This window comes from Lycorma delicatula, chromosome 3 (assembly GCF_047948215.1).
Source record: "Lycorma delicatula isolate Av1 chromosome 3, ASM4794821v1, whole genome shotgun sequence".
NCBI classification, from domain to species: Eukaryota; Metazoa; Arthropoda; class Insecta; order Hemiptera; family Fulgoridae; genus Lycorma; species Lycorma delicatula.
In genome coordinates, this window is record NC_134457.1 from 179,386,201 (window position 1) to 179,449,068 (window position 62,868).

The 62,868-nt window shown below is 31.5% G+C and overlaps 1 protein-coding gene across 2 annotated transcripts; it reads left to right on the top strand.

Moving 5' to 3' along the window:
* The first annotated feature begins 34,404 nt into the window (after positions 1 to 34,404).
* On the top strand, positions 34,405 to 60,191 carry LOC142322244 (uncharacterized). 2 transcript variants are annotated; one of them, XM_075361103.1, is made up of 5 exons: positions 34,405 to 34,656; positions 44,950 to 45,181; positions 45,841 to 46,136; positions 53,592 to 54,589; positions 58,909 to 60,190. In XM_075361103.1, the coding sequence occupies exons 1-5, from the start codon at positions 34,636 to 34,638 to the stop codon at positions 59,654 to 59,656; spliced, it is 2,295 nt and encodes a 764-aa protein (XP_075217218.1). In that variant the 5' UTR covers positions 34,405 to 34,635; the 3' UTR covers positions 59,657 to 60,190. The 2 variants fall into 2 exon arrangements, with proteins under 2 accessions (XP_075217218.1, XP_075217217.1); XM_075361102.1 differs by lacking the exon at positions 34,405 to 34,656 and adding an exon at positions 43,738 to 43,887 and having other exon boundaries at positions 58,909 to 60,191.
* The last annotated feature ends 2,677 nt before the right edge of the window (positions 60,192 to 62,868 follow it).

The window sequence follows — 62,868 nt, forward strand, 5'->3', positions numbered from 1 at the left end:
ACTAAATTTGCCCGTCAAATTGTATCCCAAGAACTTTAGTACAATTTAATTTCACAGAGGAAAGAAAACAGGTATACATTTTTCGCAAGCCTAACTCGCTAACGAACCATTTTCTTATCTAAGTTTACATGAACTTTTTTTCGTATTTTTGGCTGTAAAATCATTTCTCTAGATATTGCCATATAATTTGGAATCAATGGAGTAACAATGAAATTTACTATTCTTTTTTTTAATTTGTTGATAACAAATGAAGTTATCAACTTGATTTTTGGTGTTGTAATCTTCATGTGAATATCTAAAAACTATTTTCTAGATTTTTTGAAATCCCGAGTTTAAGAGAGTTAAAATGGATTTTGAATCACTTTTGAACCCGGCTATTTTTTTTTATTCCTCAGTAACAAATAAAGATATTAAATCAACTTAATGTTTGATGATGTAATGTTATATCTAAAAACCAGTTTTAAAATTTTTCGAAATTCGAATTTGGAAGAAACGAAGAAAGGTAAAAAAATTCGAACAGTGATTGGAAAATTTTCCCCATTTCCGAATACACTAAAAGAGATATTCAGTAGATTCGAGCTTGCAAATATTCATGTAAATATCTAAAAATCATTTTCGTTTTTTTTTTAATTTCGATTTTTTAAGGGGTGCGGCGGTGTACGGCGTGACGACTCAACCAACACAGCCATTGTTACTGTATGTGCGACGCGACACACTGCACTGTCTTCGGTTACTTGACTAAAACACATAAAATAAAACTAATTAAAAAGAAATTGAGAAACGAAGTACGGTCATATCCTAGTGGTGTTTGTCGTGTAACGCTAAGAATTGGGCAAAATATATTTTTACCCGTACGAAGTACGGGTAACCAGTTATAACTAACAGTTTTAAAATGGAGGCCGACTGTTTTAATACCAACATTCTTAGTTCCCTCAAAGTTTCCGGTCCTGTACTGACCAAACTGTTGTTCTGAAGAAATTACGAGTACAGTACAGATGAAACAGGCTTTAATTTTTATTTATAATTATTATTCTCACAAGCATGATTTAATGAACACAGGAAGATCCAGGGCGAAGAGCCCCCTGGCTAGACAGGAAGGGCAAGTGAAGCGACCCCTGACTGCCATGGGAAACGCAAGTAACCATATAGCGCGGGCGAAGCGCGACAGCTCTGCCAGTTTTATTATACAGATAGATATAATTGTTTTTATTTTTTAGTTTTAAATTATAACTTTATCGCATCACTACCTAAATGATGTATTACATTTCGTTCATATTTATATTACTTAATTATTTTAGGCATTTCACGTAATAATAACAATGAACAATTTGATTTATTTCATAAATAATTAACGTTTTTATTAGTCGCGTGATATTTCTGAATGAATTGTAATACCGTGGAATATATTCTGAAGCCATCAAGTATAAATTATAATGAAGCTAATAACGGATTTAGAAAATAATCAGTTTATAATTTTAGTTATTAACTAGAATAATTAAAATATCATCTATTAATTTATTCATCATATAATAATTTATGAATTACTAACTTATAGTGTATGTTTCGCATTAATAAAAAAAGAACATGCGGAAGATAATAAATAGTATACGGTATCATCAGATTTAATACTTATTTATAGCAAAGGTCGTGGGATTTATTAAATTTTTTTTTTAGTTAACAATTGATAAAAAATGATGAGTTACAATTGTGTAAAAATATTTTAGCTAATATTGACTTAATTTTGTCCTCCATAATTTTGCAATTTAAATCAACCATCTAAAGATAAAGTACCTATAAATTAATTACTTTAATACACTAATTTTGTATTGGCAATGAAATTTATGTCGTAAATATTAATTCACTTTCTCCTCAGTTTCATCCGGTCAGTTAAGAGGATACGTTCTCGCAAGGCCTTAATTATTTATTTTGTATATTAATAATTTAAATAATAGTAAGTATCTTAAATTTATAAAATTAGCGACTTGAGGCTGGTTGTACTTGAATTGTTGAAAAATATATACGTTTTCTTTTTTTAAATTATCAAATTTGTTTTTATCCAAACTTACATATCGCGAAGTATTAGTATTTCTTATGTTTTGTTGAGCTCATTCCGTCACATTCATTAATTAATCTGATAATATTAATAAGCTAATTAACATTGTTCAAACAGAACCTTCGTCAAATAATTTTTGTCTGATTTTATTTTTTACGATTTTTATCTATTGACTGACCAAACCGTAAAAAGTGTTTCGTTTTTTGGTATGGTGTCGGCTTCGATACAAAATCTATATTATAAATTTAATATTAAAGTTATGATTATAAGATATTTTATTACAATATTTTTTTTTAATTATTATTGATACAGATGGCAGGAAAGGAAATTTGGCACAACTCTGCTAGATCCCTCTTGACCTCAAATCTGAAGCGAACAGCTGGCACGCACGCGCGCGCGCGCACACACACACACACACATAAGCTTTGTTTATTAGAACATATTTGCCCAATCTTTCTAAAAATCATAATTTTTTTTTTTAACTACGTAATGTCAAAAAAGCTGCACAGCTGTATTATTATTTAGGCGTTGTTGCTTATAAATGTTAAGGAATTATTTATTTAAATAGAAAATCTTCTAAAATATTTTCAGTATATGGGAATAAGGTTTTATTTATTTTTTTTACAAATAGCCACACTCCTTTTTAAATTATTTAAAGAGCTTGTTTTGTTCGACCTGGGAATTTAAAAATAATTCAGGCTTTTAAGAAATATTTACACTAAATTAAACATTACTGAAGTAGATGTTTTTTCTAAAAGTATATAAAAAAATCTTTTTCGGTCCGCCGAAAGGAGGAGGTAGATTTCACCGGTACTAAGTAGGGGGACAAAAAAGATTTCCACCTTCGTTAAGAAAAACTTAAAATTTACTCAATACAACAATGGTTGCATGTGAAAAAAAAGTTTCGCATGTTAAGCGTACAACAAGCCCCATCTTCTTACAATTCCAGCAACATTTTGGTCATCCTTTGGTTGGTCATATCAAAAATTGTTTCAGACAAAAGTTTTAGGTAATGTTTAGAGGACTAATGACCACTTTAAATAGATTCGATACTGTGCCTATTAAGGGAGGTATAATTTTTTTTGTCTTCGAAACCCCATATTTTCCAACCCCTGGACCAATGGTTGGTGATATCAAAAAACTTAGATATGTTTTAGGCCCTTATCTAAAGAATAGTAGGAACTTTGAATGAATTCAACATTTTACTTAATAAGAAAGATATAACGATATTTTGTTTTTTTCGATAAAGCTCCCCTCCGTTTCCACCCCCATGGTCTGATTTTGCCCATTAACGAACTCGACCGAGATTTTGGGTCGTTATATTTTATGTATGAATTTGAAAGTGATTGGCGCAAAATTACGGCAGTTATCTTGTCCACAAGAAAGTGAAATATATATATAAACCTTTAAACTTACGGTGGTTTTGGGATCTGGGTATGTGAAACGCGAAGATATGTCGAAATTTTCCGGAAGTCGAATCATGGTACCTATTACAATAGGTAGATTTCTTTTGAAATCTACCAATACTACAACTTTCAGAAATGAATATCGCCTTAGGTATTTATTTCATTATCACATTTTTTTTAGGGCGAATTATCATTATCACGTCTATTGATCTGAAGTGGAGCCTCCTTCTCCATTCTCCTCTTTTCTCTTCTAAATTTGTGAGTCGTGATAGCTCCCGTTTCTTTTTCTTGATTCGAAAGTCAGGAAAAAGTGTAACTACTTTTCAGTGAAACAGTAAAAAAAAAAAAAAAATTAGTAAAAGCTCCTACTTCAAAACGTTCTATTTTTTCGGTATGAGATTACTTGGAGCGTTATTTTAGGCCGCTTTTGGGAATAGTTGTGAAAAATATTAAATCGCTCCGTTTTGTTAAAGTTGTTGCTCGACGTTTTTACGTCAGAAGTTTTTTCAATGCTCTTAAAATTATATCATAATCCTATCCTTTTCTTTTAAAATGTTTTGAGTTGGTCCCGTGGAGGCTTTGCGTGTAATGGTCTCATAAACAAAAATATATCCTTTCGCTGTATAAACATTTGCTAAATTTCATTTTTCTATGTTTAACGGTTGAAAGGTTATTTAAGGATTCTCATAGTTTATTAACATTGTACACAAACGCGCACAGTCACAAACACAAAAAAGCAATAAATTGCTTTTTTTATTATCCTCGCAAATAATTTTTTATTTCATCAAAAAACTCATTTGTTTGTTTTCTTCTTTTTAGTAACCTTTACAGATAGGTAGTTTAAATAAGAATTGTTGGAGAGGTTATTTTATCAAATATTCAAGAAATGTTGTAACTTAAGATAAACCCCTTTTGAAAGAGTCATTGAAACGAATTGTGTAAGCGGTTTTATAGTATGCGCAATAAAGATACTTTAAGTTGTTAAACGGTTTAGAAATTACAGTACATGCGCCTAAAAGTACAGCAATTTACGTACTACGTTTGTTGTAAATACATAATGTTTTGTGCGCTTCCTACAATGAACGCAACACTTCTTCCTGCTATTGTAAGATGCGTTAACCTTGCGGAGGGAACTCCCAACGCTGCAAACACTATCTGGCGACCTTCTGCTCCGAAGGATATCCGACTTGATCTCGTTTCCTGTGAGCTAGAGATTCCTCTTTGTTTAATTTTAGCGGCCTCGCAGATGATGCCATTGAAGAGCAATAAGAACTGAATTGCATGTTAGATAACGAATCAAAGTTAGATGTAGCGTATATGAGATTTAAAATATTGTATTTCGATATGAAATTCGGTTTGATAAGATTAAAACACGTACACGTTTTTCACCCGGCACCTAGATACATAATATTAATATTCGTTATCGGCTATTTTCATATTTATATTGTATATACACTGAACTCACGAACACGTGCACACGCGTAATCTGTTTTGCCGTTAACAAAATACAACAGTATACTGAAAATACTAAGATTTTCTTGGCTACCGGCAAATCGTTATAAACGATTTAAGTTAAAGTTTCTGATCGTTCATGCAGTGCTTTTCCTACAGAAATTCGAATATTTTGTAATTTTGCTAGTTGAACTAGATTACACTTAGATTCTTAATTCGATCGATTGTTGGTGCCTGTCTAAAAATTAGGCAAGGTTTTGAATTTTATAGTCCCTAAACTGCTGATGACATTTTGCGTTTTAATTAATAATTTCTGATGTACGGCCGAATTGGATTCTGTCGTAATTTTTTTTAAATTAATTTTAATATTGCTTACAATATTTTAATAGTTAAACGAAGAAAATATACTTAAGATTTCGAATTAGTGAATACTTTCTGCGCTTAAACAGCCAACGTTATTTGAAAAGCTGCATTGTTAGGGACAATTAATTTCTGGTTCCGTTACCGAATTGTTATTTTGGTAATTATATTCTAAAATTAGGTATGTTAGAAGAAAATTATTGTTTTTAATTTTCACCGATTGAATCAAAAACGTCCGAATGACAAGCTCAGTAGTGGTCATTTAATTTATGTAAATTTATATAATCACATAAAATTTCACATTTTTATTGAATCTTACTAAGAATGCAAAACGTTTAGTTCCTATTATGAGGGTTAATAAATTTTAAGCGTATCTATTTCCATAATCGATTACTTACCTTGGTTTGCAATTGCCTATAAGCTGTTCTTTTTGGGTAAGTAGTCTTGTATCTTTTTGTATAAATTCATTTCTACTCGTATAATACCTGTACAAGAAACTTTCTTTTAAGTGTTACCGCAGAGGAATCATTAAAATAGAGTTTTCGTAAAAATTATTATAAAACAAAGGAAAGAAATCGTTTATAGCTGCAAAAAGAGAAAAGTAGATTCCAGTAATACGGAAGCTTTACTTTTAAACTCTACTGCATGTTGCGATAATCTGAAAAAAGGCAAAAACAATCTGGCTAATAAAAGATTCTATATACAATGTTTTTTTTGTATATAGATTTAATCTTTTATCTAGTTTTTTTTTTTTTTATTTATGAATAATTTTCAGATAATTTATAAAAAAAAAATATGATTTGTCAAAAAAATGCTTTGAAGTAATACATTTTATTTTTAAAAACTCATTTCATCTTTATTTTTAAAGCATATATAATTCTATATATATGCACTTTCAACCGACTTCAATAAACGGTGAAGCTTCTCCTTTTCACCCTTATTATTAGTTGTTTATGAATGTTCAAAAGCCTTACTCTTCGACAAACGAAGCGATTTCGATGATCATTTTTTTTTTATTTTGTTGAATAAATTGTAGAGATCCCGTTGTAAGTTTTTACCGTACAACTCAAATAAAAGGCTTTTTAAACTAAAAGTTACATTGACGTTTTGAATCTTCTTTCCTCGCCACCTCTATTTAATACTGAATTATTATGTTATAATATCATAATTTTATTTTGATATTCAACAATTTTCATGTGAAAAATTTTTTCGGAAAACTTAGGGTAAAAAATAATGCACTTTTCCGCGTTTGCGTGTAATAGCAATGTCTTTACGTTTCTTAATATTACTTTTATTTTTTTTATTGAAAGACAAAAAAATAATACTTATTTCAACATTCCAATGAGTCTTAATTCATTCTAGATAATAATTTGTAAGTAGTTTCTCAGTATTAATCTTTAAAGGTTTTTCAAGATGCAGATTTCTCATCCATATATTTCTTGGGAGCGGATTTTCTTTTAAACGAGCAGCGAATTTTGTATGTCTATCCAAATTTTAAATAAATTGAAAAATGTAAAATAAAGTACACTTAAAAATATATTTTTAAAAAATTAACTTAAAAAAATATACTTTTTAATTCTTTAAACTGCGAATTTTTTTAAGCGACGTCAAATTAAGATTTAAATAGTTATTAGTCCTTGTTTTATTCTGATTTAACGCGGACTTCTAACGACATATATTAAATAAAAATCTGAAGAAGTATCATGTTTTTAATGTAAGTGCAGTTTTTGGAAGACGAAATAATAATAATTTTTTTTTTTTTTTTAAATAGTTAAAATTTGATAGTTGCTTCTCGTTCTATCTAAAGACAAAACATTCTTCGTCTTATTGAAATTATAATTTTTAGCCTTAGAAAGGTTGTTTCCGCTCTCAGAGATACAAAACTGACCGGCTAAAATAATCTTGCACTGTTTTATAGATAATCCATATTAATAAATTCTGGACAACGAAATCATTAAATATCTTACGCTAAATTTCGTTTTAGTTATAAATGCCTACTTTCTCAATCTTCGCATGTAGAATAGTTTCTGTTATTTTTAGGTATTTTGTTTATAGGGCTCCGTGTTACTTTAAAGTAAGAAGACTCCGTTTTGAGTTACAACCATCATTACTGGAGATGTTGATAACCAGAAAGAATATTAATCTCTTGAAGTACATTTTTGGTATATCCCGATCTTCAAAAGAGCGGTTACTACTATTTTATCAGATAATGAAACATTTCCGGTTTCTATCAGAACTGATGGAAAACGCTTAAAGCGCATACAATTAATGACAATTCTGTTTAATTCTTTTTTTTAAATCATTAAACGGAACTCCACTCCTTTACTAATTAAAAATACGTTTTCTGCCTGTTTTTTTTTCTTATCCTATATTCTTTAAAACTTACATAGCATTAAGAGTTAAGATTTGTATATTTTCAACATCTTCTGTCAACCTATTTATTTTTTTTGAAGTTGACCTCTCCGTTTTTATTTTGGTAAAACGTCTTGCTTAATTTGCGTTTTATGGAAATGCAGAAAAATGTTAATTCCCACTTCATTTTCAAGAATGCTTTTCTAAGCGGTTTATGACAGGAAAGTTTGAAAACAATATTGCTTCAAATAATGAAATTTCTGACCATTTTTGTGATTATAGGTTATGTTTGCCTCGTATAAACGAATTATTATTAAATAATTACTCGTACTAGTTGTCAGTTTAAAAGAAGTATTCTTTGTGTAGACTAAATATTTTACTTTGTGAATCTTATATTACTCGTACATTAAAGTAAGCTCTTCTTTCAACGACAAATACATCTGCATGTCTTTGTATCTTAAAAGGTATAATTTGCTGGATATATTGATTTTAACCTTAATTTTTTTAGTTGTACGGGTATCAACTGCTACGGTCGTATATCATTCTTTTACATTCCCAGTCCACTCATTTTTTCTAGATCTTTCTTTGTATTTTTTCTTTTCAACTTTTCGTATTTGTATTCTTCATTTTTAATAAGCATCCGAAACAAGAACAATAGTTAGTTACATTATTATTGATATAATCTTTTCTCCCTAATATTTGTATTCCTGTTACGGATGCATGTATTTCTTAAATTGTATATTTACTACAAAGATATGTAATTATTTAACTTTTTATGAAATCTAGTTACACGTTTACATTTATTAATTAGTATTGCTTTAAAGCTGATATAGCCAAAATAATTAGCATCTTAAATAGCTAAAATAGAATTACTTACGATAAAAGTAGAATCTATTAAAGCATACGATACAGAGGAAGCCTGCATAATATTTAAACCTTATTAAAGTACATCCATTTGAGAACAGTATACGAGAAATTTTAAAAGTAAGCACCACGTATGCTCAACAGGTGTATCACGAACTGTTTTAATACAGGATATTACCTGAGGAAGAGTTTCATATAGGAAGTTTTCCGTAGTAAATAAAAATAATTATTATTTATCGCGTTTTTTATACTAATAACAAAACGGAATTAAATAATAAATTATATTTTTGATATTTTATTTCTTAAGCTGTGGACTCTCTATTTTTTATGTACGTAACTAACGGCTACAAAGGATGAAATATTAAGAAGTTGATAAAAAATAATAAAAAGGAACAATACCGTAAAATAGCTAGTTTTTTTGCGATTACAATACTTACTTCCTTGTACGAAGTAAGGAAGTAAGTATTGTAATTGCGAAAAATTTCAGTTTTCCAAATTTCAACGGAAATATCCATTTTGACTATACCTGAATCCATTTTGACTAGTTTCGGCGTGACGTCTGTACGTACGTATATATCTCGCATAACTCAAAAAACATTAACCGTAGGATGTTGAAATTTTTTATTTAAGACTGTTGTAAAATCTAATTGTGCACCTCCACTTTTGATTGCTATCGACTGGATCAAAAGCATCCAAAAAAAGCTCAAAATCCACAAACATTGGATTTTTTACTTTTTCTTAACTGCAGTAATTAGCCCTCACTGACAGCTTTTCAACGATATATCATAAGTGATGCTTATTTTCATTGGTTCCACAGTTATAGCCAGATAAAGGTTTAATTAATTAAATATTTGGATCTTACAAGGGGAAGGCACAACGGTTTGAATCCGACTTGATTTACATTTTTTTAATTTAAATATATTGATTTATTAATAATTATTAATCTCTGGTTGTAAAAGAAGTTTTACAATAAATAATAATTCAATATTAATAATAATAATAATAATAAAAAATGAAAAATTAGAAGTTTTTAGTGAAATAAAATTGTATGTACTTTTAAAAATGTGTTTATGTAATTTAATAGGCTACAAGGAAGTCATGTGGTGTCCACATCAGATTTTATTTTAATTTCAAAACCATATAAATAATTTATATTTAACATTTTTGAGATTATCTTTTAAAGTGAGGTTTTGAAATCATATTACTGAATGAAAATTTTATTTTAATCATTAATATGACAATTAATCGTATTTGATACGGTTCGATATGAAATGACTTTAAAAAAATTACCGTGTCCATAAAATTCTGTCTCTGACACTAAGTACATTCGGTAAATTAATAATTACATATATGTTTTTAAGTTTTAGAAATAGTGTTAAAATTAATATAAACTGTTATTTTTTACCTTCAGTTTGCACTAAATATACGGTAATTGTTATTTTGAAGCGAAGCTTCTTAACGCAGACTTCGGGATGGGGAGTCAACTGAGAAAAAACGAGCGTCACGAAAAAGCGTGACGCGCAGACTGATTCCCCCACTATGCCTACCGCATGCTATGTATAGATACTAACAGGCCCGTTCAGTAACGCTTCTCTCTCTCTCTCTCTCTCTCTCTCTCTCTCTCTCTCTCTCTCTCTCTCTCTCTCTCTCTCTCTCTCTCTCTCTCTCTCTCTCTCTCTCTCTCTCTCTCTCTCTGTCTCTCTTTCTCTCTCTCTCTCTCTTTCTCTCTTTCTCTCTCTCTCTCTTTCTCTCTTTCTCTCTTTCTCTCTTTCTCTCTTTCTTTCTTTCTTTCTTTCTTTCTTTCTTTCTTTCTCTCTCTCTCTCTCTCTCTCTCTCTCTCTCACTCACTCACTCACTCACTCACTCACTCACTCACTCACTCACTCTCTCATTTGCTCTTGCACATGGCTTGTGCGTATACGCGCCGTTCTCTCTTTTCTACAATATGTGTATTTCATTGTTAATTCATATTTTTGTTATCAATAAAAGATTTTATCATTTATGTATATTGTGTATACGTTATTTAATAATTCATATAATACTGCGTAAGAATCTACGATTCCGTCGTGTGTCCAAGCACCAACGCACTCGTTTTTTAGAACGAAATTTTAAGTTTGAAAATGCCAATGACATGAATAACATTTAGTTGATTACCTGTAGTGTATGTAAAATCTAAAGGCGGGTCCTCCCTACAGGCTGCCTTTACTTGCCTCCTCTACCCCACTCCGATAGCCCGCATGCGGAACGCGTGCTGCCGGTTATGACAAAAGTTAAACCTCAAAATGATACAAACTTGTATTTATTATTATTTGTAGTCTTTTATAATTGTCTAATTCTACCATATTCATCTATTTTTGCTATTATTTATTTATTTAAATTTGTCGTTTAATTTTTAATTCCATCTGTTATTTATTTATTTAAGCTACTATATCAATTATTTTGTATGAAATCATTTTATGTTTTAAGCTTATAAAATATAGTACTAATTAACGTTTTAATTAATTAATATAATTTTACGTTTATTATAGTTTGAACGTAATCTCTGTAGTACTCATAATTTTTTTTTGGAATAGATTTAATAAAGATTATAATTATATTACTTTTACTCCCGTTTCTTTAACACCTTATTTATATATGTATTTTTTTGTACAGTTTAATGTTTTTATTTTGTAGTTTTGTAGGCCTACAGAGATCAAAAGAATATTATTTATTGGTGCGTACGTGCTATTTAGAAATAATTTTTGAAAATAACTACGCCACGTCAAAAAAAATTCTAACATTATAGCCTATAATAAGTAGGCAACTCATTTCATATACTTTTAGTATTACGTCATTGTTACTGTTTATTCATAGCAAAACCTTAGTTTTACATACTTGAAAAACATATACTTTCAATAAAGAAATAGATAAATTATTTCATGTACATCTTGAACAAGTAATAATTTTATTTGTAATAACAAGTTATCGGAACATATTTCGTTACTTTAATAGTGACGTCATAATTAGATACGGTGCAAGTCATTGTAAATTAATTTATATGACTTTTGGAATATACTATTTTGGCTGCTGGTGTGAGAAGTCGCTGATGGTAAGAGCAATGGAGGGGATGCCATAGCGTACTACAGACCCGCCTTCAGATATTATAAACAGTATAGCTAACTTTAGACTACACTGGATTTGAATCGGTCTTTTAAAACTGATTTCTTAAAATATAACAAATTATTCTAATGAAATTTTATATATAACAGTAAATTCGTATATTAAATATCTCTAAAAACACTACTAAAGTAAAAGTATTTTAGACTACATAAGTACTAGTAGTATTAGAAATATAAAAACTTTTTTTCTATTAATGTTTATTTAATTAAAATCGCCAAATGGAAAGAAATGTTTAAGAACCGTTTAAAAAAATAAATATTTTAAACTACACACCCTTTATTTACCAATAAGATAAGACAAAAATTTATAAAAGAAAAACGGGCAACATAAAGAATGTTTGGATGAGTGTTTATTTAGTAAAAAGTACATTCAATTTCAATTTTCTTTTTTCAAATCTTCATCCTTTTCAAAATATTCTCATTTAGTAGTCTTTATTGTAAAATGTTTTAGTAAATTTTTAGTTCACTATAAAATATCTTACAGTATTTGTTTCATAATTTTGGTTTATGTTTTTCCAGGAAGAAAATTTTTACATACAGAATCTATCAATTATTAAAATAAACAGTGTTAGATTTACTCCTAATAAAATATTATTTTAGTCAGAAGAAAGCCAAAGTTTAAAAATGAGTATTATATAATATCACTAAAATATAAAGGTGTAATAAGATAAAAGATGTTTCGTACGAATCGAAATGAAAAAAAAAAAAACCAATTAAAGAGAAGGTCATTAAATTTAATAATTTACAATTAAAATGTAATCAGAAATCGTTCTAAACAAAGATATTGCAGATATATACAGTAAATGAAATTGTGAAAAGAGTAACACAAAAAATAAATTATGTTAATCATGGGGGAGAATAAAAAAAACAACTGTTTGAAGGTAGAAAAATTTTTTTTTCAAAAGAGAATTACTTAAACTAAAATTAAGGTTCTCGTATTTAAAAAGTAAAAAATTAAATAACCGATTTATTTCGCTCACATCATCACCTTAACACATCGTTGATTCTGTTTTCCGGTTAGTATTTACTCCGCAATGCCGGCGCAAACGACCAGATGTGACGAACCGAATGACAATAATACGGTGGGTGTAAAATTATCAGAAGACATATAGCCAGAACTCATTTATAAACATGGCGTTAAAACTCATATCATAACGCAAACGGCGAAGGGTTTAAAAATATCCTGCTATATCATCTTCATGGTGATTACATGACAATGACGATTTGTATGGCATTTATTTAATGCATCGCAACTGTTTTTCTTTACATACACTATTAGTGTTTTTTTTTTTTGTTTTATATATATATAATTTTAATTTTAACTTTACATTCGTCTTTTTCATCACGGATTTTTTTAGCGAGGATTTTTTAATGCATCACATTTTTCCCTCATTTTTGTGGAATTCCTTTAAACCCCTTTATGTTTTTCTCTTTTGTCTTTGCACACCACCGGACTAATTTTCTTATATTCTTTTTACTTCACAGCTAGTTCCTTTCGATTTTCACCCAAAGTTTTATATCCTTTTTAGATCAATATCGTACTTTCTTTGCTAAAAACAAATTCGTAGGTAAAATAATTACGAATTCATCACATGGCATTAAAAATAGGTTGAAATTATTTGGTTTACGATAAACAGGCGTGTACAAACTTCTTTTAAATCCGTCACTGGCTAAAATTTAAATTAAAAAAATGTTTATTATTATTTTATTGCATTTCAGTGTTACAGTAAAATGATTCATCAGCAGTTTTTTGTTTTAGTGTGTTTACCTTACTGGTCGGCGGTCGGTCTTTCATGACAATTGACACGGGTTGGAATCGTCAGAATCATATAAGTTTGACAAAATCGATAAAATTCTTTAAAATGCTACTGTCTGATTTTATTAATATCATTCATATTTTCTAAATGTTAAATTACATTACGTACATACAGAATCTGTTTATTGCAGTGGTTCCCAAACTTTTCCCAGTCGCGGCGTCCTTTTTCAATTAAAATTTTTCCATGACGCCCTACCCTAAGTACCACTCGTAAGAGATAAAAATAAATAAAACTCGTGTATCTTCATTATTTTTTTACTTTATTAACATTAAATTAATAATCATAAATGCCTTGGTTCGATTAATTATGAAGCTTTTACAGTATTTCGCGGCGCCCCTATGAAGAGGCTCCCCGGGGACGCGGCCTCTTCTTCAGTGATTCCCAAACTGGGAGCCGCGGCGCATAGTTTGGGAATCACTGATTTAATGAATGATAAATTCTATATAATTTAATTATGAACGCTAAGAAGAAATATAAATTTACCCGGTTCACAAAAATTTTCAGTCAGATGAAATTACATTTATTCAAATTATATAAAACTTAAACACTTGAAAGATTAGTGAAAATAATTTTTTTATCGTACTATATTTGTTTTTATAAAAAAGTAATAATTTCATCTAATTTTTCGAACTGACTTCAAGATAAGAAAAGGTTCTCGCTTCGATATGTGTGTTTTTTTTACGTATTGATTCTTTCGTATTTTTATCATAGTCACCGATGTCGATTACTCTTCTTTTTTTCTTTTTTAGAAGAACGGCTAAGTTGAATCGTATGGACAGATAGCTGCAGGATTGTAAACTTCGATGGTTTGGGGATGTAGATACATACACTTCTCATCGAAGAAATGAAGTGTATGTATGCAAATTAATATGGAAAGCTTTTCTGATTTGAGAGAGAGAGAGGAATTGGAGAAGTGTGCAAGCACAGTTTAGAAGGAATAGTAAAGAAGAAATTTAGATGTAAACTTCGATCTCACATAATATGGGAGAAGGTGAAAATAAAGAAAAGGAAGCTAATTTTGTCGTCCTGTTGTAAGTTTCTAACTATAAAAGATTTTGAAACTGAAAATTGTGTACTTCGTCATCATCTATACACTCTGTCGGTATAGCATAACTCTATTTACCCTGTTACCTTATATATAACCTTATGCCTTATACAGAAATTATATTCTATATAATTTCAAGTAAGACTCGAGAAAAATTTATTATTGTTAAATTTGCATTTTTGTGTTATAAATTAAAAAGTACGATTAAAGACGCTTTTAAAAAAAAAATAAAAGCCGGTAAAAAGTTGTACAATCTGGCTGCTCAGGGCTTCACTATCGACAGACTACTTATTTTTGAGGAAATTAAGTTATTAAAATATGTAATTATACAAGTTAAGAATGATGTAAAAAAGAATTAATCTTTGAATTACGGGCCCTGTAGCAACCGTATCTCCCCATCCCATTAACCAATTGTAACCAAAATTAAATAACATTAATGGGTCATTAAATGGCATCATTATAGGTTGTGTTCAGAAGTCAGCGTACAAAATTCCAACAGATAATAGAAAACAACAAAATATATCCCTTTCTGTCGTGAAATAATACATTTTGTTTGTTGCTTAACTCAACAGAGACTTAAAGAGTATTTATTTTTCAATAATCTCTTTAAAATTTTAAACTGATAGAAAAAAAGGTATGATAAAGCTAATTGCAAAATTTTAGACTTAGTCTCTGCATAAAAACAAACATATTCAATTTTTTTTAATCTTATTAACTGTTCGACGGAAAGTTATACAGTTACGGCTACACTGGCCTTCGCCCAAAATAAGTTACTATTTTACGAAAAAAATTAAGTGGAACATCGATGTACGTAAGTATACGCTTGTATACTTACGTACATTGATGTTGCTTAAAGAATTATGTACGTATAAAAAAATAAATCTACTCTAAGTAAGATGTTGAAATAAAAAACTCTTGGTTACCGTACATCTTCCCTTTCCCTTAACCGATTGTAACCAAAATTAAATTACATCATTGGCCCGTATTCAGAAGACGTCATGCAAAATTTAATAAAAATCTGTTTATCCAGTCTAAAGATGACAAACAAAAGTGTCGAAAAAAAATAACCTTTTTACCAACCCCACTTCTAAATTAAATTATCTACATACATAACCAAAATAATATACTATTATAATCTTATCATCTAATTAATACAAGAATGTTACTTTGAGTCCAGGAACGATATAGAACAATTTTTTTTTTTTAAATACCATAAGAGAATATCTTAGTAACTTGAGGGACATTAAATTATGTAAAAAAATGTAAGCAATCTGTGAGTAAAATTTTAAGTTACAGAATCCATAAGATCTGTATCTCCCTGACTCTTTGCCAATTTGATAAAAAATAAATAGTGTTAATGCTTCGTACGCAGTACTCCTCGGCCAAATTTGTTCGTCCAGTCTGGAGATACCTAGAAAAAACTGACAACAAAGTTGTAATGCTTTCTTGGCATTGGTTATTTATTCTTAAGAGATACAAAAATAATTTACCCGTAAAATTAAGAGATACAAAAATAATTTACCCGTAAAATTACGTAAGATTTATTTTTTGAGGTGGGGGTAATTTATGATTAAGTTTTATTGTAAAATTATCATTATATGTTTAAATAAAACACAAAAGTTTGAAAATTTTTTAAAAATCGTTATTTTTTCTGGGCTTTTTCTAGCCACTACTATGCCTAGGAAAACGTTATAAACATCAGTTAAAAATATGTAGTAAATAAAAAGATACGCTATTCGATTTTTGTGAAAGCTGGAATTTTGGAAAAATTTTTTAAAAAGTAGTAACATAAGAATGCATGCATGTACATTTTTTTGTTACGAAAGAACGGACATTAACAGCTATGGTTATTAGCCAGATAGAAATCGGTAGTGTATGAAAAGATGTCATGCCTGACCGGGTCGGATTCTGGACGGTCTCCCGGGCATCAGAGTGCTGGTTGCTCTGGACGCTAACGCCTGGGGTTCACCACTCACTGACCCCAGAGGCGCTGGTCTCGCACAGTTCGATGAAGCCAGGAACCTCTACTTGCTTAACAAGGCAGAACAACTTGCTTTACAGGGGTTGGAATGGCGCATAGAGCACAGGGAGGAGGTGGAATTGATGGCTGAACAATTCGGCCGGACCATCAAGACCGGCTGCAATAGGGTCCTACGGCCAATGGACTACGGCCTCGGCCAATGGACGGACCCTTAGGTAGTGGCCAGTCCGTTGATCGGAGAGTGCCTGGAGCCGACATGACCTCTACTTCCGGAGAGCCGTCTGTTAAACGCAGGCGGAAACCCGGGAAAAAGTGGTGGTCCTCTGACCTTTGGCGTGCTGTGCGCAAGAGTTAGGTCAGCTAGGAGAAGATACCAGCATCGCCCCCTAACGGGAATTATCGTTGATGACGTGCGCGCTGAGGGTCTGCGGATCTACCGGCACGCCCGTAATGAGTACGTTCCTGCCGTCAAGGAAGCCAAACTCAAGTTTTGGCAAGACTCCATGCGCGAGTTGCAGTGCAACCCCTGGCAGCTTGCGAAGTCATGTTACAGGCCAAAGCCATTGCACGTACTGTCCAGTGTTCGATGCGGGTTTGGTGGTCGTGACCACACTTTAATATCTACCAGGCTTTCCCGGATACAATGTGTCCAGATGCTCCGGAGGGTGAAGCAGAAGTCAGCGTTAGGGCGGATGAGACACAATTGCCTGACGTACGGCCCGTAGATATAGACCGAGTGGTTTCTCGAATGGCACTAAGAAAGGCACCGGAATTGACCAGCTTGACCCGGATATTTTTTATCATCTGCTGCCTGTCATAAAAGAGCCGCTTGGCAGACTGTTCTCGGGGTGCCTAAGCTGTAACAGTAACGATGGATAGCTCAAACAGAAGTGAAGTAAAATTGTTCCGATTGTTGCAAGATATTTCAGACTGAAGGAGGGAATTCAAGTTAAACTTTTAAATTTCGATGAAGTGTCAGGTGAAACTGCTCAAATTTTGACTTATTATCTTTTGCAGTATATGAAAAAATACAACCTTGAAGAAAGGTTGGCTTGCTATACTGCTGATAACACTAACAGTAATTTTGGTGGTGTGAAGAGAAAAGGGAATGAAATTGTGTTCAGAAAATTTCGAAGTGATTTAGATATACCTATTTTAGGAATTAGTTGTTCAACCCACATTGTACACAATTCAGTTCAAACAGTATGTGATTCTCTACCCCTGGACATAGAAGTTATTGTTATAAAAATTTATCATTTTCACATATACGAGTAACAGTAATGAAACTTAAGAGTTCTGTGAATTTGTGGAAACAGATTGCAAAATAGTATTATCTCATAGGAGCACAAATTTCCTTAGTTTGTTACCTGCAATAGAAAAAATTCTTTCCATTTTTGATGGCCTAAAATCACGTTGTGACAAATGCCCAAAATTATTATTTGATTTTTTTTAAAATCTATAAAGTGAACTGTTTTTGAAATTTTTATACGATACTCTGCAATTATTTAATAATGTAGTTCTGAAATTGGAATCTAGTTCTATCACAACAACAGAAGCACTTCAGACATATCCTGAATTATTTTTTCAACTTCAGGAAAGAAAATCCCACAAATTTATAGCCTTTTCTCTGGCAAAGAATTGCTATGCACTCTAAAAGAAAATAATGATGTTTACGAACAATTTTTTTTTTCAAGCGTAAACAATTTTTTTTAATTATATAACCAATACTTAGAGTTGTGGAGAACCAGTTTTGGCTAAGTTAGTAAGTTTCAGTGAATAAATTTACGAACTGAAACTCCCAGATCTGATTTAGAAGAGAGTACAAGTTGTTGATGGAATTATAAAAGATTTCATAAATATTGATGAATGTACATTGTTGAACCAGGTAATTCAAAACCAAAGGATAGGTTGTGGTTCAAGTTCTGAAAAAATACCAGATACTATTGAAGAGAAGTGAAAAGCAATTTTTAAGGTGTTTCAAAAGACTGATATTTCATGTTGCAATATTTCTAAAACGGTTAAGTTTGCGATGTCTTTGAATGGGATATCTGCTCCAGTTTAGAGAGTTTTTTCAATTACGGGGAACATTTGGTCTGCGGAAAGGAGTAGACTGTTAAACATGTATCTACTGTTAAACATTTGCTAAATATTAAAATTAATTCTGAACTTTCTTGTTGTGAATTTTATGATGTAATTAAAACAAACAAACCATTTCTTAAAAAAATCATGTCTAGTGAAAAATACAACTGAATAAATGAAGTTTAACGTTTCGGTAAACTGTTAAGACTTTTAAATAATTTCAAAAATATGTCCTGGATTGGACCCAAAAAAATATGATAAGCCTACTAACACCGGTTTTTAAATAGTGATATTTATCACCACTGAAAATCTGTAATAATTGATGGCAGCTAAATTGATTCTAAAATCTGGAAGCTATTTTCGCAACGATTGGTCTTAAACTATGACTATCGACGTTAGCCGTCAACGAGAGCATTTAGGTAATCGGTTATAATGCCAATTACTCCCCTGATTGATGGATTGAATATTTAAGAAATTATCACTGATATATCTATAATCCTACATTTGAGAAAAAGCTGTAAATCCATGTTTATACGATTACAAATTTTAAATAGTCCTTTCATAAAGACCAATTTAAAAAGTTATGCAGCATTTAAATCATTAAAATTCTTGATGATTTTATATCGATTTCATTGTTACAGCAATGAGCGTTCGTTTACCTTTAAGGCGATGACACTGGTTAACCCGTCGATTCAATGTACTTTTATCCTTTTATCAGAATGAGAAAATCGCCCGTGGTTTAGAGAAACAAGCAAGCTCTTGAACTTGTTATTTTCTACTATGTAGATCGAGGTACAGAAGCGTTAAAAGGTAAGAGAGTAATGTACTCGACTACGTTACGTCTTCTTTATCTATTAGACGTAATGTAAAGGACATCTGTAAGTGAGAGTATTTTATTGTTAACACGGGGGAGTAGTTGAAGGCGATCGTGTTATTAGCTCAATATAATATGTGTTATGAATTCTACGATATGTAAGAACCACTATGTAATTATAAATACCTTTTTTTATTGTTGTTATTATTATTATTATGCCATATCAACGATATATCATCCTTTCTTTGTTCTAAAGGAAAAGTAGCGGGGAGAGATTTAACACAGCAATTCAACTGGTAGTCTCTCAACCATGAACATGACTAAGGCTACAAATCTATGACTCAAACCAGACATAATAAACGGACCGTACCAATAATTAAGAAACATACACTCCAATCCAGGCATCCGTTTCAGGTTACAGAAGAATTATTAGTATTTCTTATAAAAAATTACGACATATTTATTTTTTTTTTACCACTACTTATTTATTTAATTTTACTTTTTTTAAAATTATTTCACATATCGGGAAATCGTTGGTGTCGGTCAAAGAATGAATCCTCAGAATTTTCCTTACGATATTTTGAGCTCTCATGAAATATTGTATAAATCGTTACATTTCTACCGATTAAACAAAAACTTTTCTGTTCGCATAAAATATTTTCACGATCCGTTTTTCATTATGTGGAAATCTTTCTTCTAGAAAGTTTTTTCAGAACTAATTCCTTCTTCAATGGACTTATTGATGACACTGTTTTTATTAATTTACTATAGAGCAGAGGCAGCATTAACAACAAAATTAGTGACTCGAATGATGAAAAAATTATGTAGTTTGGTCCGAAAATATATTCTGGAAAGTAAAATTTCACAAAACTTGATAGCGTGTGATAGGTTCAATTTTAAAATGATTGTCACCTTTTATCATTTTGATGAATGACCCTTCTGTTACGTATAACGATCTGGAGCAGTACGTAGGCGATAATTTTAATTTTTTTCAGATAGTTTTCAGATTATATACAATGTAACTTTTCATAAATACGAGTTTACCTACTTATATGCTCAAAAGCATATGCGTATTATGTATTTTTTATATGCAAATGCGTATACGAGTGTGCGCTTGCGGTATAAACAGATGTCTATGCATCAATATTACCCCGATGACTCCAAAGCAGTTTGTTAATTTTATTATTTTTGGCTGAAATCCAAATTAGAGTTCTACTAGCGGTCTTGTCCAGTATCAGGTAAAAAGGATAGTTTTAGTATCTGAAACTACCTTCGGGTAGTTTCCCTATTTGATAATGTATGTTTGTGAATCCATGTCGGTAATATTAGTATTAGATGCTTATTATTGTAAGAATCGCTATGCATTTTTCAGGAGTGACTAGTATCTCATTTAGCTTTTTACTTAATTTACTACGGTAGATGAAATTAAAGTTAGAAAAAGTGTTACCTTCTTCAACAAGCAGAATGTAATGTTATACATCGGCATGTTACGCATACCTAACAATATTTAATCCTAAACTGTTACCGTCACTTTGTTCACCACAATACTGATTGTACAGTGAACACATAAAGAAAGGAGTTCAAGTGTTTAAATGTGTCGTAATCATAAAAAAAAGACAAAGAGTAGGCGAAATAAACAGTATAAAGCAACGAATTAGATGCCTTACAAGTGACATTTTCTCTCTGTTTACCACATTGACTAGCTGCATAGTGAATATCATTTTGGCTTTTATAATATGACATGTAAATACTTAAAAGTCCGGTCAATAAAAAAATTATATTCTTATAGAAAGGAATGCTAATTGATGTCGTTAGCCCCAGGTAAATGTGCGTGCATTATATCCATAAAAAAACTGAAACAAATAATTGAAAACAACAAAATAATCTGGCTACCGTGGGCTTTGCTCTCGGCAGATAATTATGTAGGAACCCACCGGGTTGGTCTAGTGTGAACGCGTCTTCCCAAATCAGCTGATTTGGAAGTCGAGAGTTCCAGCGTTGAAGTCCTAGTAAAGCCAGCTATTTTTACACGGACTTGAATACTAGATCGTGGATACCGGTGTTCTTTGGTGGTTGGGTTTCAATTAACCACACATCTCAGATATGGTCGAATTGAGAATGTACAAGACTACACTTCATTCATACTCATACATATCATCCTCATTCATCCTCTGAAGTATTATCTAAACGGTAGTTACCGGAAGCTAAACAGGAAAAAAAAGAAAAAAGAAAAGAAAAAAAAGAGAGAGATAATTACGTAGGACCGCCGAGTTAGTCTAGTGGTTGAACTCGTCATCGCAAAGAAGTTCCAAGGTTCAAATCCTAGTAAAGGCAGTTATTTTTATACGGATTTGAATATTAGATTGTGGATACCGGTGTTCTTTGGCGGTTGGGTTTCAATTAACCACACATCTCAGGAATGGTCGACCTGAGACTGTACAACACTACAATTCATACATATCATCCTCTGAAGTAATACCTTACGGTGGTTCCGGAGGCTAAACAGAAAAAGAAGAGAGAGAGAGATAATTAAGTAGGAGAAAAAATTAAGTGAAAGATTAAAATATATAAGTATACAACTAAAGAATTATACAAAAAAAAAACTCATAAAAAATTAGAATAACAAAAATAAGCAAACAAAACATAGCCGATCATCTTAGAGAGTATTTTATTGTAAACTGGAGTTTAAATAAATATACAGTAATACATAATGTCTGACTTGACCGGTTATAAATCGAATGCTAATAGTTAGTCGGTTGCTTTTAAAGTTTATAATTCACCGAGAAAATAGCATGAGATATAGAAATAATGAGATAATAGAAGCAGAATTCATCAGATATACATCTATATAGGATAGTATTTAAATGATTTGTTTTAATTTCAGGTTAGAAATTATAGTGCGCGCTACGAAAGATAAGGTTTCTTTTAAATCGTTAAACTTTTTTTGGGATGCCCTCCACATCTTCCCTTATAGGCAACCCACTTCCTCCAAGATCAAATGAGGGAAAGGGGACGGATCTATCAGTGTTTGGAAGAAGGTGCAACAGAACAGAACGGAAGATCCTTAGTGTAATGCACTCTATCTAGCCGGAAACAGGAAGGGGAATAATCTAAATTAAACAACCTTAAATCGTTATTGAATTATATCCTAAACTAATTTAACACCAAGTGTTTCATATAATAACTTTATTTTTTCTATCATTTGTTTTTTTTATTATTTCTTTTTAAGTACTTTAACCGATTCGTCTTATATAATTTAAAAAATATCCTTTTGAAAAAAATTCGTGAAAAAATAAAAAACAAACAAAATATGATTAAAACCAATTCTTAACTCCCACATAATTTCACGGCTTTTAGTCTATTTTTTTAAAAATCCTGTGTTCAAAAACACCTACATTCGAGCTTCGGTTGACCTTTGTTTAAAGTCGCTATACATCTTGCGATAGGTGACACTGTATCTCGCCTTTCATTTACAACTAACTCATGCCTCCGATTATTTACGAAGGCACTCTTAATCCCATTATACCAACATAAACATCCTTAAGTCCGTGCAGTGTCTTGTAAATAAACATTATATTATGCTGGAATCTCCTCTCTCTAAGAGTCTTTAAACCAAACAATTCGCATTGTTCTTCATATGCTTGACCTCTATTACATAAACCACGTAGGCGCAAGTTCAATAGGAATTTTCTTTGAACTTTTTCTATCTGTTTGATGGTATTACATTTATTATATAATTCCAGACCACCGAAAAATATTCTAAAACTGGTACAATGGTGTGGTACAGCGTCAAAATGGTATCGGTTAATCAATAAAAATAATAATAATTAATAAATAATTATTAAGAATAATATTTTTTTTTTTAACTAATTTAAACAAAAGTTAATATTTCCCTGGCATACACAATATAGTTGTAATCATTTTTTATTTTCCAATTATTACATCCTAAGAAACAGTAAATATAGTAAATTTTGTAATAAAATATAGACTAAATTTTGACGGATTGATTGCTTAATTTACACTTCCTGGCAAAGTTAAGGCGCGAAGGCCCTTTTCGCCGTTCAATTAGGCTGATATAATAATACATCAATAAAAAATATGTTAGTCAGTACGGTAGTTAAACCGTAAAATTATTATTATATTTTTTATTCTACTAAAAAAAATTCAGCGTAAGTATAGGTAATAGCTAAAAATAATACGCTTTTTTAAGATGCTTTTCTTAATTTATTTTTTTACCGGGTAAACAAACATACAAATTTGCATAATAAGTATAATGACGAACAATACAAAATCAGATTAAATAACCTAGACTGTATTAATAATTACTTACGAAGCGATATCTAAATGAATAATTTTAAATTGCGTGTTCAAGATCAAGTTTAATTTACTGTGAATAGGTATTTTATATACATAATATGATATAAAAACAATGCGATGTACTGAACTATAGATTTTCTCTGCTGTATAACTTAATATTTATGAAATACATTCTGACATTGAGATGTGAGAATGAACGGCGTTTGTGTATAAATTTATTATACAGTAATGGGTATTCTGAAGGATTTGATGCTGAAAAAGGTAGGTTATAACCTAGAACGTCGCATATGCCTAATTTTAAATTAAGTTGCATATTATTGCAACTTTATAATACGGTAATAGATATTTAAAATTATTTACTACATTAGTTACGCTACTTAGTATTTATTTTTCCCATAAAAATTAATTCATAAACGACAAAAACTTTTTGTTAAATGTATTTATACTTGCGTCACCTGGTAAAATTAATTATTCCCCGGGGTATCTCTTTATTCGACATCCTTACCCTAAATTTTATTAAGGTAATTATAATTATTACAGTAATAATTTACTTTATTATATGCTTAATGTGATTTACTTACTATATTTACCTACTAATAACCGTAATTTCCTTCTTTTTATTTCCTTATATATCCTGTACTAAGCAATTAAGTAAAAATAATGCTATTTTGGTGTATCTTTAATGGATGAAACAAAGCTTTGTCCTCTTTGGAACATTTTTTTTTAGGAATTTATATTTAAACATTTTTTCATAATTATTGTTTGCGACTGGATCGATCCTTAAAAAATCCTTTGCTAATAATTTAAATAAATACTATTCGTAGTTACCGTCGGAAAGTACTGAATAAGTAGAACACAACTTTTTGTTTTTAGTTAAATGCCATCTTAAACAATTTTTTTTTTTTTTAATTTTTGTGTAAAATTAGTGCCTGTTGACTCATAATTACAGAAGTTGAGAGATAAAATTATAATTCATCTACAACGAACCTTTGTTCACAGAATGCCAATATTCAAAATTATCTCCGTTATACTTAACACATTTCCTTTTCATTTTCTTCAAATTTTTCTTCCTTTTCATTTTTCTGCAAGTCTGCAGAACAACTTCTATAGTGTAATAACACCTTTCACCTCTTTTGTATTGCTGAACCGGTGCACCGAAGGGAAACTTTAATTGCATCAGAGGTGAAAGTTTGAGATGCAAGATTAGGGCTGTAAGGATGGTAGGGAACCACTAACCAACCCATTTGTGCAAAAAATTGGGTTATGTCTGAAGACGTGTGAGCCCTATTATCATGGTGCGGCTTAATGGGAAGACGGTTTTTCTCCGGCCTTTTCTTTCTAATGGCTCTTGAATTTTTTTTAATAACCCATTGCGACGCTCATCGTTCATTGTTGAGTCCTGCTCAAGGAAAATTAAAAAAAAAAGAAGAACGATTCCTCCCTGGTTCCAGAAAACAATGATACGATTCGTGAAGCGAGTCTTGGGAAGCAGAATAACATCTCAACAGCCACAGCCGTGATTAAAATCTCTAGTTTTAATTCTCTAGTCTTCGACCAGCGAGACCATCGATATTTCAGATAGCGATCCTTAGAAATCTAGACATCAACAGATTTTGCTGATCACCTTAATAAGCAACAATATTAAATTAACTACTACTAGAAATTCTATGTTTTTTGTTATTTTTTGTAGCTTTTTTTTCATTATCACCATGGATGTCGCGCTCAATAGCCGCGGCATAAGAACAAGGACTAGTGTTGGAGATGCGGTTCGATCCTTAGTCGTTCCTTTACCGAATAAAAGGAAATTTTCACTGCGTAAGTCAAAGGAAGTGCCCCGTTTATTCCGAGACTCGAGTGGAATAGCATTCTTCATAATAGATTGTACCCTTTGCCTCTGTTTTCTGTCCAGGATTTCCCTTTAAACCCGGCACTTTTTCTAGTTGGCGGGATCGTTCGATTGTCAGAGCCCGCAAGTAGCCAGATTATTTTTGTCTTTAGGAAAATCTGCAATTCTATAGCCCGCCGGTAACGGTTTGATAAAGGTAATTCAGTAGTGGCAGCAACGGGAATTCGCGACTCTTTACGGATACGCAAGACTGACACAGTTTGCCATATTATAGGAGTTGCCTGTGAATCTGCGATTGCAGTATCCATCTCGCTTCCAGAGCGTCATCCAGATCGAATGAAATTTTATTTCTGATTAGTTTACGACGAGATTGTTTCCTGGGATCCCTGTTCGGTGCCAAGGGTCCATGTTTTCTAGAAGGCAGTGAACAAGAACTATTCGTTTCGTTCTCAAAATTTGGGTCAACCGGTAGCTGATCCGTAATTAGCATTTCCAATACTGACGTAGGTTAACCCGAAAATTAGATTAAAAACCGGCAAAAATAGAAATAAAATAAATATACAAAAATAATTTTGTAATAAATACCCTTCTGAATAGTTACGTAATTATCCACATTCTCGACATAATGTTTAAAAAACAGTTTACATAAAAATGAATAATTTTTTTCTATTACAACTTGTAATTAGATAACTTAATGAAACTATTGTTTTTGGTACCATAATTTGAGTGAATTTTAAAATAAAATAATAACTTGTGGAACAATTTGAAATAAATGTATTATTTTCCTAAGTCATCCAACATTTTTTTTATTTTACTTGTTCATAATTAAATTTTCGTTCTTGTTTATATAAGAAAAAAATTTATGCTATTAATTTCTAATGTTGACGTATTTTATGTACTTGAAAAAATATATTCATTTTCTATAATGTGAACAGGGTAATCAGATTTTTGCTTATTATTTGCTGCCAAACTTTGAGAAAACGGTTTTTTAATTTCTGTTTTATCATCCCTACGTCGAATTTTTTACCATATTCTCCTAAAAAATACATCTGCTCTACTGTGAATATTAGAAATAGATTTTTTGCTATCGATTATTTTACATGATTTTTTAATCGTTAGTTTTAAAAGATATTTTATAATTAGTTATTATTTTTTTATGTAAAGGTCTCGGCAGAAGTATTTAACGACGTATAAAAGTAGTAAGGGGAATAATTTTATTATTTTATAATCAAGATTAATTTTTAGAATATATTTAATAATATTTTATAACAGCAATAATTTTATTATTTATAGTCAAAAATATATTTCTAACTTTAATTAAACGTAAAGTTCTAGCGTTGCATTTTCTTGTAAAACTATATTTTGTTGAAAATATAAAATAGAAGTTAAGAAAATTTCGTTATCTATGTTCTACGAGCAACATCGGTTAATGACAGCTGAGAGAAAGTTTAAGAATATTTTTTTAAATATTTATGAATTTTCTATAACCGCTTTTCGATTACATTATTCCGCCAACAGAAATCAGGAGTTTACTTTTTATTCTCTTTTTGTAATAAAAATAACCTATTTATTGTTTAGATGCAGATATTGAAATAACTTAGTAAAGATTCGTGTTAAGAGAACTTTTATACGTAAAGTTAACACAACTTAACTCATTTGCTTTTATAAGAAATAAATGCAACGCTCAGTCGGCTTGATGAATTAATGATACGATGGGTATCTTTATCTAATTCCCTATGATACTACCTCTCTCATTCTACATAATAATTTTATAAACAAAGATGTATTTATAAGGAATTAAGAATCAAACAAAAACAGACATTTACATCAATTATTTTATTTCTTATTGTCTGTAGACTAATAATATTTATCTATTAAAATTCATACATGTAATAAGTGTACATTATTACAAACCTTAAAAACTGAAATCGTTAAGATAATTTCAATTGAAATTTTTTGAACAAGATGAAAATCTTTATTACAAGGAAAATTACTTTTTAAATTGCTGTAATAAACCTTGGTGATAAAGTATAATGAGGTAATTTCTTATACATTCTTTCGTCTTAATAATATATGAAAAAAAGAATTACCTTTAATAAAGGACCTTAATTTTTATTATTATCTTAAAAATAATTGTTTGGCTAATATATATTTATAAATAAATAAATAATAGCAATTATTACTTTATTAAATTTTTTCAGTTTAGGTAAAAACTAGGATTTAACTGATCTAAAAGCCACATTTTCGATTAATTAATAAAATAATTTAAAAAAGCACTTGAACGTATGTCCAGTTCCTGAGACTGCTATTCTTAAGTGTGTTATATACTTTCTATGTTGTTACTGTTTCGTTAAGGTGAATGTTAATTAAATCAAATATTAATATTATAAACCTACAGATTCTGCTCCCTCTATCTATCGCGTCGTAGGCTTCACCCGTTTCATTTACTACTTGCAAATTTTGTTATCTCTTATAAAGTGACTATTTTTTAAATCACTAATAGAAAAAAAAACAGAATATTTGAATGAATTTTTTTCTTTTAAATTTAAATCATCGATATATCTGTACTATAAAAAACATTGAAAGACCACTTCACTTCTCGTTTTCCGTAGTGGTGGTTGTGACATATTCAGTAGTTACTTTTGTGACTCACGTCAGATCGCATAGAATCGTTATGGTTATGGTATTTAACATGCTCCCACACATTTGTATATACACAAATTCTGATTTTGATGATAGATACTAAAATAAAATATTCATTTCTTACAAATTTTTCGTTTACACTTTTTCACAAATAACAAAGGTTTTCATAGCAATTCAACCCTGCAGCTTGGCATTGTGTTAATCTGATATTTGTACTGAATAAATATAAAAATGTACATTTTTTATCTTGTTAAAATTAAAAGAGATAACCATTACATTGTATTAACAAAGGATCGAAACTGTCTAATCTTATTTTATTGAAGGAAACCGAAGGACCGTGTATAGCTAAGGCATAGTCATAACCTCAGTGGAGATCTGACTGTATGACTTACAGTCAGTTTATGTAGTTCAGACGCCAAATAACTCCAAGGATGAGCGAATGATTTCCTGCGGAACGGAACGCAAGGATAGCGGGAGTTTATTATCTCCCTACTAATCTCAGAGCCTGGACAAATGTCCCTTGCTGCTGTCTTTCGTTTATCGGGCGGGTCATTATTTATTTAGTGGCGGTTATAGATTTCTGTGTTTTATTTATGGACGGAATTGGTATTTGCGTTCCTTTGTCCTTTAGACCAATGAGAAATAGCTGACTGGGGCTGATCGTGGGAGACTAGGCGCATATGAGCTTCATACACCCGGCTTGATTCCCCGTAAGTCCCCTGAAGTCCAGTTCCCTGAAGTCCTTTTGGTGCTAGCGCCTTTCGGCCTAACAGGAATACGCCTTCCGGTGGCCGAAATGTTTGAAGGAAGTAATACGCTCCTCTTCCAGAGGGAGTCGCATGTGCTGGCTTGGGCCAAAATTGTAAGAATTAGGTAAAGAGGATGGTGGGTGATAGGTAACAAAGTGAAGTTTGTAGTCTTCCTTCACTCGGGCTGACTTTACTGGTGCGCTTCTGCTGGGCTCCGCCGTGCCAGATTCCTCTTCGTGTTGGCGGGCCGATTTTCATTCTTCTTTTCTTCTGTTCTTCTCGCCTGCCTTTCCGTAAATCGGCTGCAAATAATTTACAAACCGTAAAACCTTGAATAGTCTCGAGGCCCGGAAAAGGCAGCGCGGGGGAAAGAGCAGGCCTCTTCTCTCTTCTACCGGGTGGCTATGGGCTTTTCTTCCACAATATTCTCTGTCCGCCGACGATCTTGTTCTTCTTTTTCTACTTCTTCTTCTTGGATTAGGAAATGGGATGGTTGGGTGTCTTAAAATTTTGTATCAAAAAATTTCTCGTTCGTGAGTGTCGGGGGAAAGGCGATTGAATCGTTTTATTTGATCAAATAAAGATTTCTTTTGAGAAAAATTTAATCTTAAGATCATCCGGGCACACGTGTGTCCGGGAAGGGTTTGGGGGGACCGCGTGGCCGCCGTCGTTGATCTGGTTTACCTGTAACAGAACTGAAACAGACAAAACAAGAAAGCATGTTCTTCTACATTGCAAGATTTGTTCCAGCGCAAAAAAAAATTCCTTAAGCAAGTCTGAGCCTTGCATCAAGTGGCTCTTTGGTATTTGGAGATGAGAATTATTGCACCACATATTTAACCAGTCTATTCTAAATCATTGATAACTAATGTGCTGCCTTCATCCTGGGTAAAGATATTATGATCTCCCGAGGGATTGCTGGCGGGACGATGCAAATGGTCCGGCGGGAACCTGAGGTTCTCCTTTGGAGGAATTGATGCACAGAGGGATTGTGAGACGAAACAGCTGTATATATTTTTATTACTTTTTAAATTTTAATAGTAAAAAATTTTATATAAATTTTTGCATAAAAAGTCAACTTTTAATAATCAGCTTGTTAATTTTAGAAAACTGAAAAACGGCATTAATAACTCTTATCGATTGTAAACCTTTTGAAACAAAATTTCATCAATCTTAAAATTTATCCTATATCTCATTGGACAGATAAAGTAACGAATTATTCAGTTTTATTGTACAGTGTAAATTACATATTTTTAAAAATTATTTGAATATTTTTGTCATTACCTTTTTAATTAATAACCTAATCGCATTTTACTTTCTTAAAAAAAAATCTTCAGTAAATTATTAATACTAATAATGTAAAAGATATTTAAAATATATTTTTTTTATATAATTTATTATTTATTTTTTTAATTAAAATATATACATATAGATTTATTTATGGGCGTTTCTCTTTTACAAAACGAAACGGATTTAAGTTGAAACAAGTAATAAAATAGCCTTTTTTCATTTTCTTCGAAACATTAATTCTTAAGAACAAATTTATTTACATTAGGTAACAAGTTTTTACGTTCCACTGAAAGTAATTCCTGTTGGTCTGTACTACATTCATCATAGACTACATTCATATATGACTAATAAAATTTCGTTGTATTTAGAAAAATTAAATAATGGATATGAAATAGATAGAGAGGGCAGTCATCGAATTTTTGACGAAAGAGACATATATATGTGCATATATTCATGGTCGGTTCAGATATGTGTATGGGGAGCTGCTTTGGATGTGAGCATTATTCGAAGTTAGGTCAATAAGTGCGAGGCAGAAAATATTTCCATTGATCACAAACCATATAGTGGAAGGCTGATGAAAATTGTGAATGTGTTAATGACATGTTCATGCAGATCACTTCAGGAATTTCATCATTGCACACTGATATTAGAAAACAGTTACAATTAGAAGTCTGACCATTCACCTGTTATACTTACCGTTAGTATAGTGGTGATAAAGAAAAAGAAATCGTGTCCTCAATAACAACAGAACCAACAGTTGGGACTTGTATTAAAGTTGGGTGGAAGACAAATTGATTGTGCATGTACAATTGAAGTGTTCCATTGATATTGATAATGCAACACAATATTTGACCTCCGTCTTGCAGGAAACTGCCTGAGATAGCTAGTCTCTATGGAGAGCTACCAAGAATTTTCTATGGTCACTACCCTCATTTCCTCCTTTGAAGAGATTGGATGTGTCAGAGCGATGAAGAGAAGGCTAACCAATTTGCTGCTTACTGTAAGTTCTTAGAGCTAGTCGACAAATGAGGGGCTGGTGAGGAAGAAATTCTTTAATTCTTGAGCAGCCTGATTACTCTGAGTCTTCCTGTTAGGCAGATGGTTATTGTCCAGAAACTAGGTAAACTGGCACAAGAGCTATCTTCATATAGACCAATAAGTCTGTTACCTATTTTGCCTAAAATGTTCCAGAGACTTTTTCTTCAGAAGCTTTGACCTACTCTTGAATGTGGATATGTTATTCCTGATCATCAGTTTGGCTTCCAAGGTGGTCACTCTACTGGTGAGCAAACACATGGATTGTTAATGTTATCAGTAAGTGCCTTCAGGAGAAGAGATACTGTTTGGCAGCCTTCTTAAATTTTTAGCAGGCCTTTGACAAGGTTTAGCTGCCTGACCTATTGCACAAGTTGATAAAGAGCCTACCTTAACTGTATTATTTGGTTCTGCATAATTACCTGGAAGGATGTTTTTCACAGGTGAAGTATAATAAGGAGTTGTCTATATTTTTTGATACTAAGTTGGGCGTTCCACAAGGAAACCAATTCCCAAGGATTGGTTTTAGGACGTGTTTTATATTCCACCTTCACAGCAAACCTTCCGACTATGGATTATGTCACTGACGCATTATTTGCTGATGACACAGCTATCCTGGCTATCAGTATTGACCCAACTCTAGATTCAAGTAAACTATAATTTGAATTGAACTAAATCAACGGATGGCTGTCAAGATGGAAGATTAGGTTAATCAAGCAAAGTTGAGTCATGTGACATTTGAAATAAGGAGAGGAGACTGCCCACTTTTCCACTTGATGGATTTCTCATACCAGATGCTCAAAGTGTATGGTACCCTGATCATCGTCTAATGTTTCCACATTAGACGACGAATATCCAGAGAAAATAGCTGGATATTAAGTTTGAGGAAATGTCTCAAACATTGTCTCAAATGAAAGAGGTCTCACAGCTTTCACTATCTAGCAAACAATTAATGTACACAACAATCCTGAAACCAATTTGGACCCATAGAATCCAGCTATGGGGTACAGCAAGCAATGGCAACATTGTGATTATACAGCAGTTTCAAAACAAATTACTCAGGAATTTCACAGAGGCGCCTTGGTTCATAAGAAACAGTGAAATCCACGAATATCAGAGTTTACCATGTGTTTGAAATACACATGAAAACCATATATGAGAAGAAATACAGTGATTCTATACAAAATATAAATTATGGCTTAAAACCAAATGATCTACTTAGCTATTAACCTTCTAGACAACAGTGAAAACATTAGAAGACTAAAACAACACTACTGATGAACATTGATGAATTTGTATGATTTGAGGTGGGACTGCAACTTAGTGTTATCCATCATACCATATTTCACTTCATTCAATTTTAGTTATTCTTTCATTATTAACTATAGTTTTATTTTAATTTTTTTCTCTTATTTATGAATTCTTATGATTGTTTTTGTTTTGTATTGAACTACCAATGGCACTGTTCTCTGGCCTAACTTTATGTGTGTACTTAAATTAAGTGTTCTGTATAAAAATATTAGTATGTAATTAATTTTTAAGTAGCTTCAATGAAATCCTCTCTACATGTTATTATATATCATCATACTTACTTATGGTTTCTGCAATAATATAACTGTAAATTTTCTTTGTGGCAAAAAAAAATGTTTATTTCATTTATGAGAAGGTAAATATTTTTGTAATTTTTTTTTTAAATTATAAAAATTTTTATATCTAAAACATTTGTATGTTATATTTTTTACAATTTTTTAATCACATTTTATAATGTTCTGAAGAGGCAAAGCTTTCTGCAAAAGTGCTTTAATTTTAAAATAAATTAAAAATTCCTTAAAAATGTGCACCCAATTATGAACTACCTATCATGTTATAAATTTATTATAAAATATAAGTGTGTATGTATTTTTTTAATGAAAAATAAATAGATATATTCTTACAATAAATACATTTTTTAATAAATTTTACTCTTTAGAATTATGGAAAATAAACTGGACTTTTATCTTCAGGTTCTTTTCACTTGTGTTGTATTTGCATAAATATACATACAATTGTACACACAGTTACTTCTTAGTTGTAGATATAAAGAGTGTTTCAGAAAGTTTCTGCCAATTACTTTAGAGAGGTGTATTCAATAATGAAAAACATGTGTATAATGAAGGTCTAGAGATGCTTTGTTTTCGAGATACGCTAGCAAAAAATTTCATAGGTTTCTACTTGTCAAGAATACTCTACTAATATTTCAAACATAAATTTATTCAGCAAAAGTACTGGTTGTATATTATGCAATATTACGTGAAAAATTGAAAAAAAAAATGTAAAATGTAAAACACAAATTAGATTTTTATGTAAGATTTAAGATTTTTATAATATATTTTATGTACTAAAAGTGTTTAAACATTGCTATTTATGAAAATAGACCACTGGTGCAAGTCTACATAACAGACCTATTTTTTTGCTTTATTAATTAATTTATCTGGAGCCTTTGAATCTTATACATGGAAATTGAATTTTTGTAGTGTATGAAAAATGCCATACCTGACTGGGATTTGAAGCCAGGATCCCCCCAGATGAAAGGCAGAGAGACTCTACCAGTCTGACCTTTGTCTAGAAGTTTTGGATTCAAGTCCTACTCAGGTTGATTGATGTTTTCCATAAGCTAAATGCTCACGTCCCATTCCCACACAACTCTACCTGTAGTAAAATTATTAACTGACAAAAAAATGAAAATTGAATGACTAAATTATTGAGTTGACACATTTAGCATTGAATTACGTCGAATTCTGTCAACATAAGTAACAAAAATCTATTGTGATAACTATTATAAAAATTAAGAATTTAAGAATTAAGTATACGATAATTCTTGATGTCTCATTTTATACCTAACTCTTTATAAAACTTAATTTTTAATAATTAACTTGAAAAGAGTTTTTATTTTATAAATTTGCTGCTGGTTTAAATTTTATTTTATAACTATTAGAAAATTATTACATCAAAGAGTAGGTGTGATTGTGAAGATTATGAGGACAATGATGATTCTGTTGCATTGTTTTGAGAAAAGAAGAGGGAGTTTTGTTCAAGGACACAGAAAGTTATAAAACAGTTTGCAGAAACGCTAATCAAGATATGTTAAAGGATAGAGAAGTTGGGAGTTGTGTAGTGTGTGAGGAACAGTATAAGTAGTTCCTGTGTAGTGTGCAAGATAGCAACCACTATAACAGTTTCATTGCCGTTGTGTTTATTTTAAACAGTACTTTTTTTCTACCTGCCTTACTGATATCCACAAATAATTTTTTTTTTTAAATGATAACAACTGCCATACAGTAATGACTGCCACACAATAGACATCAAATCAGTATCAAAACATATATAGTGCAATAATGGGAAAAACATTAATCAGAGTAAGTAATTTTTTACAATATGTAGAATGTAATAAACAAATATTTTTCCCTAGTTATTTTATGATTAATTTTTAGTATAATAAAATAATTAATATAGTTTAATATAATAATTAATTTTTTTCTATTATAATAATATATATTATTATTACATCAAAAATTATGAATAATAAACCTCTTAAAGATATTGTAACAGAATTACCAATGAAGAAACATCATTAGTCATTACTTAAAAGTCTTCAAACTTAATATTTAATTACAATTTAAATTAAAAATTAAATTTCAGTGTAGGCAGTCTATGATCAAATTCTATGATAAAATGTATATAACAAGTCTGTGATAATTTTTTACTGAAATATAAATATAATTGTTAAAATAGTAATAATTAAAACATTAAAATTATTTTTAATGAAATTGTTATTAAAAAATCAAGACTAGGTTTCATGCCAGAAAGACATTTTTCCAGCAGTGAATTTTGATTTATGTACTCTGTTTAAGAGGTTCATCTATGAACATTTTATTATTTTTTTAAAATTAACAACTTAATAAAATTAAATTTAGTGAATCTAACTTAATTATATTTTAAAATTAAAACAGTATTCTTTTTTTTTAATGAAAGAACAGGCGTCTACAGCTTAATTATTATTTTTTAACTGTAATATTATAAACCCTATTATATGATTAAATGTGCAACATCAAACTGAATAATAAACATACTACATCATAATATTAATATTAAAAAGTTGAATTTCTGTTGATCTCTCCATCAAAAATGGTATTAAGTTAAACACTTTTCAACCCTCAAAACATTGAATATGGATATGAATCTATGTTTGTGCTGGATAGTTTGCTTATATATATATATATATATATATATATATATATATATATATATATATATATGCATTTAATATTATTATGTAAATACAAACTACTAAAAGTAATAAACTATTTGAATATTAAAAAATATATATACTCGTATATGGAATTATAAAAAAAGTAATTTTAGGGATTAGTAAATGATCTCTGTGGCAGAGTGGTTGTGTCTCAGCCTTTCATCCAGAGTTCCAGGTTCAAGTCCTGGTCGGGCATGGCATTTTTGCATATATTACAAAATTTCTTTTGGGCTAAATGACCAAAGCAGTCAGAGACTGTAATCCTATGAAATATTTTTAAAAAATAAATAAAACATAAACAAAAATAAACATATTTTAATAAAATAAATAAACATAGATATTTTTTTTTAAATATCTATGTCCTATAAAAATGAAATTTATTAGTTCATAAATATTTGTTATGAAAGACATAAAAAAATATTCTTTAGCTTACTAATAATATTAGCATCTAACAATATTAGTATCACTGGAAGTATCTACAAAAATCACTAATACGTAAAATATAGAATACTCTTAAATACAGAAAGATTTCTTTTTAATTTTTTGTGCATTTTAAAATCAAATTTATCATGATTAATTAATTTATCATTTTAGAGATCTTGTAATTAGTGAATTAAATTATTGCCATAAATGATTATTTTTGAGATTAAATAACTGAATCTTACAATCCAGTGGTTCTGGAATAAATATATCATTTCAAGGCTCACCTTGAAATGATATATTTATTCCAAAATTGAAAAATAAAATGTCAAAGGTCATATTTAAAAAAGCTTATCAAGTTGCAGAAGATAAGTAACATTTGGTGCAGTTTGACTACATGCTGTTGGTATTTATTAGTGACTAGATTGGTATTTATTAAGGACAACAGCAATGAATACCACTTAGTATATTTTTTAAAATAAAATAAAGTCTGTGTGTGTGTGAGAGGTGGGTGAAATGTTTTATCTTTATAATTCAATCATGTTTTTATAATAATTTTAGCTAATTAACCTTCATCTTAATTATTTTGAATCTCAAGTTTATGATTTTGTAACTAAGAACAATTTTATATTTTTGTTGGTATTATCTAGCTTTTCTGATTTAAAGAAAAATTCCATAAATGTTATTTTTCTCCTATAAGTAATCTGAAATTCTATAAGGAAAACGTGTACATTTTTACAATATTTCCACAAAGAAATTAATTGCTTTTGCCTAAAGCAGTATTTTCACAAATTACCTTAATTAAAATGCTATATTATACTATAGAATAAAATACAGTAGTTTTATTTATTACCTACAGTTAGATATCTAAATCAATAAAGTTATGTTTAAATATGAAATTATGAAAGGTTTCATCGCATTGCTAGTAGTGAAAGCCAAAACAGAGTGAGCCAACTGTTATTAGCCATTTACTGAATAAAAAAGGTAAATTACAGGATTTTTAGCAAGAAAACAGATTATCAGAATTACAGATTCTGATATATTTTATAACTTGATTAATAAAATACTTTTTCAGGGACATTATTTCTGAAAAAAACGTTGATCCTTGTAATAAAAAAGGTCTCTTGCAAGAGATATATGTCCCAAGGTTCAAAATTTTACTGATGTATACAGAAAAAAAAGATTACATTGTATATATATTTTTACTATAATTATCGCACAATGAGTAATAATAAGTACATCAATTACATAAATTTGATTTTATAATTGCAATAAAAAAATTGTTCATTAATGAGAGTAAAACAGTACAGGCAATCAGATTGATGAACAGTCAATCCCTCCAAGATGTGTCGTGTAAAACTCAATAAGACCTATAGTTCAGTAGCAGGTATACTGAACTATAGGTCATATTGAGTTTTATGTTGATATGCGACAGAATATTCAGCACAGAAACATGGAAAAAGAAAACTACTTCATTCTTCACTTTTCTTAGTAAACTTGGTAGGGGATGCGTGTTTTTAGGGAATGACTGTGCCATTTTAGCAATGACTTTTGTCATATCAAGTAACTGAGAGTCGAGTAAGGAAACTCATACCAAGAGGTTGTGTTTGTCTGCACTCTGCGTTCTAGTGGCTTATTTGGTTGAATTTTTGTGGTTATTAAACTGGAAAAGTAGTGTGGTTTATTGAGATAAGGTTATGGAAGAAGTATTTAAAGTTTCATAATGTTTTTATTATGGATTGTACCATAATTTTGATTTTTCTGTGTGCATTAGTTTTTCACATATAACCAGTGTATAAGTTATTCAGGTTAGAGAAGAAATATTTCTAAGTATTATTCTAAGATAATAGACAGGGAATTACAAGTCAGTGACATCACTACTAATAGCAGTAAATAAGGACTTTAAACATTTTTCAACAATTTTCACTGAGGTAAGCGAGAATTATTCTAAGTACTCACACGCTTTATAGGGGACAACCTTTTCTGCTATTTCTCCACCCGTATCCTTCTGATCCCAAAACCCCCTGGGATCTTTGCGTCCTGGGTCCTTCCGGTCCCCCTGAACCCCCTCCCAACAATTTTTTTGATCTCTTTTTTGGGTGTTATATTTTCAACCCCCCCAAAAAAAATTTGGATCACTCCCAAAATTTTTGAACCTATTTTCAAGCAGATACATTTTATCTACTCCCTCCAAAAAACCGATCCCCCTTCTTTTTGAACTCCCAGTGGGGTGTCAAAATACAAGGAATTTAACACAGAAGGAGCTAAAAATGTAAGATGCGTCGCAGGTCACTTCCCATGGAGGAAGGGACCGACCAAATTACTTCCAGAATTCATGAAGTCCAACGGAAGGTTACAGACGTTAAAGGAAAGAAACGCATCTGGCTGTTGTCTTCCAAAGAGGAGGAGCCAGTGTTAGGCTTGAAGGAGCTAACGACTCGATTAGGATTAGCTGCTTTGACGTTGAAGCAACATCATGGTTCAGGACTGGCAAAATAGATTTCCAGTCATGATAAGGAATTGACTGCAATATACAATGGACTAAAGCAGCTGTCGGAGGTGTCCTCGCCACAAGCCACCTAGACGGACCCGCGAAAGGAATCAGATGTTGAGGAAAACGTGTATTGAAGAGATCAGTATCACCGGTGTTTGTTCTGCCTGGAGGACCGGTTGTTACCGCTATTAGAAAGATGTTAGTGTATTTATCTAAGAACAGTGATGAACCAGCGGCGGTGGTGATTTCAAGATCAGCTGAGACATCCGACCGTTCAAGATAAAGGTGCGCCTCAACTCGAAGGTCGACCGCTCCGGCTGAAGACAGCAGAGTAGTCGTATAAGATCTCAGGGTAAGTCCTACGCGGACTTACTAAAGATTATGAAAACATTCGTTTTCTCGGAAGGTCCTTTTTTAAGGAAGGGACGCAAGGTTTTCTGGGCTCTTCCTTTTTTAAGAAAGAGTTCCATGTCAGGATTAAGGGTTCGCAGAATGCGGAAAAGTTTGCTGCAGCTCTCCGAGATAAGACGGCAGAGCTGCAGGTAGACATGCGCACCAGAGGGGACATGAGAGCGGTTGTCCATGTGAGGGACGTGAAATTGGACACGTCAGAGCTAGAGATAAACGAGGTAATTGCTGGAGTTGTCGGAAGTCATGAGGACTTCAGAATATCGTCAGTAAGGAGAGGGTATGGCGATACACAGAATGTGACGGTCATCACGACACACAGAGCAGCAAACTCATAGAGAAGAGGATAGCAGTCGGATGGGTTCACTACCGAGCTTATATTAGAGAAGAATCCAATTGCTGTTACAGATTTTGGAGCTCCAGGCACTGGAACGCTGAGTGTCGGGGTCCCAACAGAACGGAGCTGTACTACAACTGTAGTGGCAAAGGCCACCAGATTAGGGAATGCCGAGAAAGAAAAATGTTTGAATTGCAATAGTGTTTATCACCGCACTGGAGACATGATTTGTGGCTCAACCAGAAATGATTCAGTTGGCCCTATCTAATGCCAATAGAAGTATTCTTTCCCATGACTTAGTGGGAGAACTGGTGAGGAGTCTCGACGTGGACATCCTCATAACAACCTAACCTAACCGATATAGAGTTGCCAAAAGAGAATGGTGCTTAGATGCTGCGGGTGACGTCGCTATCCTGAATATTAGTGTATAGTGGGACTGGCAGCCATTCCACAGAGAAGTAGGACTGATAGCAGTGGAATTATCTGATGCACTGCTGATTGGAGCCTATGTCAGCCCCAACTGCGAATTTCATGAGTTTGAGGCATCTATGGATAGACTCAATGATACCATTGCCAGGTCGCCCAGGAAGATCATCCTGATGGGCGACTTGAATTGTAAGTGCCGCAGGGGTCTGTACTGGGGCCGTTGCTTTGGCTCCTGGTCTATGACGGCGTCCTGCGGCTTCCTTTGCCGGCTACAACTGAAACAGTGGCATACGCTGAGGACCAGGCTGTTCTGGTCAGCGGCAGGTCTGAGGCTGAGCTGGAATAAAAGGGAAACACGGCCTTAAATGCGATCAGGGAGTGGATGCGGGAACACGGACTGGAGCTGTCCCCCACAGAAATGTGCATACATTACACTAACGGACAGAAGAGCGGTGGGTAGAATAAACCTCATGCTAGGTGGATAGATGCTACAAAAAAAAGACATGATAAAGTACCTGGGGGTACAGATCGACAAATTATGTAAATTTAGTCAACACGTAGTAGACAGTTGTACAAGGGCCGTAACAACTTTGAAATCACTGAATGCGTTGATCACTACTTAGTCGACCCCAAGGGCTTCCAAACGCCGATTAGTCATGTCAATGATAGCTTCAGCGTTGTTATATGCCGCCCCGGTTTAGGGTGGAGCAATGAGGATCATGAGGAACCGGGTATGTCTACAGAGGGTCCACAGACGTACGTTGTTGTGTGTTACGGCGGGTTCTAGAACTACGTCGTACAGTGCGGTGTGCTTGTTAGCATCAGCTTTGCCAATTGACCTGCAAGTTAGAGTGCGAGAGCTTTGTTACGGTGGTATGGAGAAGAGTGAGACCGAGGCTAATGTAATGGAGACATGGCGTGAAAGATGGATGACTGGAAATTATGCACCCTGGACAAAGAGATTAATTAGAGACTTAGACATGTGGACGAAAAGGAAACATGGTGATACAAATTTTTATACGTCACAAATGCTCTTCGGCCATGGAACGTTTGAACATTACGTCAATCGATTTGGCAGACGGGACTCTCCGTGCTGCATGTTTTGCGACAGAGAGGACACAGCGGAGCACACCATATTTATGTGTGCGCAATGACACCATTGGCAGACTCAAGCAGGCGTCGACAGATTAAAACCCAAAAACCTTTTTTCTTTTTTATTGAGTCGGAGAAATGCCATTTACGCACGCCCCATAACTGGGGTAGTGTTGGACTCGCATAGGTTCTGCTAGATGTTGTTAAGAGCGTATTTATACTGCACCCTACCGACTAAAACTCCTATCTCACCACTTCTCCCCACCGGGGCCGGGCCACAATGAAGCACTCTCAGCCCCGGGTGGGGGGGGGGGTGCAGACTCAAGGGTTCGAGAGTCCTCGTGCATCATCACCGTAGCCCATTCACGCAAGCGCGAAGGAACTACGGCTCCGCAGGAGGCTGTCCATCCCCCCTCGCACTCCGGTCGAATTCTTCACCTAGCAGCTGGAATATTTAGGACTTTTTCAGGCTATTCTGTCCTCGCATCTGACTCCTTACTTCTAATAATACGGGTGACCATACGAGAGATGGACTCCCATGTTTCCTCGTTGTAAAGCATCTTCTCTATTATATTCTCTGGTGTGAGAGGACCCAGATGTCTGTAATTATGCCTCAAGGGTTTCCAACGTAAACAGTGGAACACAACGTGTTCCATGTCATCCAGGTCTCCGCAATATGGACACGCGTTATCATCCACTCTCTTGAAATTGTGGAGATATTGGTAGAAACAGCCGTGGCCCGGCAGGAACTGTGTGAGCTTATAACCGAGCTCACCAAATCCCCTCAGGACCCGTGGCTTAACCTCATTGATCAAGTGTTTAATCCACGCACCGGTGGACGCTTCACTCCAACGGACCTGCCATCGCTATAACAAAAGGTCGTATGCCTCGCTTTTCTTCATACTTGAATAAGTTGCACACCTCATTTTAGCAAGTACCTCGGTGTTCCTGCTATAACAAAGACTGCCTCAGCCAAGACAGTCCTGTATGCGGAACACGCTCTCAGGGCCATACGCCTAAACTCTCCAATGTGTGTATTTTTCTTCGAATCATGGTTTTTTCCACACAGGGATCCCATAAAGAATTATAGAGTTAACTACATGTTCGTATATTTTACGCCTGGAAGATTTCGGGCCTCCCACATTTGTGAGTAACCTACTCAAAGCCCGGATACCTAAGCTATGAAGGTGTTACGCGCTAAGGTTGCTGAAGGGAGATGCCGTGAACTTTAGCGTAGGGAAGGACGGACAACTCCATTTGTGAGGACCGATATGCTTAGGTGTGCCGGTTCCAATGAGCCGATGGGGCTCCGGGGCTAGCGTAGATCAGGGGTAAAATTAAGACCAAGATCCGGCCTTCGTGCGGGGCCCGGAAATGACATAGTCGGGCCCGGTCACCTCGTGCGGCGGTTAGAACCAGGCAATTGTCAAGACCGAGATCCGGTTTCTGGAGGGGGCCCGGGAACGACATAGTCGGACCTGGTTACCCCCTCCCGGGAATTAATGGCAGGGAAAATAAAGATCAAAAGATCCGACTGGGGAGGGCCGAACTGCCGTGCCGGATTTACTGTGGGTGGGCGGGGAGGCTACGTTAGAGTAAAAGGACACTTTCTCGGGCTGAGATTTACTTGATTGTATGTTCGGTCCAGGGAAGTAGGGTGGAAATAAAAGAATAATTAACAAGTAGTTTAATTTGTGTGCAGCTGTACAACAAAATAAGTATTTTAAATAAACAATTATAAGCTATGATGAATATGTACATAAAAATGTACTCATATTAAACAAACCTACCAACTTTTTAAACAGCCAGCCAAATATCTTGAAGCACTCTCTGAGCCATTAAGATGGTCTCAAGAATGATTGAAAAGATATGATGTGATTTTTGATAAGATTTAAAAATTCTATATTTAAATTTGGTTCGATTTGCCATTTAGAAAGTTGATAGTTGTAAATAATTTTCATCTCCTACTGTCACTGACAAAAGTAAATCAAAATGAAGTGTATGAGGCACGGTTCAAAAGTAAGGGCCGACTGGTAACAAAATGAGAACAGTTGAAAAATTAAAAATTTATTAATGGTTTCAAAAATTTACATATTTACTTTATTTTTCTACATATTTTTCTAAATACTTTGATATTGTGAAACAAGGTCTTTCAAACCCGATGAATAAAATTCCCCACCTCTGATTGTAACCACTTTTGCACTGAGATTTTCAATTCTTAACTTTTCTTGAATCGTTGAGACGCAAGCCATTTTTTGAGGTGTAGGAAGAGATGGTAGTCATCCTCAATCCGAAATCAGGACTGTAAAGGAAATGATAAAAAAATCTCCTATCCAAATTTTTATTACCGTGCTCACTTAACACACTATTTCGCAAAGGCATACAGTAATAAAATTTTGACAATGTGACGATTACATGCCCAACCCACTAAAACCTACTGCACATGCGCAAATCATCAGTGTTACCAATCGCTATTGATAACTCATCGGCCTTTACTTTTGAGCAGCGCAAATCGTATGTAAATATTTGATATGAAATATTAGTATTGTTAAATATCTGCAATGAATGACCTACGTGTTTAAGTTGCATCTAACATTTATGCTTTTAGGAAATTTCCTAATTAGAAATGATAGTTAAATCGACAAGTCTGGATTATGTTGTTGGATACACAGTTTAAAAGAAAAATTTTAAATGAGATCAGCGTGAAGAGTAAGAAATGTAAAAATGAAAAAGATCTACGTTTCATAAAGTGATTTGTTCAATAATTAAACAACATTGCAATAATATCTACAATATTGATATTTGTTTCTAGCTTGTTTATTCGTGTATATCTTAGCTTCATTTTTAATTATATGTTTGTACATTGCATTAAACTTCTTAAATAAATAATAAACATTAAAAACTTCATTCATATATGGAATAATTTATACAAACATGCCCGCCATGTTAGTCTAGTGGTTAAACTCGTCATCGCAAAATCAGCTGATTTTTGAAGTCCAGAATTCTAACGCTCAAGTCTGTGTATGACAGTTGCTAAAAATGAATTTGAATCCTAGACTGTGGATACTCACTTTGGTGGTTGGGTTTAACCAACACATATTAATTAACCACACATATTAGGAATGGTTGACTGGTGTCTGTTCCAGACTACATGTTTATCAGTATGTTTACATTTATGTTGCTCTATATCTGCAGCTACATCAGGCCTGTCAAACCGGTAGCGGTAATTGCATTTTCCTATACACGCATCCAGAGCTGGCAGTAGCTGGAAAACTGGCTGGAGAAAACAAATATATATATATATATATATATATATATATATATATATATTATATATATATATAATCTTATTGCGGTAATAAGATAAGTTGACTTCTTAAACTTTACGCAAGTTAAATTTCCAGGATGACTGGATTTTATTCAGTTCTCAACTTCACTTTTTCTGTGAAACTTTTCACTTTAAACAGATTTAGATGTTTTTTTTAATACTGTTTGGCATCAGTATCTATTGATGAGTCAGCCATTTCCAGTATCTTGTGTTATATGTTAAAATGTATTTCTTACTTATTTAAAACCAGAATTTATATATTTCATTCCAATTTAAGAATTTTCTTTATTACAAAACAATATAAAAAGTTGACAGTTATTTTCAATGTGTAAAAGTCCCACCAACTGCAATAGTAATCTACCAACATGGCATTAGTAGCTGTTCAGTTTGTTGTACATAGCTGTTTATGTAAATTACATTTAATTTAATTGAATGAGTTAATTGTGAAAATAATACAGTCACTTTTTTAACATATGAAATTTTTTGGAGCTCACTGAAGTATGGTTATGGGAAAACATAACCTTCTTTTGCATTATTCATTCAGCTTGAATTCAGTAGGTTCGAAACTTTTTGAGTATCTTTAGATAATACATAAAAACTTTTTAAAACATTTTATCATTACTCATGTTTTGTATTTCTTCACAGTTATTGTAGAACCATTAGGTTTTAAAATGATACAGTTAACCATAACATATATATATATATCTAACTGTCTTGTATATTTTTATTTATATATACATATCTTTTTTGTAGCCATCAGTTGTATTATTACAGTTTAGTGACTTTGAATATGAGGTTGCATTTTTAAATAGAAGTTGCATTTCAATCAATCACCTTATTTATATAATAATATTACAGTATTATACTTTATTACCTTATGTTATCAATTGTTTAGAGCTTCCTGATGGTGGTTGCTGGGCTCGTATGGGTAGAAATTACAGATGGAGACCCAGAATGGAGACAAGGAGGCCCTTGGATAGACAGGGGAGAACAGGGTGGAGCAGTGCCATCATGGGGTTCTAAATTTGAAGGAGGTCCATCCTCGTATGGACAACCTGCAGGATGTAACCGTTGTACTGTATTGCAGAATGGTCCTCCTGGACCTGCTGGGCCATCTGGATCAGGAGGTAATATTTATTTATTAATTTTACTTGTAGTAATTTCCATCTATTAATTTTTCATTCAACAACAAATGTGGCATATCAAGTAAATTTGTTTTTTGAAAAATCAAAAAATTATTTTTCATCAATACAAGTGTAAATTTAGAGTACCAGCAACAATTTTCTCAAAATATATGTAACTAATCTTTGTGGACATTTATTCTAGCAGAATGAAGAAAAAATAAGCATTTGATACAGATGCCATCTACAAGATTCTATGAAAACAGATTACAAAATTTTCCTTAAAACCATCCTTAAGAGGATGAAATACATAAGATTACAAAGAAATTGAAATTGACACCTGTATAATTAATGTTTTGTTCAATTTCTATGGAAAGGGATATTGAAATGCCTGAAATGAAAAGAGAATACCTATCATGTATCATTGGTAAATAAATGCCTGAAATGAAAAGAGAGTACCTATCCTGTATCATTGATAAATATCGATTGTATGATCACAATCAGTTGTTTTCATTAACAGTATACTATAAATACTGTAGTAAATAAAAAGAGCAAAGAAAAATTTTACTATTTTAAACATTAGTTATTTAAAATAATATTAATGCTTTTAAAATGATGTTATTTCTTCTTCAATTATAACTCTATGATCAATATATATTTTTCAGGAGGGGGAGGTTTTGGTGGTAGTGGGGGAGCAGAGAAACATCCACCAGATTATAGAGGAAATGGTTATGATAATTTTAGTCCTGAATGGAAGTTGAGAGAAGTTCTACAGCAGCAAGGCTCTGGAGCTGCACCCCTTGGCCAAGTTGCTGCAGGAGGATGGAAAAAGGAAGTATCAAATTCTGGTGGCAGTTGGTCTGGCACAATACGTCCTATAGATCCAAACTGGGGTCCAGCAAGAGGACCTGAACCACCTTCATCTCCAGGAAGTTCATGGGGTATAGGAGGAGAAATAAAGGTGATTAACTAAAAATGAATAAACTAAGTGCTCATTTCTTTCATTTGTAGATTATTTTCATAATACTAAAATGGTGGTTCTCAAATTTGCAGATTATTAATTTATAATTTTATTTGTTTATTAAACATGAATATAAATGCTCAGGATTGTAATTTTTTACTTCATACAGAAATTACATGAATAGCAATATACCATTACCAAAAGTAATAGTTTACTATGGAAACAAAAGTTATAATTACTATATAAACACAATTAGGATATTAAGAATAACATGCAAACAATTACAAAAACCATAATCAATAAATTTTTCCAATACATCTGTCAAAAGAGTAAACAGATTATTTTAATATTAGTTATGTTACTTTATTATTCTGTCATCATAAATTGGTTTCTGGATGTATAAACTATAAATGTCCATAGAAACTTTATAAACCCTAAAGTAAATATATAGTTTCTAAGTTGAAGATTTTTTTTTTTTTTTGTTTAAACAGAATGTACCTACACAAGGAGAATACACAAAGAATATGATAGCTTAGTCATGAAAATCAAAAGTTTATTAAATGTAAAATCAATATTCAAAGTATATTTATTTAATTATAACATGCTGTATTTTAATGCCAATTTCAAATTATTTCTCTAGTTCCTCTGTTCAAGCTGATTAATATACATTTATTTTAAATTACCTTCTTATATTAATTTCATTTTTATTAATTTATTTAAAAAATTATCAAATTAATTTTAATGATATTTGTTAATATTTTTATGAATTAAAACTTTTGACTATTTTTCATGCATAACATATTATTAAAACCAATCAATAGATAATTTTTGAATTTGCTTTCTAGTCACTGATGTGATGAATTTTAATGTGTTGGTTTTCTGATTGAAGAAAATGGCATATGCAGGCAGCCCTTATTATATTTTTTTCTTATTGTTATACATCCAAATATCACTGATGGAATTGAAAAGAATCATTTGATGATAATATTATAATATATGTTACTATTCTGGAGTTGCAGAGGACACAAACAAATGTACCAACCATTATAGTCTTCTCCTGAAATGCCTAGTGATAATATAATACTCAAAAGTTTTTCTAAAATTGTTTCAGAGGTTAATGATAATTTGAGACATTCTGAATAACCCCAGAATGAACCCATTTGCATAACCCCTATGCACAAAACCCACATTTTTTTAGTTAAAAGCAAAATCTCTCTACCACACTGTTTAATATGTTTTTTTTTAATATGAAAAAAATGAATTCTATTAATTATTAAATTAACAGAAATTCTTCAAATCTTTTATTTTTAATAATCTTGAGTAAAAGAAATTACAGTATATATGGTGTTTGCTCCTGTAACTAATATTTACAAAGTTCACACTCAGGTTTTTTGCTATAAAAAAATAGTGCTTTTATTGAAAAAATTTGAATTAAAGATATTTGCTGGTAAAACATTGAATAAAAAAAATAATGAAATATAGTAAAAACATTATAATAATAAAATATAAAATCTAGAATGAAATAATGTTGAATTTGCAGAATGTATTAGAAATATAGCACAAGAAAAAAACATTTATATAAAATTATCATATAATTTGTTTTACAAAATGATTATCAGGAAATTAGTACTATTATAAAATTTGTAAATAATAATAAATATTTTATGGTGGACATAAACATAAACAGTATATAAAAACACTGGGTATATATTAACACACAAAGTATTCAAATGTGGATGATATTATTTGTTAAAATCCAATGATAGCATATTGGATCTTAACACTGGATTGGGCATTGTCCCACAGAGGAATTCCAGGTCCATCTTCTCACCTCAACACCACCATGCTACATGTCATGATCTCTTAGTGAACACAGTTTTCACTAGAATTACACTAAAAACACAAAGTAAGGTGATAAATGCTGCTAATATTTTAAAAAGTAATGTAAGTACGTAATAGTAATTATATGTAAATTAGACATGAACAATAATATTTATGCACAAAAGTTTGGACAACACAAATGAGATTTATAAGATTTGTTGCAGGATGTACCAGACAGATAGAAGGAAAAATGTTGCTGCTGTAAGGCTAGATTTAGACATTTATTATTCACTAAGTGATAAAGTTGGTGGGTATAGAAGACAGTGGCTCAAACATAATATAAGAATGAGTGATGAACAAATTACAAAGATTGTCAAAAGTATTCCCCAAGAAGTGAAATTTTTGATAATCAAAGAAACTATAGTATTTAATTCATTTCTTAATGCATGGCTTAACAGATTTTTTTGGAAATCATACTTGTGATCTACTAGTTTAGTTTAGTTTACTTTACTAGACCTAATACTTGTGGAAAAGAAGAAAATGTCACTATGAATCCTTTTTTAAAACCAAAAAGTAAAACTAAGTCTGATTCTATTGAAAAATTTCCATCTTGAGTGAAAACCATATCTGTCTTTTCTATTTTTGAATTCTGCATTTTTATTTTATAAAAAATACTGATTTAATGAATTTTTGGGCATAGAATAAAATACGAAGTATTTATTTATCAAAATATGTTTAAGTATTATTTGTTTAAAATATATTTCAAAAGATCTATGTTTGATAATATTTTAATTATACATTTTTTATCAGTATTTCTTCAGTTACAGAATATGAAAAATACTTTTTGACCTATTTTTTTATACTTATACAGTAGTGTGCAAATTAATCCAAACATAGATGTTATTTAATAAAAAATAACTTTACATAAAAAACAACTTTATTTAGAGAAAAATTATATCTATACAATTGGTGAATATCTAGTAATTAAGATTAAAAAAAAATTACAATGAAATTGTAAAATGTACAGTGATTCTCGCAGAAAAAATGATACTGTTTTCAAAAAAGGTGAGAGGCTACATTTCTATTATCAAAATCTGTTATTAAGAATTTTGTTAAAAAAAATACATGTTACATATATATAGACAGTAGATATGCAATAATAGATAATGAAAAATGTTTAGACATTCCATATAATAAGTAAAAAATAGAAAAATTTGTTACATATCTCTTACTGACCGATTTCATTTATTAAAGAAACTCATATAATTAGCAGGGATAGTATAAAGTCATTACCACAATTATAATTAGATTTGACAATTATAAATTTGCTGTCACAAATTTATCATCTATTAGCATGTTGACTTAGTGAATCAACATCTTTCCTTCAATTACATTTGTTTTGGAATTTTCACGTTATATTTCACTACGACTTGTATTGACTTTATTTTAAGTATTCAACATTATTACAAATTTTTAACTTTTCAACATGATGTAAATTCGGTTTTTCATTGAATTTGTTTTAATGCAATATTTTTATTAAAGGATATAAAAAGAAAAAATCAAAAATCAATTAAATTACTTTCTTTCATATTCTCATCTTTTTTTAGCAACAGATTTATTGATTATTTATTTACCTAGCCTTACTTCATAATTACCATATTTTTTGTATTTAAAAATAATAAAAATACAATTTAGCATGGTTTCTTTGATGTTCTTAATGTGTTATGATAAAAAAATGTGGTATGTAATACATATCACATTTACAGATATTATACTTTTACGATTATTTGTTGTTTAATAAATGGAATCAGGCTGGTAAGAGTTTTGAAATAAATTTTGCTATTGTTTGCTTATTGTGTGGAACTTTTAGACATTTTTTATTATCTATTAATGTATATCTATGTCTAATATATCTAAGATGTATTTTTTAAACAAAATTCTAAATTAATAACAGATTTTGATAATATAAATGTCTACAATCTCACCTTTTTTTATGTCTGTATCATTTTGTTATCTGCGAGACTTACCACATAGTTTACAATTTCATTGTAATTTTTTTTTTTTTAATATCACTGCATTTTGTTAGATTATTTTTTTATGAATTACTGATTGTTATCTTATGGATTTATTATTAAGATTTATCGCCTTTCTAGAACAAATTCACATTTTTTTGAATTTCTCAGCCAATATTAATTTTTTTTTTTTTTTTTTTTATGGACACATACACTTCATACCATATTTTTACTTTTGTAATAAAACTACTATAATGACCTTCACGAATCTTAGATCCGTGATGTAATATTGCACTTATTACTTTGTAAGTGTAACCCTCGATTTTTATCTTATCCGTGAACACACTTTTTATATTATTATTAAATGAACTTTTTTTTATTTCTCCATCAATTCAGACTCAGTTTTATTGCATATTATTAAAAATCTGTTTAAGAAGGACTTTCAAATTTAAAGGTCTTTCAATCAGTTCACACAGTTCCTTTCGGCTACACTCAGCTCCGGACGCTCACACAGCTCCTGTGTGAGCATCCGGAGCCGAGAGAATCGTCAAGAGCTGACGGTTCACTCGGCTCCGTTCACACTATATAAGCCAGCTCCGCACTACATTCATTCATGTTAATGGTATGTAACTTCGGTTACTACCAATTCTGGAAAGTGCAGGCCAAAGAAGAACGAAGAGGTCTTCAGGAGAAGAAGAGGGAGAAGATGAAGAAGAAGGAAGACCAACCACTCGCCTCAACATCACGGACTGGAGTCCGGAACAGAGCCCAGCAGAGATGCGTCCTGAAGGGCAGCCATACCAGAAGCGGATGAAGAGCTTCTACACAACCTCTCCTATTTCAAAACTTACAACCAGACAAAATAACCCAGCAATTGCGACTCCTCCGGAAAAGGGGACGCATTGCTCCCTCCTTATAACTAGTGCCCCGTTGTGGCGTATTCCTGCTAGCCTATTAAAGAGTTAGCACAGAAAGGACTTCAGTGGACGGTCTGAGGGGAATTACGTCGGGAGGACAGGCTTTATAAGCCTAGCCTTCCGCAGTCGGCCCATGAAATGGGTTCGATAACGCTGGTTCAACAACGGATTGGAATGCAATTAAATCCGTCTTAAATTCACTAAAATAATAATAGACAAAAATTGAAAAATTAGATCCGAGATTAAAAATTAACCCTTTAAAAAAACAAGCCCGATTAGAAAGATCCAGCAGCAAGGGACTCTGTCCAGGTTCTGCGATAAAGTAGGGAGTAATAGACTCCTGCCAACTTTGCATTCCATTCCATTCCATTCATTCAGTCTTCTTCCAATAGCCTTCACGGACTCAACGAAACATTACATATACAGTTCAATCATATTACATATAAACTTACAAAAAAATAATACTAATTTTACAATAAAAATTTTACCAATCGAATTTATTTCTGTTTTATGTAACAAATCTTTGTTGCCACATTTGCAACACTTTCTTACTGTTCGTGTTTTTTGTGTTTTATAATCAGCTATAATCTCTTGTAAACTAATGCTTTTATTATTTCTTAATAAAATGATGGGAATTAAAAAAATTGTTTCATCTTCAGTACTTTCATTTACATAAGAACATTTACTATTAAAAAAAAACTGTAGGATATTTTCTTTTATAAATTTTATTGTTTCAAGTGCATTATCAAGTTTTTGTACGCTACCTACAACTAATCAAGTACTTCTACCTAGCGGCGCGATTCGTAAAGCCACCTTTTTGAGGAAGCAGTGTATTATTCGAGTCTCACGGTTCATCAAATGGAATAAAAAAACATTGTTAACAAACTTCGAGGTATTTTTTGAAAGTATTCTTTATTACAAATTTAACTGAACTATATAATATTTTCATGCTTATTTTTTAAATTATTTTTCCCATTTTCATTTCACTCTAAGGTTAGGTCATGTTTAGAATTGTAAACATAGTTCGTTGACTTCACCCTGCCGTCCAGTTCTGCGGACTGTTATCGGCGAAGTTCGAACGATCTTTTTGACGTGTTCCTTTATTCTTAATCACTTTATGTACATAATTTGGCATTGATTCAACAGGAATACTAAACATTTTTTTTTTTTTATTTCTTCATGAAACCGTACTAATATATTGTTTTAATGAGTTCAATCTTTGTGGTACATTTTAGGAGTCATTTTTTGATTCCTGCTCAAAGACTTTCAGTTGAGTATGGGGAGTTGTCTAGCCACAGGAGCACTTTAATGTTTTGTACTTTGAAAAATTTTGTCCACTCTTTTGGTAGTATGGCATGGGGCCATATCTTGTTGGAACACACCATTGCTCTATAGGAATTTGTTTTAAAGTTGTGCGACACCTTTTCCTTCAGAATCTTGGTATATCCATCACTTTTCAACATACCATCTACTGGAAGTAATGATCAAGAGTCTTCAGTGTGAAATAAGACCAAAACATTTTTACTGGGGATGTTTTACTGATTGTTGGACAGGATCCAGTGATGTATTTTCAATTAATGATTTTCTAACAAATAGAATCCTTTGCCCCTTAACATAAAAATGTGACTCGTTGAAAAAAATAACACTTTTCAGTTTACTTTAGACCAGTTTTTATGTGTTTGGCCCAAGTGTGTTTTGCACATTACTGTTAAGAGCTGCTTTTTAGCTAATCAACAAGCTTTCTGTCCAGCTACAGGAAATTTGCATCTAACAGTTGTCACATGTAAATCTATTTCACTGGTTGCTAATGCTTGATTAAAGTCCACAGCAGATAATTTTGAATCAAGTTAATTTTTCTCACTTATAACATCCTGTTTTGAAGTAGTTTTTCTTTTCTGACTACATTTGCCTTTCCTTTAAGGTGAAAAGGAACCAGTTTCTTTAAATTATTACTTAGACAGTGAATAGTATTCGCTGTCCCTAGTCAACACCAGACTCAGAAGCAATTTGTCGTTGTGTATACTGGTATGCTCAGAATGAGAACAATTTTCAAATGCTTTCTTGGAGTTATGTCTATTATTATTCATTCAAGAGACAGAACAAAAAATACAAAAATATGATTTTGATACAAAGAATGAAATAGACTTTCACAAAACACTATTTACAACATGAAAATTTCTAAATAGCTAAAGAACGAACAATAACCTCAACTTAAATAACGAACAATAAGACAACTTAAATAATGGGTATGATCAAGCAGTATAACCACAACATAGAAATAACCAAAAAATTCCCCTTGTTAGATTAATTTGCACACTACTGTAAGTTGATATGTTGATAGTTGTTTATCTCTGTGAAATGTTTTTATTATAATTCAAGATTTTATTATAAGCTCATTAAGTAAAATTTGATGTATAGCACTACTCTCAACCTCGATTTTTATGTCTTCTACTTAATTTTTATTTTTAATCTGATTAAGTTAGTAACCGCCCTGCTTACTCACTAACTCACAAAACTATATGTTTTGAGAATCTGGTAATCGAACTAGTTATTAGCCAAAGCAACTACACTAAGTTGTGGCTATAAAGTTTATAATTGTAGTATAATAAAACTTCAATTTGCTAACTTAAGTTTTTTCTACCAGTAAATACTAGTTGCTTTTACTTGCTTATTCATTTGAGTAAGTGTATTTTCATACATTACAGGTTAGTTCACAAGGCTGGGCGGACCGAGGTCATGCTCCAAGAAAAATAGATGAACCATTTAGAGTTACAAGTGGAGGTGGAGGTGGTGTTGGGGGAAACTGGGTTCGTGGTGCTAGTGGCTGGAATAAGGGTGGTGGAGGTGGTCCAACAGGACCATCATCTGCATCCTACCAAGGAGGTGGCCATGGAGGGTATCATGAATTTGATGCTAATAAAGTATCAGGACAATCTTTAACTGTCCAAAGTGGTTTCCGACCTTGGGATGCATCACGCCAGCCTGGATTTTCTGGTTGGGATAATTCAGGTCGAGGTCCAGGAGATCAAGATCAAGCTGGTCTTCCAGGTTGGGGAAGTGGTTTGGGCCATTCTAGAAATTGGGAATATGGCCGACCTGTAGAACCTCAACCAGAAGAACCTTTTGCACCCAGAGAACCTAATATTAATAGTCCTCCCACTGATCCTAGATGGAGCACCAGGGGACCATCTTGGGGATTTCGTGATCCTCCATTTGGCTCAGAAACAAGAGAACCCGGTTGGAATTCTCAAAATCCCAACTGGAATAAGGTTTCCAGTGATTCACTGACAGTAAGTAGTGGATATGGTCCAGATCCACCAAGTCCTCAAAAAGAAACTCCATGGGGCTCTAAAGGTGGATATCCTGTGCAGGGATCACAATGGCCATCGAGAGGACCTCCTCCTCATCAGTATCCATCATTTGCAACAAAGGATCCATCTTATGGCGGTTCTGGTAGGAGACCAGGCGTTGGCTGTCGTGACTTAGGCTGTGGTAGTCCTGCTGCTTATCCTCCACGAGGCCCTCCACAATGGGGTCCACCAGCAGCTCATCAACCTCCCTCAGGAGGTGGAGGAGGTGGAGGAGGAGGTGGCTGGGGTTATAGAGATAGAGAGCCTCCAAGACAACCAAGCTGGAGACCATCTGGTGGAGGTGGTGGAAGCGGAGGAGGTGGACGAGATCCATATTGGGCTGATAGACAACCGTAAGTTCTTTTAAATAAGGATTGAATTTTATTTTATAAGGATAAATTTTCTTTTCTATTATAATAGATAATTTATTCTACAAAAGGCTACTTTGTTTTGTTTTTTATACTGTTATAATTATGAATTTTATCTCCTGCTAAGAAAAGTAGCTGACTTGAGTTATTTGAATGTTACCCTCTTTGTATAACGTTTTTTTTAATTTTTTACCAAAAAAAAGTTATTTGATTACATACCAAATGATTACCAAAAATTGGATGAGAAAATTAATATATACTGATCTTCAATAAGCATACTACTTAAAGTTGAATCGCTGTCAAAAATTAGGTAAGAGTTATTTTAGATTTCAATACAAAAACTGCTGTTAACACAGCAGTGTATTATGAATAAATCTTTACTTCATGCTAAACTCATATTACACATGAATTTCAATCCTTCTCATTCTTTCACTTTCTCAGTGCTTATTGAAGGGGTAAGTATAGTAACTGTTTCAAAAATAAGGTATCAGGTGTTTTGCAAATCTCATATTAGGGTCGAGCTAATTCATCTAGACCAATATGTATATATGTATGTGCATACACATGTATTTTGCACTACTTTTGGTTTTATATTTCAGGATTGACCAAACCATATTTCTTCAAATGAGACTCATATTTCTATGGACATTGATCATATTAATTTGTTTTTTTAAATTCATTCAAAGGGTGAGGAATATCATGAAAAACCAATTTCAATTTTCTTCAAAGGTCCAATAGAAGAAACTTTACTTTGTCTTATTTGTTACCTACACTGCATATATAAATAATCTAAAATTTTTTTTTTTTTAAATTAACCTGCACACCTTTTAAAATGAAATGTTTTTTTTTGCTCTATCTCCCTTTGATTTTAATATTTAATTTTTTTTAATATTTTATACATCTACATAAGTTAATAATACCAGCCTTAATTACTGGCTACCAAAAAGTTTACAATTTTCCAAAATTATAAATGCCAAACCTTAAACAGAGAAAAGGTTTTTTTTTTTAATTTTTTTCGTTCTTGTTTTTGTCTTTATTAGAGGCCTTAGATTTAGAGAAAACTTAATCTGTATTCAAATATTTTTAGAAAGTTATTTTAAAGATTTATTGCAGACTAAAAGATATAATATTCTATTACCTGTTATTTGGCTTTAACTTTTTTTAATTTTTATTATTAAACCTTTTTTTTTTATTTCTCTTTAGCATTTTAAGGGTAATTAAAATTTAAGTTGTTTTGGCTGCTATTATATAACCCAGACTCAAAATAAGAAGCAGACTTTTTAATTAACATCTTAAAAATTATGCTTATTTCTTCAATATTTTTAAACAATTCTTTTTATAACTTTTTTTAAGGTTCACTTCTCTATCAAAACTTTTAATAAATTGTTCCCACGAAGTATAGGCTAAAATCAAAATTTTTTTTGTTTTGAAATTTCGATGCTTAAAAATTATTTTGGTAATCATTAAAATCAATGAAAAAAGCTCCTTTGATAAGGGGCCCCAAAATTTGTTTTTTACTTATATTAAACATTTATGAAAATAGAAGTAATAGTTTTAAAGATTAAATAGCAAAGACATTCTGGCAAAGCTCTTAAGGTAAAGTCAGAAAAAAAGCTGTATTGTATGACTTGACCAACATAGCCTGGAAAGTCATGCAAACTTTAAAGCTTTTTTTTTATTAAAATTATTAATTTTTTTTTTCAACTAAGATAGTCATAATTTCTATATTGAGTACAATTATCTATCTTTCTTAGTCTCATCATAATTAACACTTTCAGCGCCATGTGTGTAGTTATTATACACAGTAAGACTTATGTGGACCATGTGTATACATATTATACAAATGAGACCCAGTTCACCAGACCAGCTAATAATCTTAAAAAATTTATCCTGGGCCCAAGCAAATTTTTTTCAAAAACAAGCAATATTGATGTAAGTTAAGTAGTTTGATGTACTTAAAATTACATTTTAATCAATTTAAGTCCAGTTTTAATGCGTGTATAAAATATATACATGTGGTCTGTGGAGAAAAATTGGTAAATGGTCTACAAATATAGCAGGGTACTTGTAAATTTAAGAAAATAAGTATACCGGGTTCTACAATACAATTATGTTTAATATTCTTCCCTAATGTAAAATTACAAAAACTGATACAACTAATTAATGATACAACGAATGACAAAGGCCAACTATCCTAAAGTTTTAAGTTTTTTTATTCTATTATTTTCACTGTTTATAGTCTAAAGTTCACTGCTTCTCAAGAAAAACAAATTATTAGGATTACAAATTATTAAATAACAAGCAATATTATAGGCCTATCAATGTACCATGACGTATCAACAAAACATAACATACAGTATTTTACTTCATACTATTATTTTTACTGTTTATGATTGGTAGTCGACTGATTCTCTGAAAATACAAATTATAAGTTACCCTAAAGTGCTTTAGAAGTTACTTTATTAGTTATTGTTTCTACTATAATTGGCAGTAGACTGCTGCTATAAAAAAATACAAATTATTAAGAAATGCTGTAGGCCTAACTATTCTTAAGTATAAGTGTTACTTTAGTCTATTATTTCTGGTATTTACAATGTGAAGTTCATCACATGTTGACGTGTTTTGTATATTACATTTTCAAAACTTGCTGTACTACTCCTTTTTTTCACCATACTTTTTTGTATTACTGTTTTAATTTTTTTTAATTTAAATTGTAGATTTTTTCATACTTTTCACATAAAGTCATTCATCTTTTAAGCATTTTATGCTTAATTAATCTATTTAAACTTAAAGTTGTTAATTTCAAAAAATTTAATTTTTTTCAGAGTTGTAATAATTGTATTAATAAAACAATGAATTATATTAACCATATCAGGATTTTATATTCTGTTTCATAATAAAATAAATGAGTAATGTTTACTTTTACTTTTTAAACAATAACTGATTGAAAATACTTGTAAAATGAGAAATTAACAGTAATATTACGTTATATTATGATATAAAGTGAAATGGAATTAACTGGATTTCATACAATGAATGTATAAATTCCCAATTAAGTGATTTCTGATTCAGAACTCATTATGTATAGAAGAAAATGTGCGTAGAGTATGGGTGTTGTAGCTATAGTACTCTATTATACAGTAATTAAAAAAATATATATATATATATAATCTTCATGCCCTTTTCAAATAAATTTCTTATCAGATTTTTCTGCATTAACTTGGTTACTTTGAACAAATACTAATTTCTAAAAGAAATGAGTAAAGTTTTGCTTCTTTGTTCAAAACCATGCATCACAGAAAGTTTGTGGTTTTTGTACTTTTCTTCAAACAATAGATTATTACAAACTTATAATAAAAATACATAAATTGATCTATTTCTTTTCTTTCATTTTCCTCTTCTTATTTATCTTTTGTGTCTGACTAAACAACATGATCTTTTACTGTTACATATTTTTCATTTGTAATAATGTATTCAAATATCAATTGACTTATCTTTAATACTTTGGCAATAAGTATATGCAGTCACATTGAGTTAGGAAATTTACCAAAGTGTACTATTTTTGGGCATGTAGGCATATTTCTTGGGAAAAGAATTTCAATTTTGGCAAATAACCTTAAACCTGTTTTATTAAAGTTTGTAAATATTATTTACTCAGTTTGTGGGTAAAGTATAACAAAATTAGTCTGGTGTAATATTCGTTTATTTTTTTCTATAGTTTATGCCCTCTTCTGCAGATACTAACCCTGCATGTTAATGTTGCCTTCTTTACCACAGTAAAGCCAATACAAACTTAAGGGCAACATATACTACAAGAATATCTATGCAGGAGTTGTCAGATCTGCCTGTTCATATATTATTGTTGCCATTTCATATCCATTGTAACAATGGATATCCATTGCCATTTTCATCTACAACAATAACAAATTCTTCATTAAACAGTATATATGTGGTTAGTTTTCTAATATGACCAGATCATTTTGTAAATTAATATTATTTGCTTACATGGTTAGTGAAGTTATCCCAGAATAAGTGTTTAAACCCTAATAAAAAAAATTAGTCATCTTAGTATTTTATTAAATACAAATCATTTGTATTTATGTAAGATTCCTCCTACGCTGTAAAATATGAAAGATCTAACACTAACAATCTACCAAATGATGACTCCTGTTTTTTATGTTTACTGTATCCTCTTATAAACTATATATAAATTCCTTCCTACTTTTGTGATAATGATATTAAAATTTGTAATTAATGATATTAATAGTGTTTTAAAATCTAACTTAAATTTGTGTAATTTTTAGACCTCCTGGAGCTCCAAGTGGTTTCCGGCCTGGTTCTGTTCCTGGCCAACATTCAGGGTATCCACCACCAAGTGGACCTCCTCAAGGCCAGGGTTATCCTCCACAGAGTGGTGCACCTTGTGGTGGCCCTCCACCAATGATAACCTGTGGAGGAGCTCAGGGTGGTCAAGGTTATGGTGGACCTCCAATAGGTCAAGGTGGTCAGGGTTATGGCGGTCCTCCTATTGGCCAAGGTGGACAAAGTTATGGTGGACCTTCTGCAGGTCAAGGTTATGCACCTCAAGGAGGGCCACCTCAAAGTCAAGGTTATCCACCATCAAGTGGAGGTTATGATAGTCCTCCTCATGGAGCTAGTGGTTATCAGCCTGGAGGTCAAGGTGCTGGTGGTTATCAACCTGGAGGTCAAGGTGCTGGTGGTTATCAACCTGGAGGTCAAGGAGCTAGTGGTTATCAGCCTGGAGGTCAAGGTGCTAGTGGTTATCAGCCTGGAGGTCAAGGTGCTGGTGGTGGTCCAGGAGCAAGCGGGTATCCTCCAAATTCACAGCAGTTTGATAATAACCCACCTAGAAGATATAATGGTCACAGTGGTGTTGGTGCTACTCTAGACTTCCCTGGTTTAAATGCTTATGTACATGATACAAGCCATCATGGATCTTATTCACACTGTAATAATGGAACAGCCACATCTTCTCCCTCAGAACACTCACATTCATCAACTTCTGCGCCAACTTCAACAATGTCACCGTGAACTGATTCTGTGCCACTTAGTTTTTGTCCAAGAAAATATGTAAAAAAATGACTTTTAATGTGTGAATGTAATGAAGAAGAGAATGAATGTTTTTAACAGGGATAAAACACACACATACACATATAACATAACATAAAATAAGTACATATAAATATATATGTGAAATATTTGTGAAGTGATCATGAAAACAATAATGTGCCCTAAGAAATTACAGTACAAAACATAACATAAAACTATTGAAGTAATATGTAAATTATTTTATAATTGTATTACTGCTAATTTTCATGAGTGATGTGTAATTATTTATTTAATGTATGAATGTATGCATAATAAAATATTTAATATCATTATAAGTTAGTTATGATCATTAAATTATACATTACAAATAAAACTTATTTACAAAATTATTAAAATAGAAACTGAATAAAAATCAGAGGTTTTTGTGTCGTCCTTTTAAAATTACACTAAGTGCATCAAAACTATTATTTTCAGTAAAATTAGAATATAGCTAACCATTTAAGAAAATTCCCCTAAAAAAATTTCAACCTGTCATAAATACTTTCTCTTGACTTATTAATGCGAACATTATTGATAAATAACATTGTTCGAGTGTTGGCATGTTATTAATTATTAAATGAAGAAATTTTTATTGACATCAGAAAACACATGGAAAGAACTACTTTGTTTACCCAGTTAATTCAATCAAGGCTTTGTCTTGTTTTATTTTACCTGATTAAATAAACAAATTATAGTTGTCCTACTCAAGGAATATATTAGATCAGCAACTGTACACTTTAAATTTTCTATGTAAAATACTTTTACATATACTTTTGTTACTTAATATGTCCCTAAATCTGCATCTGTAATTTTTAAACTCAGTCCCCACAAAATCTATAGTTATATTTATTTGTTATTTTTTTATTCAGTAAAAAATCTAAATGTGGAGATCTAATAAATTCCTGCAATAACTCAATAATGAAACTCATTTATTATTAAAAACAACTATCATTTCAGTTTTCAACATTTTCCTTAATTATTATAAAAATTACAATTAAATTATGCAGATTTCTTATAATTTTTGTGTAATATGCAATAAAGAAATGCATTCAATATTCCATGAAAGAAGTTTAAAATGAAATTTCATTTTTTAATAAGAAAATAAAGCTTTCTGTATACAGTTATCTAAACAACTAGAATCACACTCATTCCAACTAACAAGTAACTTCATTATACCCCTTCTTTAATCCAATTTTTATCATGGTGTAAACTCCTTTAATCACCAAACATCATCATTCAGACAGGAATTGTGTGCAGCCTTGCACAACACTGACGACCTATGTGAGTTCATTAAAATATGACTTTTATATTTCTTGCAATATTTCACTCTTACTGTACCTTTTCACACTTCAGTACTACTTATTGAGTTCTAAGTGCAGTGAGTTAAAATAAGGGTAAAAAAGGTACATAAGTATAAAAACCAATAAGCTGTCTAGCTCTGGACTCCAGATTGATAAATTTTATTTAATTTATGAAACAAAATTCAATCTTGCAAAAAAATACTTTCAAGCATCTTCTAAGATAAATTTATATCTTTTTTTATTAATTAAATTTCATATTTTCATCACTGGTGTGTCTTGAATTAGCTATATTAAAAAATTTTCATTAAAAAACACTGATTACATCCTTTTAAGAATTAATGTTTAGTTATTGTGATTTTCTGTTTTTTATGCTATTAAATTACATATATACATTTTTTTAAAATTAAAAGTATATAAAATTTATTTCATTAATAACTTCTGATATTTTTCCATATTTTTTTCTTTTTGTTGTTATTATTGAATTATTATTTATTGTAAAAACGTTTTTACAATCGTAGGTTAATAATTATTAATAAATCAATATATTTAAATTAAAAAAAAATAATATAAAGTCTGTTTGAACCGATGTGCCTTGTAAGATCCAAATATTTCATTAATTAAAATTTTAATTAAATTTTATTTGGCTATAACTCTAGAACCAATGAAACTTAAGTACCACTTATGATATATTATTGAAAAGCTCTTACTGAAGGCTTATTACTGCATGTAAAAATAAGTCCAAAATCCAGATTTTTATGGATTTTGTTTTTTTTTTTGGATACTTTTGGTTCAGTCGATTGCAGTCAAAAGAAGGGGAGTTGCACAACTAGTTGTTACAACAGTCATAAATCCAAAATTTCAACATCTATGGCTAATTGTTTTTATGTTATGCAAGATACATACGTACATACAGAAGTCAAGCTGAAACTAGTCAAAATGGATATTTGCGTTAAAAAATGAAAACCAAAATTTTTTACAGTCACAATACTTTCTTTATTTCGTACATAGAAGTAAAAATGTAAAACTAATTTTCCTTTTTTCTTGCATTTAAACATGGTTTCTATACAGAATGATTACAAATGAAATAGTTTTAAAGTCTCACATAAAAGATTTCTGTGAGGACATGCAAAAATCTGAAAAGATTTCTGTGCAAGCAAAGAAGGTGCTATCTTTCACTGCCTCATGGTTGGTAACAAATGTACATTCTACATTAGTGGAAAGGTCAATAGAAACAACATACAAATGTAGGGAAGAGAAAGCCCTATAGAAAACATATACACAAAACTCATTTTCTGCTATTTCCTGTGAAAAGATGTTGTAGATGACTTAAAATAAGGTACCACTATGCTCTTTCTAATGTTGAGCAGGATATGCTTTTACATGTTTGGGATGAAGCGAGAAATACAGTGCTGATATTTTTCGTATGATTCATAGTGCATATATGTAACACTAATTTCAAGAAATTTGCTGTAAAACCATATAAGTAATGAACTCATTTTGAAAAATAGATTTTTTAAAAACCATCAAAAGTGTCGCCTATTTCATTTGAAATAACCCTATATCAATAAGTCTTATATTCCTAAGACGTAAGAATGTGGATATTAAACATTTTGTTAACTGTAACCATCTGTTTATATAAATGGATAGTGCGCTGTAATAAAATGGATTGTTTCTCAATCGATTAACATGGAGCAGCCTCACACTACTCCCTTATATCAACTAAGCACCTTTCATTACATGACACTCATGCAAGTGATAAGTGGGTTTGTCCCACACTTTAATAGAATCTCTGGAATAATGGAAGCAACAGCTGCTAAAACAGGTTGATCAGTAAGTAGAGGAGGCATACACAAG

Bases quoted from the DNA above. Each gene is read 5' to 3' on its own strand.
- LOC142322244 (XM_075361102.1), top strand. From the start codon at position 43,849: ATGGTTGACTGGTGTCTGTTCCAGACTACATGTTTATCA. The intron at 43,888-44,949 runs GTATGTTTACAT...TCAATTGTTTAG, and splicing joins TCCAGACTACATGTTTATCA to AGCTTCCTGATGGTGGTTGC. The intron at 46,137-53,591 runs GTGATTAACTAA...CATACATTACAG, and splicing joins GTATAGGAGGAGAAATAAAG to GTTAGTTCACAAGGCTGGGC.